At 43.8% G+C, this 57,694-nt stretch overlaps 3 protein-coding genes across 3 annotated transcripts; all 3 read right to left on the minus strand.

The window, feature by feature from the left end:
* Window positions 1-558: 558 nt before the first annotated feature.
* Window positions 559-20,063, minus strand: arvcfa (ARVCF delta catenin family member a). Its single transcript, XM_031558727.2, has 17 exons — window positions 19,375-20,063; window positions 15,647-15,805; window positions 15,169-15,279; window positions 14,150-14,751; window positions 11,791-12,251; window positions 11,343-11,526; window positions 10,039-10,156; window positions 8,979-9,126; window positions 8,265-8,282; window positions 7,943-8,014; window positions 3,922-4,049; window positions 3,438-3,588; window positions 2,921-3,113; window positions 2,470-2,581; window positions 2,171-2,258; window positions 1,863-1,939; window positions 559-1,526 (listed from the first exon to the last, which is right to left on the minus strand). The coding sequence occupies exons 1-17, from the start codon at window positions 19,393-19,395 to the stop codon at window positions 1,434-1,436; spliced, it is 2,736 nt and encodes a 911-aa protein (XP_031414587.1). The 5' UTR covers window positions 19,396-20,063; the 3' UTR covers window positions 559-1,433.
* A 5,405-nt stretch (window positions 20,064-25,468) lies between these two features.
* Window positions 25,469-41,300, minus strand: zdhhc8a (zinc finger DHHC-type palmitoyltransferase 8a). The gene is made up of 10 exons (XM_012840564.2): window positions 40,431-41,300; window positions 31,034-31,155; window positions 30,552-30,709; window positions 28,905-29,077; window positions 27,896-27,998; window positions 27,680-27,771; window positions 27,411-27,540; window positions 27,063-27,171; window positions 26,649-26,767; window positions 25,469-26,533 (listed from the first exon to the last, which is right to left on the minus strand). Exons 1-10 carry the CDS (start codon window positions 40,532-40,534, stop codon window positions 25,469-25,471), a joined length of 2,175 nt encoding a protein of 724 aa, XP_012696018.2. The 5' UTR covers window positions 40,535-41,300.
* A 103-nt stretch (window positions 41,301-41,403) lies between these two features.
* LOC105911736 (ankyrin repeat and LEM domain-containing protein 2) lies at window positions 41,404-48,439 on the minus strand. Its single transcript, XM_012840565.3, has 14 exons — window positions 48,199-48,439; window positions 46,954-47,393; window positions 46,489-46,680; window positions 46,028-46,194; window positions 45,458-45,646; window positions 45,089-45,211; window positions 44,903-44,966; window positions 44,642-44,823; window positions 44,289-44,395; window positions 43,817-44,010; window positions 43,074-43,704; window positions 42,846-42,977; window positions 41,947-42,083; window positions 41,404-41,841 (listed from the first exon to the last, which is right to left on the minus strand). The coding sequence occupies exons 2-14, from the start codon at window positions 47,360-47,362 to the stop codon at window positions 41,777-41,779; spliced, it is 2,592 nt and encodes an 863-aa protein (XP_012696019.2). The 5' UTR covers window positions 47,363-47,393; window positions 48,199-48,439; the 3' UTR covers window positions 41,404-41,776.
* Window positions 48,440-57,694: the final 9,255 nt, after the last annotated feature.

Here is a 57,694-nt window from a genome sequence, read left to right on the forward strand (position 1 = left end):
GTAATGTGTGAGTTAGTTATTGTATTTTATTTCAAATGATGCGCTGTCTCGAGAGTTCTTAAGAATGTATCTAGCACGACGTCTGGTAACATTAGCAAGAATGTCAACACCAAAGATTCTAGAGCGCGACGTTCTATGACGTTTGGTGAACGTTTTCAGTTTAGAAAATATATGTAAATTGTTTTGCCTTTTTTTAAAGATTATAATACTAAACTTAATTGATATTAAAAATAAACTAGTGTTATCGTCATCTATACTGGCTACCCAGCCACCAACGTAGCAATAGCGTCGGTCAATTACTTTTTAAAAGATGAATTCTGCAGGTCACATGTATAGCCCAGGCTACGTTACTTTTAAGTGTGTGATTAAATGTCCATCCCAGAAGGTTGAAAACAGGTAAGGGGGTCTCACATGCAACCGAGAGGTTGGCTTGAAGAGTGAATAGCAGCCAAGTGAATCCCATAAGTGTGGTTTCTTTTTTACCTCAGGCCACATTTGTGGAGTAATACTTCCTGACCATACTCCAGTGATTCTTTCAGTAAGAAGTGCTTTATTTTGTTATTTTTTACGTTTTTATTAATAGTACATTGAAGCAGAGGATGAAATTAATCGTGAAAAGCACATTTCGTGTATTAGCCATGACAGTTAGTTGAATACTCTAAAATTGCATTTATCTGGCTCCATCTCATAAACTAACTATACAAAATATAAATAGACCCTCTTTATCTTTCAATATGCATTGTATAATGCTTACCCGCACACTTGCAACATACAGAAATATAAGTATCTGCATATATCCATAAAGGGAATATCTCTCTGGTTAAAGTAGATCGCATAGGCTATTATGCAAATAAATCATACAGTTGGCCAAGTACTTAACATGAAGTCTTGGAGCATTCAAGTTCATACACAATGTCCTTCTCTCCTTTCTACTGATAGTCATGAAGCTCAAGAAACTCCAGTATAATAGTTTTCATAGTATTCCAAAATAGCATTTAACACGCTAAAATTTCATTATTGTACATGGATGCTGATGTTGTTTCTACCACAGTGATGTGCAATATTTGAAAGCTTTTTCAAAACAATGCATACTGTATATCAAAAAACCTAGGTACATATTTGATTATAGAGCCATGTAGACGCAGAATTACTTGCATGAATACAGCACCCTCCACCCCATCCAATCCCCTATGTTAGGATTCTCTCATGAGCACTGCTTTGGTTCATAAATATACAATAAATCATGTTATACATGAACAGAGGATAGGGTTGGAGCAACACAAGTCATTGGTGTACTTATAAACCGAAATAACCAGGAAACACTGATGAGCTCACTAAGGTATAGAAAACCACTTCACTCTTGTAACACAAAAACAAAATCTTTTTTTACATGTTTGTTTGAAAACGCTGATGATGAAACTGACTCATTGGCTTCAGACCCATGAATCCAGGGGTGGGGGAGTTTGTTCCACCAGCCCAACAGCTGGTCGGTTCCCTCTGATGAAGTGTCTTTTCTCATTGACACTCTGCAGACACACATAAATACAAAAAGACGTCCATGAAAAAAATACATTACATTGCATACTGCAGTACATTACAATGGTATTCAAATAAAGCCTACTATACTTGGCCCAAACTAAAGAATATTAGGAAATAGGAAATATTAGGCATTGTAAAGTGCTGCTGATATTTTACTCTAGCTCTCTATCTCTCTCCTTCCTTCCTTCCTTCCTTCCCTGTCTCTCTCATTCTATCTTTCCCTCTCTGTCTTTTTAGGAAAGGTCTGTGGGAGGAAAAATATTTTATGCAAAAATGTTACGCGTTGTAAAACATTCTCTCAGATCTCTGAGACGTGACAGTACCTGCAACTGTTCCCGTTCCACCATATGACTCGGAACCTCGCTCTGCCTGTCGCTCTGATCAATGCTGTAATACGCATCTGTGAATCAAACAGGAACACACCGTTAACCCAGGCACAACCGCATTCTGTATGTGGATGCTGGTTAAGATCGATACCAGTTTCCATTCCTGTATGGATATTCATTCATTTAAGAGATGCTTTTATCCAGATCAATTTACAGTAGAGTGCCGATAGAGAGGCCTGAAATAATGTTGGACTTCTGACCTTTTTTTTTTTTTACAGCTGACAGCTGCAGTATGCTGTGCTCACCTTGGTTTTTTTCCATCAGAGGAAGGGTGATGTCATCATAGGCTGCCTTTCCATTCTTCACCTTCTTTGGAAGGGTGGAGGCCGAAGGCTGAAATGCATAGTGAGCTGAATGTCAGTTAAATAAAAAGATACATGTGTGATGCTAACTGTGTAACATTTTGTTTTATTTGTTTATTTGTTGTGTGTTGTCAAATTTTGTACTTGTTTACTGTTGGACATTTTCATCCCTGCATCCATCGCTGGCATGCTTTTTTTGTGTTAAGTGACTCATCCTAAAAAGAAAAAAGCCTTTTATGTACCTTGAAGTGTGATTTGTTCCAACCAGCCTTGTAGAGCGTGTTCCTTAGGTCTTTGTAGGCCCAAACAGTCTGAAGAATATGAGAAGCTGCTTTGGTTTCCCTCCCAGATTGGCTGAAAGGAGGAACCCGACCAAAACACAAGATGATGAGAAGAGAAAGTGGAGCACAGCTCAGAGCAGCCTCAGCACTGCAGGGCCACAATGCTTTAAGAAACCTCATGTTAATTAAATCATGAATCATCAACTCATACAACAACACGCAGGCCAATGCCAAAGACATAATTTTTTTCTCATATAGTTTTTTAGCCAGAGTGTTCCTTAACAGACTGCATGGCCTCTTGCCCGTGGTCATTGTCAGAACGGATGTCATCTGATTCACGGTGAAATGCCGTTTACTGCTCTGAGTGCAGGCTTTCTGGTTTCCTGCCCTTTTTGCAATGTTACATCAGTACCTTGTTTTGTTGATGGCGACCAGTTTCTGGATGCCCTGTCCCTGCACCAGGAAGCGAGCATTCTCTGCGCTGTCAGTGATGATCTCCTGGATGGTGTTGAGGACAGCCACCACGGTGTCCTCCTCCAGGTTCTTGGCAGGATGCTGCTGGCCACTCGGCAAGTTGCTGACCAGATCCCGCATGGCATAACTCCCTAGTGGTTCAAATATACCACAAATAATTAACTTTACCTTTTTTTTCTTCCAAATCACTACCACATATGGTAATGTCAGTATACACCAGGCATAGATCAAAATATGTGCTGGAAATGTGAATTTGCATCAATATGTATATAAATTGACTATATATTGAGTGAATACTTCAGTGAAATGTTATCAAATTATTTGACAGGGTTAAATACAGAAAATGTAGCCTACAGTACATGAGTGTACATAACATAAGTTCCACTCTTTGGCATAATATCACCAATGCAAATTTAAGCAAGCGTGTTGTTAGGGTTGCTTGGGGCCATCCCTACCAATTAAATCTTTATTCCGGCGATCGATGGCCAGGTTTCGCAGCGCGATGGCAACAGCTCTGACCACTTTGTCTCCGTCTGAGTGCAGTAGCTCTACTAGAATGGGCAGACCTTTCTCTTTCCGCACTGTTGCTCGGATATAATTGGACCACTATGAAGCAGAATTAAAAGCTGTTAAATCAGATGCTGCTTCGTACTGCCATGGTCTCATGTTCTGCAGAAATGATTCATTACTAGAGTCTTCTATGACGTGCATATGACAATAGGACTGACTTGCATTGCTTAATCTGTGGGCTCATGTCACTCAAGTTACAAAAAAGGTAAACTGACACTCAAAAAAATGACAACAAACTTTATCTAGAGTGTAACATCATGCAGATATGTACCACGTTGCCTAAAATTCAAGTCTGATAGTCACGCTCCAAACAATGTATGTCAACCATGTGAATAAAGATAATTTAATGTCTGTGATAGACCAACTTACAGCCCACTGTCCAGCCGAGAGGTTCTGCAGAGCTCCACCGGCCGCTTCCAGAGTGTTCTGGTTCTGACTTAGTCTGAGGAGGGACAGGTAGAGTCTTACCACCTCCGGCTGATAGAGGAGATCCAGACCTGTGCCACAGGTAAGAGAGACAGCATAAATTACAAAAGACATCATAGCTATTCAGATAAAGAGTAGTGTAGTGAATAGTGCGCTGCTGTTCAGTATGTTATTGTAGTTCTATATTGAAACGTATTTAACATTCAAAGGTTTCTTGAAAAAGCGAAATGTTCTGCGTTGAGCATTTTGTCCAATGAGATGGCTCCACAGGGCTGTGCAGAGGTGACATTTGCTTAAACTAATCAGGAGCCCTCAGAGGATTAATCAGGATGGTCAACGCAAACATTCTACAGAGGCCCTCAAGTTTTCAATGTACCAAAGTAACTTAATTTTTTTGCATAATTATAAAATATATTGAACATACTGACAACATGTTTGCTCACAAAATAGGTTATATATATATGCACATTGCTGAATGTATCTACATTTTAATAAGGACTCTGGGCAACACTTTAGACTGCTGATCAATACATCAACAAAATATCTCCCACAGGTTGCATCCTCCCACACATGTCTGCAAAATCGTCTCTATCACAAAGTTAACTTTAGATGGTACAGCTCCAGCTCATCCGCACCCACTGTCTCGCTTATAAAAACTGTCAGCTGTCTTCTGCTTAGAATGGATGGTTCGGTGGGGCGAAAAAAAACTTAACATCAGGGAGGGAACACAATCCTCAATGGTGAGCATCAGTTAACATTTTTGGCTGTTTTCACATTTTAGCTCTGATGAAGGTTTAAAGGTTTAGATGAAGGTTTAAAAGCCCAGAATTAGGCTACACAAACCACATACATGGATTACCTAAAATTGTGACACTATGAGGACTGCAAACTGGTGTGTGTGGTAGAGGGATTAAAGTGATCCTCCGTGATGCCCCATGACTTTTACACCCACAAATCCAGAATGGAGCCCCCTTTGTTTGTAAACACTCAAATGTTGATCAGGACCATCTTTTTGCATTTTTTTTTCTCCTCAATGACCAGAGCATTTGATGCATCTGATGGCGCGGGCTTGGGAGATTGGAAGTAAATCTGTCGTGAGCTGGGTGGTGTTTATTCAACTGCTGCGTCTGCGGTGTCTGCCCAGTGAGACCAAGCCTGTCAAAGGGTCTGGCCAAGTGGCATGTGCCAGTCTCAGCCCTAACACGTCCAAATGGGTATCATGTCTACAGAGAGAGAGAGTGGTGGTGTGGAGATGCAGCACTGTTCACTGTAAGGAGGGAGAAGTGTGAAGTATTACGGCTACATTTCACACATTTACATCAGGTTTTTTTAATCTCCTTCTTGCTCAAATTGGTGAGTGAGGTTGACTTGCGCTAAATAGCATGAAATGGTTTAAGTTCAGCCGGATGGAAATTTGTAGAGATGCATTGATGATTCAACTAAAACCCCCTCTTTTCACCAGGGAGTGAAGAGGACAGATTTTTTAGTAGTAGCAGATTTTCCATCTTCCATTCCAGAAATAAGCAGAGAATTACCGAACCATTTGTGTAACTATGCTAGTGCTTTTTGATACTCTGCTGCCAAGGCAACGAGGCACTCACACAGTTTCTGATCTTGACATTGAATAGAACACAGTCACATCTGGTCATACGGTGTGTGAAGCCTAGGCATTGCTCTGGGCACATGAGATCATCAGCATAAACATTATTACCGCACAGCATCACACGCTCTTTCTTGAGACGTCAGAGACTGTCCGTGGCCAGCATGGTCGTGGATTGTTCAAGCTCTAACATCCATTTCCACCATTTGTACTCCTCATTATTCTGCTTTTTTTTCCATCTTCCAAAGGTCAAATCTTTCAAGGGAGTTTATGTTAGTCCATTACTGCTCCCAAAAGCACTCTTACCACACAGTTTGAGGTAATGTGTCAGACAAACAGTGAACCGAACTGTGGCTTAATTTGGTATTCAGCCAAAAGATTTTCACTTATTTGGTTTTTGCATCATCCAGGAAAACTTTTGTTGGGGATTTTTTCCTGACTAAGAGATACTCATATGCAAAGACATAGCCAACCATTTATCATACCCATCGCAAGTGTTGCATGGCATTTGTTTACAGTGGCCCGTGTTAATTATAGCTCAGAGCCCATGTGTTTCAAAAGACCCAAGCCCAGAACACTCCATGCCTTCCATGTGCAACATGAACCAAATCCATCCTGACAGCCGCTCTCCCTTCATGCCAGATTTTTTCCTCCATATTTAAAAAACACCTAAGATTAAAAAGCATACTGTCAAGTCAGCTTTGTTCATTTCAGTGAGGTGATCACGTACAAGTGTGTCACAGAGTTTAATCCACAGTCAAAATGAAGTTCGAGCCCCAACTCGGATGCCGTCAGAAAGAGTGACCCAGTTACATACAATTACACAAGACTTTTCCATCAGTCTTCAGTAATCTCTCCTATATTCCAGCAAGTACTATTAATCTCTTATCTTCAGCATCTCACACATCTATCAGTCTACCTAAACTGATGAACCGCTTTGATAAACTGACAAGCTGACAGAGAAAAGAAAAGCATATGCACTTATCATTACATCAGATCTATCACTTTTCATTAAACGGTTTCGGTACCACAGGGCAGTAAAGTGTGGTGATAAAAATGCGATGGATGAGATGCTCTAGTCCTTGCAGAAGAACCTGCATCATATAATGCACTTCCTGTTTGTGTACCCTTCAGAAGTCTGGGTACCAAAAATATGTCTTATTGGTTCCACTTACAATTCTCAAATTAGCCATTATATCCTTTTTATAGCTTTTTTTGTGAAGCATTTTAGTCTTAGCATCGAAAGTTTTCAGCGCTGAAGAACCTTTTCCACTAACAGCGTTGTTAGTGTAAAAAAGGTTCTCCACCAAACCTTTCAATTTTCAATTGAAAAGTTACCAAAAGCTATAAATATGCCCATTGAAAACATCGCCGAGCAGAAGAGAGTGAAGGAGTTTGCTGGAACAAGCATATGTACTTGGAGCAGATGCCTTAACACATGTTCATGTTCAAATAGCTGGTCTAATGTGTTGTGTTGATACACACACACACACACACACACACACACACACACACACAGAGAGAGAGAGAGAGACACGCACGCACACACACACACACACACACACACACACACACACACACACACACACACACACACACACACAGAGAAACGCACACACACACACACACACGCACACACACACACACACACACACACACACACACACACACACACACACACACACACACACACACACACACATTCACCACTCATCTCCCGCCAGCAGCCTACATGTCTCTCTGTTCACATTTCTCTGCTGTTGCCCATTTGCATCTCAGCCTACTCACACTCATAACTCCTGCCTTGCTGGCTCTCCCACGCTTACCATTCAACATCTCTCTCTCTCTCTCTCTCTCTCTCTCTCTCTCTCTCTCCCTCTCTCTCTCTCTCCATCTCTCTCTCTCTCTCTCTCCCTCTATCTCTCTCTCCCTCTCCCTCTCTCCCTCTCTCTCTCTCTCTGCCCTCTTCCCCTTTCTTCCTGTACTTTACACCTCAAAACCCATCCTCTGACACATCCCTCTGCACACTGTACCAAGACAAGTTAACAAGCTGAGCATTTGTGACTTGTTTTTTTGTTTGTGAAATCCGTTGACATGCCTGGGTGTAAAAATGTGCTCGATCTGAGAGCAAAAAAATATACACCTCGTTTGAACAGATTTGTCAGTGCAGCATGGTGAGTGTGTGTGAGTGTGTGTGTGTGTGTGTGTGTGTGTGTGTGTGTGTGTGTGTGTGTGTGTGTGTGTGTGTGTGTGTGTGTGTGTGTGTGTGTGTGTGTGGTCACACCGTGTTCCTTGTTTGTCCTCAGCTCACATGGTGTGTGACAAAGCAGCGTTGTGAATGAGCTGACGTGTAAGCACACTTACCTTTCATTGCCATGGGACGCTTGGGCATGTCCAGAGTGCTGTATTTTTTGTCACACAAGCTGTGGCGTTTGCCTGCAGGGACAGGGTTTTTCATCAGACGCGCATCACACAATCACTTTGATTCTGTATAATGTCAAGGTATGAGGCATGCCAATGTCCAAACAACAGAACAAAAGGAGTAGGAGTTTCTGTGGGTTGGGTGAGTGGGAGGAAATACTGTAGCTGTGGAGTGTCAGGAGGAGATAAAGAAGCAAGGTTCCATCACTGAAAAGATGAGAAATAAAGAAAAGAAATAGCAGGCAAGAGAAACATGCACACTTACACTGACTGAACCATTCCTCTGCAGTCAATGATTGGAGAAACCAGTGCCAGAGAGAGTACATGAAAGAAACAAAAGAGGAAGGTAGGAAATAATATCATAATTTTTCTTTTTCTTTTTTCAGCTGAAGATTTGTGAAACCTTTTAGTCGCCATTATCTTAATTAGAGTATGAACTGGAAATGTATGATTGGACATTAATCAAGAACAGGCGACTTCCATCTCTAATTCAATTGATTCTCTCGGGAGTTAATCAGTCAGCTATAATGGAGATTATGTAATACAACTCAATACCAAATAAAAGGTTGGCTTATCAGCAAATGGCTGACAATGGTCTTCTAGCATTTATGTTGTATGTTTAATTTCCCTATTGGGAGCATAAACCACTGTTCTTTGATCAAAAAAAAAATTTGATTTAAAAAAAAAAAAAATCTTTGATCAGTTGTGAGGTCCTATTTGAAATGTATGGTACATTCAGCTCACGTCATGTCACTTATATTTCCATAGCACATTTAAAAACAACAGGAGATGTATGTATTCCTCTGCATGTTACTGGCAACAGTAACCCTTGAGGTCATCACCACATTCTTTGTTAGTAAGTAAATGTTTGTTTTTGGAAACATTGCATAAACATGCAGTTCTCTTCACTGCAACACCTAGTTTCCCCCGGCCTGCTGGCCTTTTGGTTTTGTTTTGTGTTTTGATCCAGTTGGCTGACCTTTGGCAGACTCCTCTTTCTTGCACAGATGCCCCCCTGATCGCGCGATCTTATTGGCCGCTTGGCTCTTGAATCGCTCCGCCCCTGGCACCTCTTTGTGGACGTGATAAGAGAGGTTGCGCAGGATGCACACACAGTTCTCCACAGCCTGGGATGAAAGTAAAGACAAAAACAAACATCAGCACGAGAGAGGGAGACAGACAGAGAGAGGGAGACAGACAGAGAGAGAGAGAGAGAGAGAGAGAGAGAGAGAGAGAGAGAGAGAGAGAGAGAGAGAGAGAGAGAGAGAGAGAGCAGACACTCTAAACAAACACAATATGTTCATGATCGCTGTGGGGGTTCAGTAGCTGACCCGAGCTGACGGTAGCACTCTTATCTGCTTTAGCTTTATTTATCCGTCCACTTGAGGTAATGGATAGAGAGGTGTCTGATGAAAATACAGGGCGTGCATTAGTTCCTCATTTACAGTCACAGATATTTTGTTTGTCACGACTTGACAGATTAAACATGAAACATGACAGTAAAGCAATGGAAAACACATTACTGTGAAAAGTATTTGTAAACATATCTGCATAATTTGTTTAAGCTTTGTTGTGTATTGGTAGCATCAAATTAGTTGTCGTCCAGATTTCAAACCTTCCTGTTCATATGTGGTAACGTGAATGGGCAGAATGTCTGCTTTCTTGAGGTTGTGGTTTAACTGTGGCAGTCATGGGAAATCCTTTTTCCAATTTATCGGTTTACTGAAAAGCGACAGATGCAAAACGTTTTCTCAAGGCTTAGCTAAGTTCTTGACTGCTGGAAATTACATAAAAACTTCCTCATGATAGTTCCATTAGGTGTTTTACTGAACTCTTCTTCAGTGTTTGAAGTTGAGTCGAAAGATCTCTGCAGGCTGTTTGCTAAGAGTACATGAAAATCCTCAGTATTGTAAATCACTGTTAATTGTAGTGTTGATAGTTCGGGTAGCAACTCCCTCCACACACACACGCACGCACACACACACACACACACACACACACACACACACACACACACACACACACACACACACACACACCTTGTTGTTCACATCCTTCCTGGCCACTGCAGACTGAAGGGCGTGAAGCAGAGCGTCGACAAGCCCCTCACAGTCCCTCAGGCGCTGTCGAGCCTCCGCTCCGTCTGAGCTCACGTTCCTGCAGGTGACACACGTCACACACACGTCACACACACGTAACACACACGTCACACACACACATCACACACCCGCTAGACGCAACCCCGTTAGATGCACACACCCATCATAGTGTGAACACGGCCACTTGGTTTACTAGCACAAGCACTTAGTATCCAGTCCTATGAGTTTCACTTAACTGTACTGGATACACAAATGTAGGGAGGCAACCCGTGGCATGAGGCTATACATACTTAGCACACACATAAAAGCACACACATGCATATCCTCAAGACACATTATCATCACACTCTGATCATACATGGGAGAGAATCTCTTTGAGTGTAGTACTCCAAACACACAGTCACGCCGTGTTTGATCACACAAGAATCACAACGTGTCTTTGATGGGCAACAGGAGAGCTTAGCGCCACAGAAATCAAAAGCAGTCAGTCCACCTCTGAGAAATGCCTGAGATGGCTCGAGGGGAAACCTGCACTGGAATTCTACTGCATCATTAGATACACACATTCTCATCCTCCACACACACCAAACACAACTCACACAAACTCATAATGTACACAAACATCGCTAACACACACACACACACACACATACACACACACACACAAACACACACACGCACACACACATACACACACACACACACACACACACACACTTACAGTTGGAAGGAGAAAAGCCCTCAAGGGGTACGTTTACTGCTGGCTCATGGTGTTACATTTAGCGAAATAGTTTTCCAGTCCCAGCATGCCTTTGGGCAATGGGACAGCTCAGCACTAGCAACACTAGCAAACAAACAGCGGTGACCTCATGAGAGGTCTCAGGGAAGCCAGCGGGAAACCTGCCAGATATGATTCTATAGTTTCATTTAGATATATTCTAGATACACACACACACACACACACACACACACACACACACACACACACACACACACACACACACACACACACACACACACACACACACATTCTCTCTCTCTCTCTCTGTTTGTCTGTTTCTCACTCTCTCACTCTCTCTCTCTCTCTCTCTCTGTCTCTCTCTCTCACACACACACACACACACACACACACAATTAAATTGGAGAGGATAAAGGAGATCGAGTGGACACTCTGACAATTCAGAAGGTTACGCAGCACACACTCTTACACAAAGAAATGCCTTACTTCCATGGTTCTAACCCACCTTAAGCATCCAGATGTGTTCTTGAAGACAGTAGTCCAGTCGGACTCGCGTGGCTTGGATGGGTCACTGGGCTCTAAGCCCCAGCCCGAGTGAGGGATGATGATCTCATTGCTGAGCATCTGAAGCCCATGGTTTATCACCTGCATCTTCAGAGGCTCATGGGAAGAGAGGTTCCACAGGGTGCCTGAGAGAAATCACCATGTTTGTTGTCCAAAATATATTCAAGTGTGACTAATAGCATAACACAACCCAAATTATGTGAGTTTTGTCAGTACTCTTAAATCTATGAAACAAAATCTACAAAACGCTGACATTGTTTTTCCAAACTGAGGTATTAATCAGTTTAAATTTCTACCCTGATGAATGTGATTTCTATCATACTGCCACCGTTTTCACACTGATTTGTGATATGTTGTCTCACAGAGATATTCGTCAACCGTGTATATACCTGAGGCTAGCTCTCTGACCTCCATATCACTGGACTTCCTAAGCAGGCGGATCAAAGCAGGAATCCCATCACAGTTCCTGATGGCCACTTTGTTCAGGTGGTCCTTCCCAAAAGAGATGTTCCGCAGCGCCCCGCAGGCCTTGCGGTGGACCTCGGCCTTGGGGTGATCTAGGAGCCCCACCAGGACCGGCACGCCCCTTAACTGCCTCACCTCCTGCTTCACCTGGTCGTTCTCGTAGCACAGGTGCTGCAGGTAGGCTGCCGCGTTGGCCTTCACCGGGTCCATAGGGTGGCCCAGCATGCAGATGACCTCCCGCAGGTTGGGGTCCCTCCAGCGCGGGTCCCGCCGCATGCCGTCCAGACTGGCCAGGGAGCCCCGCTTCTGGGCGGCTAGCGTGTGCATGCGGTAGAGGTCCTGCAGGTAGGGGAGCTGGAGGGCCTCCATGCCGTCATACCCTCCTCTGGGGAGTGGAAGAAGAACAAGGGAGAGAGGGGAAAGATGAGAACATAAAAAGTCAAAGCTTCTTTTTCAATACGAAAAAGAATGAAGACGAAGAGGCGCAGGCGAGGCTAGAGGTGGGGGAAGAGTTATCTTCTGTCGCTGACCCTTTGGGCAAGAGCAAGGTAAAAGGGAATGAAATGAACCATTGAAAAGAACTGAACCGAAACGAAAAGAACCATTTAGACTCAACTTTAATATCTCCCAGTTTAAAATCGATCTCCAGACAGCACTCTATCTCGACCTCGATTTACCAAACAAAGGCTGACCTTGTTTTCTGATATTCAAACAGTATGATGTTCACATGAAATGTCATTTCTGTCTCTCAAAAAACATACATTTCTATGGGTAACCTATGGTGATGTCTATGTCCCGTGTTAGTGTGACATAGCATAGACAAGCACAGTAGACAAGCAGTACGGTATAAATGGATGGGGTTATGTTTATGTGAGTCAGAGAGATGACGGGCCCAGCATGTCATGGGCTGTCTGAATGTAAAAAATGTAGGATCAGTTATCAACAGTGGACACAAGGTGAAAAAGTTCCCTTTATGTTCGCGATCTATTCTCCATCAAAGAGCCTTGAAGTCTACTTTGATCTCTGATGAAGACTCTGCTTTGAACCCAAATGAGACCCCCTTCTGAACATATTTGATTATCAGCTTTAAAAATTAAGAAGAACGATTTTTTTTAAGCCTGGAGGTACCCTTTTGCAATTGGTCATTTCACAAGAGTAAGATCAAATACATGCTTTCTATGCACTGTATGCAGTGGGTTTCGGATAATCTGTGGTTTTCTAGAAAGATCCAGTGGCGGAGAGGAGAAAGCAGAACATGCCTGATTCTGAAGCAGTGGAGACAGACACTTTTACATCCACTCATTACACAAACGATCACTGCTTGAGTCCCCTGAGACTGACATCCATGAACCTGGCTCTGCTTGAAAACATATCACAACAGTTGCTACAGAAAAATTATATCGGAAATACTGTAGGCTATAATGAAATCCACGAGCTTGGCCTTGTTTGCACATAGCTGCAGATGGATAACTTAATATTCCACCCTACCTGTAGTTTTAAAACATCTTAAGATGCTTCTCTGTGCTTAATTGAAATGAAAGACTTGAGGATGAGTGAAAACGGAGGTGGAGTAAGAGGGTATTTACTCACAATATTGTCTAAGTGCTACTGGGCCTGGAGTACTCTCTGTCCCATTGAGTGGAATTTATAGGTGTGTTTACGGCCAACAAAAAATTAACCATCTTGTGCAAATGATCTGCAGTGCTTCCTTGTTATTATTTCTAGTTGTCAGGGCAACTGAATGATCACAATAGAGCCTGCTGGCTGGCTCGTGAGTGGGGTGAGCAGACCACAGGCTCGGTTGCATCATGTAATGACCTCAACGTGCTTGGATAATGAAATTTTGTCCATTTTTAAAATAAAACCACTTAAATTGTGCCATAACTGATGTTGACACAGAGACAAAATGCACGCATAAATATATTAGGTTTGAGAACACCATTGCATCATTCCCAATGGGTACAAATCAGCCAGCAGTATTAATGAGATATACATATGATCATGTATAGATAACTCTTAAATCTTTTAGAAATCATTAATCATGTATTCCACAAAATCGCTTGATTCCATTAACATCTATTAAGATGCTATAATGAAACTAAGTATGGTTCATCTGCAATTTCCTATGTTAGTTTCTACAAACTTATTTTTAAACTATTAAGCATTTAGCAACAGACACACAGAGCCTTAGAGGCTTTCCTGTTTTAGGTGAATCTGTAAGTATTTCATATGCTCCATATACGCATCATATGCAACTGATATGTATAGTCCTCTCGGTCCTACCTCATTTTAGGGAGATCTCTGATGAGGTCATGGGGTGGCCTGAAGAACTGGGTTCCCCCCAGGGTGTGGTGGCCGTCCATTGGGTGCTCCGGCTTGATGTCCCCGCCCCCCTGCTCGCCCTCGTTGGGGGCGTGGCTCTCAGTGAGCCCGCTCTGGGCGGCGCGGGCGCAGAGGTCGCGGGGGAGGGGCAGGGTGTAGCAGCTCTCGGGCAGGTAGCTCCGCGGGGGCCAGACGGGCGTGTGTGACGACAGGAAGTTGGCGGGGAGGTGGGTCAGGGTGGCAGGAGGCTGGGGTAAGCCGCCGTTGAGGGCGATGAAGCTCTCGTGTATGCTTCCGAGCCCAAGAGGGGTTTTGGGGATGGGGTCGGGTTGCGCTTGTGGGAGTGGTGGGGGTTCAGTCTGACTGGGCGGCGGAGGTGGGAAGATGTTTTGGCCCGGAGTGTTGGCGTTGCCATCTGTGGTTGTGTTAGTGTTTGTGGTGGCTGCCGGCTCATGGGTTGGTTCATCTCTGTCCACTGGGCTCTTTGGGATGGATGAGTTATGGGTGTCTTGAGGGCATGGCTCCTCTGGTTTGGCTGACTCTGTCTCTGTAGTCTGAGTGTCCTGTGGGGAAGCCAAGACCATTAGCATTTATTATAATTGTTAATCATATCCTCACTTTAATATCAGGCACTTATTGCACCGTATTACACTGGGTGCACATTAAATTCCAAGTACATCAGCCAGCACTGTGAGCTAATCCTCTAATATCTGAAAAAGCGCCTTAAATGTAGTTTCTGTTCACTTTAGAAGCACCATCCACATAGTATTCAGATATCATATTACAAAGTCAATGCTTCTTTTTAAGTATGCCATCAACATATATTCTGTACAGTATGATGTTCTATGGTTTTCTATGATTTTGTCCTATGGTGATTTGGTCCTGTGAGTGCATTTGGTCCTGTGAGTGCAGTTGGTCCTGTGGTGATTTGGTCCTGTGTGTGCATTTGAGACATGAACACATTACATAGGAGTCCTCACCTCAAGCTGTGTCTGGTCCACCTCCTCGTGGGAGGTGCTGCAGCTCATGGGGTTCATCTCCGTGTCTGGGCTGGAGGATTTCTCTGTGAGGGTGACTGAGCTGTCCTCCCGCTTTACCGCATGTGAGAGAAAGCCTGCATTAGCATAATGAGCTGAGGTATGATCTCATTAACAACTGCATCATGCTCCAAGGGCATACTTAAAATACATTTAACGTTCCCTGGCAGACAAATAAAAACAACGAAAAAGAAAACAAACCCAAAATAGCAGTTACCCTCACACAGACACACTCACAACTGTCACAACCATTATTGTGTAAAGGAAGCTGGGCAAAACACCGCCTGGCACAAAATGTATGTTCTTTTTGCCCTTGTTTTTCCAACAAAGCTAACAGTGTGGTCATGTAATGCTGTGTCTTTAGGGTCTATGGGGGGTGAGGGGGGGGGGGGGGTTGGTGGGGTGGCGGAAGTAGGCCTACCTCCGTGTCCGCGTGGCTGGTGCCTCCATTGCTGGAGGTGGCGGTGGACTTGAGGGAGGTGGGAGTATCCGGAGCCTCTGCAATAGGGGCCATCTCCTCAGGCTGCTCCCCGGGCTCCTGCCTCCCCTGGGCGCCAGAGCCATCCTCTGAGCTGTGCTCCTGAGAACCAGAGGATGGAGAGAAAGGGGGGGGGGGGGATAGCATGGGGGTAAAAAAAGAGAGGGGAGAGTAATAAAAAAAAGAGGTATAGTTGAAGGTTGAACAAGAAGGGGGTGGAGGGTGCACAGGGGATGGGTAGGGAGAACAAGCAAGGCAGACAGAAACATAGTTGAAAGAGAGGGCGTGGGAGAAAAGATAAAGATAGAAAAAGAGAATGCATATTAGCAGACTACTGCAACATCATGTTTGTTACTGTGGAGTTTCCCCTCATTCCCCAGTCATTAACGATCCCCTACACTCAGCACATCTCATCTTGGCAGCTGCATCCAAACACAAGGAAGGTTACCTATGATGTTGATTACTAATAGGGTATAATGATATGATTTCATACATTTCTGCTGTCATTTTTATGAGGTGCTCATTACCTTAGAAGACTTATGTCCTAATAAAACATAAAACCATCATTTGCTTTGCTGCCTTGAAATGCAAGATTGCTTTTAAACACAGAGCCGTTCTGATAATTTGAATGTCATTAATGTGTTTTTTATTTAAAGCCAGCTCCTATTTACCTAGTTGTTCCCAAAAACAGACATCTACCAAACCTTTAAGTCTAAGGACCCTATTACCTTTGCTTGTTGTAATCTTTTCTTAAAGGCATCAAACTGCCACTGTCCAGCTAGAGCTTGTAGAGTTGCCATTTGAAGGCATAAAGACAAAAAATGAGTATGAATAATATTGATAACATTGATGAATGTGTCGTTGGTGCCCTAAATTGGCACAGCTACACTTAACACATTAGCCCCTCTGGAGGTTAGAATTATATCTCTCTACAATTGCCATTTTGTGCTCATAGAGTGGCATCCATTAACATAAAATTAATGTAAAATGGCTACATTCTCTTTAAGTAAAAAAAAAAACTGAATTCAAATAAAGAGAAAAATAATTGCTTAAAGGGAATAGCTCAAATACATGGACAATTAATTATGCACAAGATTAGTGTCTCCAAAACATGCAGACTTCTCTTAAATTATCAGGAGATAATACCCCTGAAAGAAAACTTTTAATATTTAATGACTGCATTTGCATTATTTGGCAAATGTACTGATCGCTTATTTGAATAAAAAGATGCTTGCAGAAGGAAAATAGTGGGCCTCTTTTGATGCAGAGGCTTTGGTCTCCATACTGTGCTGTCCTCCCTGTGACTAGACAGCCAGCGTGTCATTAAAGTGGACACATGTACCAGACAGTAAGAGAGGTCACACTGTATACTAAATATTCATCTCCTTTTTATGAGTGTACTGTGATCAGTATGAACCTCAGTGGACTGACAGATCCCTTCAGTTGTTAGTTCATCAATCAGGCTAGCACACAACACAGTGGAATAACAAGGGCTTGAGTCCATAGACAAATCACTGCAGTGATAGTGCTGCCCATTATTTCTGAAGCTCTGGCACTTTCCGTGGCCAGCTCAGCAATTATTATTCCTTAGATTTCACTTTTTATGCATGTGGAGTTTGATGAGGCCTCTGACTGTGCAGCCCTTTACTACCTTGTGGTTCCGAAGAGGAACGACATGACGTTCTATAACACAATTTGTGAGGACAAATGTGGCACTCAGCTCAACATGTCATGACACGCGCTCTGGTTGATTTCTTAATAACGAAACAGTGAAATCTGCTGCGATCTGAAAGCTTTCGCTCAAAACAACACTTGCGTCAGTGACCCACAAATCCTTCAGTAGATAGTAGAGGGCCACTACACACACTGATGCTTGGGGATGAACTGCACCCTCGGAATGCAGCGGAAGGAGGATCAACTCTGATGTTTAATAAGCAGGCTGATCGTTAATCGGGGGGGACAGAGTGATGCTCACTAAATATTCAACAGGAAAAAGCGCTGGGCTTCATGTAAATCAGGCCGCCGTGTGCCACACCATGCAGAAGATGAAAGCCTGGCGGCTGCCCGTGTGAAGGGAGCGTGCTCCAGACTCCCCCCGCTCCTGCGATGGGGGGCGCGATGAAATAATCGTTTCTGCACGCGCTAGTCGAGCATGCCAGCTGCCCCCGTCACGTCTATTTGGGCAAAACCCCGCAACCGCGGAGAGCTCCGAGGGCTGAGCAAATAGACACCCTCCTTTTTCCTCTTCCTTTTTTTTTATAGATTTCTCTCATGCTGTCAGGCACCTATTAACACCCCTACCCTCCACCCGCCCACCCACCCAGCCACCCCATCTCCCTGGGCCATTAGATCAAACTGTAGCACACAGGTGGATGGCACAGGGAGACTCACTACCCCAGAGCCCAGAGCTCAAGGGCACTAAACATTCATCCCGGATCTGAGCCCTCTGTCGTCTCAGGCTCAGGCTCAACGACAAGAGAAGGTGCTTGAGAGATATCTTCCACGGTGAAAACCACAATGTTTGTGAGTGATTTTAAAGCAGTCAAAGCCAGCCAGGTTTCTCAGTGCACAGCTGCATGGTTAGTGTTGAAGGAGGAGGGATGTGGGGGGGGGGATCAGAGCCTTGCCAGAGCAGAACCCCCCCCCTAACCTCCTCCTCATTCACAACAAACATTTGCCTCATCCCTCATAAGGACAAAGCTTTATCAACGCACTCGACAGCTGCAGCACATTTATTATATCGAGCTGCTTTTTGCCAATATCCATGCAACATCAGGCCGACGCAATCAATCGCATTAGCGGAATCACTCGTCCATGCATGGGCATTAGTATGGCAGCCCTCTTTTTTTTATCCGAGCCACTGCAGGGTGCTTTTCCCCCCTCGTCTTGGAGGAAAACAGACTCACCACAGGGTCTAGCCCTTTTTTCCCCCCAAACTGCGGACTGTAGCTGTTCCAGCCAGCTCACAAGGCTGCAATGCTGAGACTATCCCACCTAAGAGTGTGTGTGTGTGTGTGTGCGCATGTGAGAGAGAGTGTGTGTGTGTGTATGTGTGCAGATACGTGAGTGTGTGTGTGTGTGTGTGTGTGTGTGTGTGAGTGTGCAAGAGTGTGTCTGTGTGCTATATCTGTGTGTCACTTGTGTGCGTGCTTATATTTGTTTGTGTGTGTGTGTGTGTGTGTGTGCGTGTGTGTGTGTGTGTGTGTGTATATGCGTGTATATGTGTGTGTCGCATGGTACAGTACAGTACAGCACAGTAACAACACTGTCACCAATGTCACTTCTGTGAGCTGGGGTGGCACATCATGTTCTGTATGCCGGTGCTGTAAGCCGCTGTCATTTCCCCATTATGTTCCCTCCCAGATCAAACCCACCTCAGCATAATACAGGACTACATATGTGCTACGGTCAGTCATGCCCATCACCGCTGAACAGACCCACGCACATATATACGGCGCTCCACTCCGCCAGTGAATGAATGGCTGTTTCCCAGAGAGAGCACTAGAAATGACAGGTCTATCAGACATACATGGAGCTGTTAACTGTTTAACATATGCTCTCTCTGAAGCTGTCAGTCTCGAGAAAAAAAAGAGTGTTGGGGGAAAATCAACGTGTAAAAGGACGTGGTGAGCACAGCAGCAGAATGAACGCACTCCTGGGCTCACACTCACCTCTTTAACCTCGGCAGGCATAGTGATCGTCCTCCTCGTCTTGCGCTTCTAAATCACTGCCATCTGAGAGAGAGATTGAGAGCGAGGGGGGAGAGAGAGAGATTGCGAGCGACAGAGCAGTCCCTCGTCCCTTCCACTGGTATTTTTTTATAGAGTTTGTCCGTAAGAGTGGTGCTGCCAGTTCAGACACGAGAAGCCATCCCTCCTCTTCTTGAAAGCGCACACACACACACACACACACACACACACACACACACACACACAAATACACACACTCACACACACAGAAAATCACATGCGCATACAGAATGGCACACACGCGCGCACATGCCACGCACACACAGTCACTCACTGTCAGCTCAGGGAAATTACTGCTTGCAGCCGCGCCGGAGACGTGCTGAATCGACAACAAAAAGGGAAGCCCTGTTATCGCAGGAGAGCCGCGCAACGCTACAAAAGACCTGATCCATGCTCCATGTTATCTTTCACCTTCCATGTCAATTCATCCCAATCCGGAGGAGAGGAGAGGAGAGGAAAAAAAGGGGACACTTCAAAGGACGGGATGAAGCTGGATGTACAAGTGCAGCGCTCTGTATTCTGCGCCGTTCTCTCTTCGTCTCCCTCCTCCCTCTCGATGTGCTACTCCTCTCGCTCTGTATTCTCTCTCAACTCTCTCTCCCTCCTATCTCTGTCTAGCTCTATTCTCTCTCTCTCTCTCTATCTCTCTATCCTTGCTCTCTCTCCCACCGTTCTCTTTCCCTCACTGTTTTCTTTCCCATTTCTGCTCCCCACTCTCTCTACTCTGTCCTCTCTCTCTCCTTCAGCCCCCCCTCCTTTACCCTCTTTCCTTCAGCCTTCTCTCTCCCTCTTTCTATCTTCCCCCTCTCTCTTTCTCTCTCTCTCTTCCCCTTTCTCCCCTCCTCCCTCTCTCTATCTCCCTCTGACTCTCTCCATTCTTCCTTTCTCTCCCTCTCTCTCTCTTTCTCTCCCCCTTACCTCTCTCTCTCTCTCTCCCTGCAACCAGCATGCATGCACACAGTGTTCCTTGTGGGACTGAGGGAGGCAGTGCAGCTGGAGCACACCGAGCAGCCTGCGCTGCATCAACCCAACCCAACCCAGTTCTGTCCAGCTCAACTCAATGCCCCCCCCCCCCCCCCCCCCCCCCCCCTACCCCCCATCCTCCCGCCCCCCTCACAGCTCGGGCCCATTCCCGGTCTAATTTAGCACGCCACTGTCCACCCGACCGCAGGGCCTAGGAGAGTTGTTGTGTCGTTGCTGGATGCCAACCTTTCCCCACCAACCTCTGCTCCGCTCTACCCAGGCACAGGGAAGGGTGGGCACTGCATCCAGAAGGGAAAGGGCACGCTGTCATAATCAGTTGCCATGGTAGATTTAGCTTTTTTTTCTTTCTTTCATGCTCTCCCTTCGTGTAACATACTACGCCAATTAAAGCGCCTAAATGGCGAGGGATGGTGATGAACAGCTGGAGGGAACATTTGAAATCTAAGGAATCTGCTACTTATGCGTTAATTGAATGAACATGAGGGAAATCATTTGTTTGCTTTAGGCAAGGGTGACAGAATGAGATTGGCTGAAGGATCCGTCCAGTGAGCGGCAAAAGGATGAAAAGAGAACAGAGGGGATGGTTCTTTGCCCACTCAACCAACAACAAACCTCATTCTTCAAGCCAGAAATACAACTAGCAGGATGCAAAGTTACACTCTATGGGGCTGTCAGGGAGACTTGGAGAGACCTTTGTGCATACTTTTGGCAGTAGATTACACCCCACAGAATGGTTATCCATCTACTTGGCTGGAACTTTCAAGTTATTGACAGGGTTGCATCAACTACTCCCGGCACTGGATTCCTTATGTCCCTGTACACATGCATATATGCATGACCCCATGGAGCTACAGTACATGCAAACATGAGCTTACATGCCAGCCAACCCACTCACGCTAGCGCGCATCACCCAAAGCCCACGGCCATGACCCGTCACACCACAGCTTTTTTTGTCTCCTTGAAGAAATCTCAAAAGCTCAATAGCACGTTTGTAAAAAAAAAAAAAAAAAAAAACCCTACCCCTTTTCCACGCCTCTCACTGAACAAGAGCAAAGCTGACAAACATAAATTCATCATCAGACATGGAGAAGGCCCCACGGGGCCCTTGGCTGAACAGTCTGTTTGAAGGGGAGGAATCTGCTGCTGATCTCCTTCCCTCGGGTGGCTCAGATGGTGCTCTGCCCGTCTCCACTGACCATGGGGAACGGGGGGGGCTATTAATAGCCGGCCAGTTTGCGCGGAAGCGGAAAGGACAGAGGCACAGCTCTGCAGACACTTCAGTTTGTCTCCGCAGAGCCTCTCAGGCCTCTGCTGCTCTCCACCACCTGAAGGGAAGGGGGTCTTTGTTGAACTCAACTGCGTTGTCAACTTTTCCAGCAGCTCTCAGTGGAGAAGAGCACTGGAAACAGACAAACTCCAGGGTCATTATATGGACAGAATCTTGTTGTGAATCCTACTGATAGAATCCACAACAAGGGATCCCTGATGGGACTATTTCTCAGAGAATGTGCAATTCCCAGGTACAGGGGGGGGGCTTGAATGTGGGGTAAATATTGGTACACTGGTTTTGTTTGGAGAGGAAGAAAGCAGCCAGGAGAGAGAGAGAGAGAACACCTGAGAGAGTTTCTTCCGCAGGATGTGCCATACGGTGAGGCTGCTGTTGCTCATTTGCTGATTGGTGGGGCTCTCTGAAGAGCTGCTGAGGCTGCCAGGCACACTTATCTTCCAGACACACGCGCTCACACACGCTCACACACGCTCACACACGCGGGGAGTAAAAGCCCACTATTCCTAACATGGGGAGAAGACCCAATGCCAGCGCTGATCTTTTTTTCTTCACTCTCTCTCTGATGAATAATAAATGTGTACAACTCTCTCTGAATTGTGATTAATAATTTATGGATGACAACACTCCCAAGATGAGGAACAGCTTTCCGACCGCATGGCGAGAACATAGCCTCTCTCTCTCTCTGTCTCTCTCTCTCCCTCTCATCCATCAACCATCCCCGCAGGAGACACACTTCCTATGAGGCGATGGGGTAAAACATCTCTGCTAAAAACCGATTGCTTGGGTTGATGAGTGGTAAATATTTAGGGTGAACATGGTGGCGGTGTTTGTGTGTGTGTGTGTGTGTGTGTGTGTGTTTGGACTCTGTGAGTGTGTTGTGTGCGCCAGTGCGCGTGTTTTGAAACATACATAAAAGTTAGTTGGTTTGAAGGCTTATCATTCCAATGACTAATGATGGAATGTGACAGATGCTGGGCCTGTGTTCTCCACACCCTCCAACATTTATGCTCTGCTCTGCTCTGCCCTGAGAGTGCTGCAGCTCACAGCGCTGTTGTAGGGGCTTTTATACACACACACACACACTCAGTTCACACTCCAACACCACATCACACACACACACACACACACACACACACACACACACACACACACACACACACACACAGACTTCCTCTCTCACATGCGTACACACAAATGCACACACAAACACACTTACACTCACAGGCACACTCTCTCTCTCTCTCTCTCTCTCTCTCTCTCTCTCTCTCTCTCTCTCTCTCACACACACACACACACACACACACACACACACACACACACACACACACACACACTCTCTCATCAAGGTCTCTCATCAATGGAGGGATGAGATGAAGTGGTCACGACCAAATCAGAATGTCACCAGAAGACCTCGCTGGCTCAGATTCCCCCTACCAGCCTTCTTGATCCATCTAGACACTGGAGGCAGCCAAAGAAAAGTCAGGGCTAGAAGCCTATGGGTGTTTGGCATACATTTTCTCAAGTGGGAAAATGAACAGCCTTGGCATACCTGTAAAGAAAGCTATACACACCAAGAACTCAACAACATAGGCCTGCATGAGACAGCCTCACTTTACTTTTGTTAAGCCCTACAAGGACACCGAATGAATTCAAGCATATTCAAGAGGTTATAAGGCTGAGATCTTTGAAATAGTCAGAGCGTAGACATGTATTTGTTTCTCTACATTCACACAACTAACATCCCTCCGCCGCATCTTCGTTATTATTCCACCCCGGGCTCCGTGGCTCATCCGCCGCACATCAAACAGAGCTCCCCATAAAAGCCTCTGGGACGACGCGGTGTTTAAAAAAAAACCTCACGCATCGGCGTTAATATTTGATCAAAGGCATTTAAGTGATGTTATCACTCCTCTCAGATGGCTAACATATAATTGTGAGAGCTCGTCAGAGATCCAGACTAGTTTTTTTCCACAATGTTATCAGACTCTGTTAAATTATCGGCGAGGTCCCCATCTCTGCTAACGCATGTCTCATTAAACAGAACAAAAAGAGAGGGTCAGGGGGAGGTAGCCTGGGGTTAAGTGACGGCCCATTTGCCTATGGATACCGAACTCCTGTTGAGCTATGATGAAAAAGGATATGATGGTACAGATGGATGAATTGATAACGGCTGCACCAACGCACTAACGCTAAATGAACCAGAAAATATGGTCAAGTAAAGAATCAAAGTAGGCTAAATCAGTTGAATATTAAAGTTTCACTCACCTAATTTCGCGTATAATATTCTTTCCTCCCTCTGTTTTACAAAATTATTCCTCATATCTACGACAATTACAAGACTATGGGTACGCTTAGCAGAAGAGTTCACATCTCTATTTTCATATCTTAATGTCGACATGAGACTGTAACCATGGTGCTTCTCTAATTACTACCACTTACGCTACATAAACCCAGTTGACTGATATATGGGGTAAAATAGTTTCAAACCATTGCCGGCAATGGTGCTTGGCAAAAATGTACAAGGCCTGCCTGCAGTCGTCTCTAGGATGTTATTGAACTGAGCAAGGTGTCCTTATCGTTTCAAACATAAATCATATTTGTTGTCATTTGCTGTCCACTAGAGGGGGCATGATCCATTCTGAATTGGGGCTGATGTCTTCCTTTGGGAACATCTTGTCTCTTCGACCATGAAACACAGGCGTGCTGACAGGGAGACTGGGAGACTGGGACAATGATTGTACGTCTGCACCTCAAGACTTAAAGTGACCAGTGTTATAGAAGACTGCAGTGCAGATAGATGCTACAAAATAAAAAAGCAAAATGTACAGAATACTTTATTTACTAATTATATTGCAAAGGTGAGTATAAACAGGACAGAGGAACACACTGGATACAATTAAATAATTAAAAAATATACATCACAAACATCAAACACTGAACACTTAAAAAAACTGCTCCCTTTAGGTTTTGACGTTTGATAATCAGTCCAAAGCATTACACAATACAGGCATCCGTCTTTGTCCAAAGTAGCAACAGTAGGCTACGTAATCTCAGTAAGCAGTCTTTTCGGAAGGTGGAAAAAGAATGTCAGGTTTTGTCCATCAAAATGTGAATAGGGAAGAGAAGTATTGATTTTTTTTATTTCCTTCTTAGTGAAATGGCAGGTTCCAGTGTAAATCTGAATGAGTCTGGATTCCCATCTAGAACTAAATGGGATCAGGTCTTATTCTCCATTCTCTGGATGAGCGGTTCTCAACATTTCTTGATTAAAATATACAAAGCCCTCAAAAGTAGAACATACAACTATACTGGTAGGGGTATAATTAGAATGTAGTGTCATGTGATCCAAAATGTGGGGGAAATGCCATTGAATTTTTTTTGTTATAAGAGCCATCTGAAATCCCAAATATTATGATTACAATTTGTCTTAAGATGGCTACATCTGTTAATAATGGCAATACATGTTTGTATTTTGTGAATCTTGAGAGGGAAATACACTGCACTATACTGCAGTAGATTGAAGTACAATATTCGGGTATTCGAAGAGTAGAGATTTTACAGCTTTAGATCTCTTAAACTCTCTCACGTATCCTCTGAGGAGCTGTTCAAGGGTAGGCCTACATATACTCTCAATTTGAGAACCACCAGAACATCCAGGGGATGCCAGTTCTGATACCTTTAAGTCAGGAGTATAGAGGAGTGTATTAGATGTCAAAGTCAACTGTCATTCTGATGTAGTCCTTCTTAGGGGGGCTCGTCTCTGGTTTCAGTGTCGGATATGAAGGAGAGGCCTCGGGGGGTGGCATAGGAGGTCGGGGAATAGGGCATGGCGGAGGGCGACTCCTGGAGGTGGCATTCTATGGAGTGGTACGACGGGGAGAGCGAGCGGTCCTGTGTGGTGATGCCACCCGGAGGGTGTGACTGGAGCGGCGAGCTGGAGGTTCTGGGCGCCCGCGAGAGGGAGGAGGTGGACGAGCAGGAGTTGTTGCGCGGCGTGCGCGAGAGCGAGGAGGTGGAAGAGCACGCGATGCGAGGGGCGCGGGACAGCGAGGACGTGGACGAGCAGGACAGGCCCACGCGGCTGCCGTAGCCGTACGCGGCGCTGCTCATGAGGAACTCACGCGAGCCGTACGCCGGCGGAGTCGGGCCTCGCGAGGGCGGCCCGCGAAACCCCTCCGGCGGGAGGCTGCGCCTGCTCGGGGTGTCATAAACCCCGGCATCGGGCGCGTATCCCAGCGCGGCGGGGCTGTGCCGCTGCGTGAGCTTGTCCCTCTCATCCAGCTCGCGGCGCTCCTGGATGGACGCCATGATGGCCTTGGACAGGTTGTCGTAGCGCACAGGCGAGGGCTCGCGAGGCTGGGGCGACTGGCGGGTCATGCCCATGAAGACGGGGCTGCGCGTGTGCGGAGAATGGCGCTGGGGCTCGGGCCCGCGGGACAGGCCCAGAACCAGACCCCCGGAGTCCAGGGGGAAGTAGGGCGCCTGGTAGCCCAGCAGAGGGAGCCCTCGCTGGGACCCGTTCTCCCCGGGGCCCAGGAGGCTGTCGTAGGAGAGGCTGCTGCCACGACTGGTGAGCACGCTCGGGGAGAGGCGCAGACTCTGGGAGGCAAGACCTGTGGATGTCAGCGCCTCTGATGTCTGGGAGGAAAGAGGAGGGCGGTCTCTGTAGCGATGGGCGTGCCTGAGGCTGAGCGAGCGAGAGTTGAGCGTGAGCGAGTTCAGAGGCATAGTGCTAGACGGGAATCCCAGGTTGGGGTCAGAGGAGAAGTCCTGGGTGCGTGCGCCAGTCTGCATAATCGTCTCCATAGTCTAAGAGGAGGGAGAAGGAGGGGGAGAGGACGGAGAAACAGAGAATGTAAAACCTGTACACAACATTCAGGGAAATAATAAGGTCACCAAGCAAGTAGTAGGTGGGTACTCTTACCTGACGAACCTCTTCCCTGGAGGAGAGGGGACCTAGCTTGGAGAGGGGGTCCAGTGAAGGGCGGAGTGTCCCTGCTGGCTGCGCAGATGGGAAGGAGGATCTGCTATACAAGAGGCTCTCTGAAAACAAAAAGAAAAAAAAAACTCAATAATCCAATGTGAAATATAAATTGAGAATGCATGCTGAAAATGAATACATACAGCTCATATAAACACATATTTTACATACATACATACATACATACATATATAGTATATACAATTCATTAATACACTTTGCCATGAGTGTTGCTGCACTTACTGCATGCAGTTATTTCCTGTACATTTAAGTCCACTAAGTGAAATGTTCACTGAACTGTATATTTGAACATCATTGGATGCAATCATCTTTGCATGATCCCTTCTATCCACCTACCTTCTAAGGCGGCCAAGTGGTTCCTCAGGAGGACGGGGTCGGGTTTAGGTGGCAGAGGAGGCGGGGTGCTCAGCCGCTGGCTGTCTGGCTCATTCACCCCCTCCACAGCCTGGAGCGTGTGAGGAGGAAGAGATCACAACATGTCAGGCGAACAGTATGAATGTGTTCCTTCTCTGGCATGAGAACAAGGGAGGGAGGAAGAGTAGAGGTATCTTGCAGCAGAAAAACCTGTATAATCTGTATGTATCTGAATGTGTATTTTGAATATGTATATATGAAATGTTCAATCTTTAATGATTAAAAGCAATATTAAAAAGAATACAGTATACAATAAGCATAGAAGGATACCTTATTTGGAATGATATTAGTTTGAACTCCATTGTCCCTAATTTTCACAGGAGTTTCCCTGTCACTTTCCGGTCTCTTGAAAGGAGGCTGGATTTTAATAGGAGTCTTCTTCCTCTGCTTCCCTATGTACCTACAGACGAATCAAAAAAGAATACAAACGAATTCAAATGTGACTCAAATGTTGAGAGCTTATTTCACACTTTCTAGAAACGACATGGTTCAAACACTACACAATGGAATTCCAAAAAGCGTCGGCAGTCTTACGCTACCTCGGGCTCAGAGGACTGCACATGACAGACTTCACGTTGCCGTAGCAACCTTTTGTAAAAGGGTTCACTCCTTCCTGGAACTTCCCCGTCACCTGCAGAGAGGCAGAGGCACGCTAACGAGTTAACATACTGTGTCTGTGTCGAAACGTTATTGCTGTGGTGCAGATTGTGTCGCCGGCTCTGTTAGAGAGTGACCCTGCGCAGTGGTAGTCTCACCTGCTCGTTTGTTGTCCGACCTCTGGCTACCAGGACCAGGTGGAAGCAGGCCAGCCCAAGGACTGGCAGAAAGAAGAGGCCAGAGATGCTCATAACAACCACACTTAAGTGTATTGTCAAGGATCTTTTACTTTGAATATCACAATTATAACTTAGAATTAAGTTAATTATTATAATTCTTATAATGATAAAGTTATTACCAAAACAAAAAAAGCAATGTAGTTTAATTAAACTCTTTAATGCAAAAAAAACAATGCAATGCTTTGGACTGCTAAAGGACTACTCCAGCCAAAACATAATTTGGCTCTTATTTTGTCGTAGTTTTGAGTTCATAAACTCAACCACCCGTTTTTCAAAAGAGAGCCAAATCATGTATATGTGTATATCTTTCTGTTTCATATTTAAGTATATAATAAGATAATGTTCCAATCAACTGATTTCTTTTCAAACGTGGTTTGTTTTGCAGTGCAGTCTTTGTCATACTGTCCCATGCTCCAGGCACTCATTGACTGCTGTTTACGTCAATAAATGGTTTCTCTACATTTACTGAAAAGCTGCTGCCACTTGGGTTATGCGTGGCACACTCTATGGTGTTCACAACTCTCTCGCCTACCATGAACGGGTGCCCTTGGCCTATATATCACTCACAGTGGAGTGGCTCAACTTTTTCACTAAATGTGTAGGCTGTGATGTCAGATGCTTCCCACAGAGAAATCAACTGGCATGCAACAGTCCGAAAAACATCTTTATTATTTATCGCAGATGTATGTTGACTATTTTGATGACGGAACCTTGAAAAAAAGCAGCCTATGTTTAGTCCCCTGGCAGAAAGACTCGCTGTATATCTGCCACACACAAGGGGGTTTACAGGAGTACCTCACTGAACTAAAAGGGTATTAAATGTTTAGATTATCCTTATTTGATTATTGAATTAGGCTACATAATGGATTACATTGTTCAAATGGACACAGTAATCTGGAGGTAGAGCTAGCGCAGTTGTCAAGGATACGTGACGGTAGCCTCAAGAGCCCACAGGTCCTCCAGATGTTCCGTCACATAGAGAAGCCCACCGCTGAAAATGGCCAACATGTGGACGCTGAGGGTCAACAGGAAGAGGAAGAAATAACGATAGTTCCTCTTCCCAATGCAGTTGTTGACCCATGGGCAATGGTGGTCAAAATCCTGCAAATATAAATTCATGAGAGGCACATTATCCAGAGTAGCAGAGTGGAGCTTGGGTTAGAGAGAATGGGATGCCTTTATCATTTTGGATCCGCCTTTAGGATGACACATATACCGTGGTCTTGTGGAGGAAATGATTGGATGAGATTCCCCATGAAGCTTAATGGGTTTTTGTGTGATAGTGGGAAAGCATGTCCTTGATGACACGGAGGTCAGTTCTTCAGAAAAGGGAGCAAAAGATCAGAGCAAAGGAGATTACTCTGATTAATCTCTCTCTTTCTCTCTTTGTATGTACATCTACACCTCTCTCTCTCTCTCTCTCTCTCTCTCTTGCTCTCTCTCTCTCTTGTTTTTGCCTCTTTCTTCTTCTTTATTCCCATCCTCAGAAGTGTTTTCCAGATGCTAACATTCTGTCAGAGGCTGCACGCACACTAGCTGAACAGAGGTCACACACACGCACTCGCACTCACACATACACATATACAGACATTTATGCACATGCAAACACACGCATACACATACACTCACGTACATGCACAAGCATGCACACAGATACTATGTTATGTAAGGTCATATTATGACCATAGACATTCATGTACATGCACGCAGACAACACAGCATCTGTGTAGCCATTTCTGTGTCACATAGGAGCCTTTTATATAGCCTGTTCAAGGCGGTAATGTTGCACCTTCATTTCCGCCTCGCAGTTCTGTATAAACGATGTGACCATGGAATGGGGGGTTATTGTTGTTCTGCCTTTAAGCCGGCTGCGGAGGTAGCCACAGAGTCAGAATATCGTCTCTGTAAAAGGGAGTGTCAGCATGGCGGGATAGGGTTGTGATGCAGCCTAGCAGCTAACCAAAATGAACCAAGACTTCTGTGTTATTGTTCAACTCTGCCTGAGTCTGACCATAGCTAGAAATGTGCACGGCTTGCAAGAGCCTGCAGACACTAGGTCCATTATTGCTTTTGAAACACGTAGGCTAGTTTATTTCCCAACACGGATGCTATGACACATTCGAGACGACTCGGAATTCGGATATTCGGATGTTAAACATCATGCCCCTGTTTGCGGAGCGCTGACATGCTATCTAACAGCACACACTGGGGCGGCATCCGATTGGTTCAGAGTAGGCGCCGTGATGAGAGGGTCTTCTTAACGGCAGTATGGCAGGATCTCTGTTTAAAAGGGGCTATAGAGACACACACATACACAAACTTTCCCATCACGACATGAATACCTTTCACATAGAGACAAACCATTACAAACATAAACAAACCATTACAAATAGACACACACACAAACACACACACACACACACACACACACACACACACACACACACGCCCTAACCTCTACGCAGTGGTCACACACACACACACACACACACACACTAACCTCTACGCAGTGGTCACACACACACACACACACACACACACACACACACACACAACCACACACACACACACTAACCTCTACGCAGTGGTCACACACACTGCAGTGGGAGCAGCGCGGGGGCCTGTAGAAGTGGCAGGAGGTGCACCACTTCATGCGCACCTGGATGCCCCTCACCTCCACATTCTTGTACAGGGGCGCCCGCAGGTCATCATCCTTATCCTCGTCCTCACCGGCTGAAATCACGTGACAAAACTCAGCTAAACATCCTCTCAAACCCAGGGGATGAAGGCACCCAAACTTCAGGTCAGCCCTTCCCCCATAGGATTAGGGTCAACTGTGACTGTGAATTCTACTAATGAGTGAAAGTGTTAAACAGCATGCACTGAGCACATAACCAGCAGGGTTTGTTCTTATTTGGCATCTGGTATGAAAAATCTGTAAATGTCAGAATACTTTTAATGTCTGTAAACTCCTGTTTAAAAGTTTTTGTTTAATTATTTTCAAATAGTTTTTTTTAGGCAACATAATTTAAAGAGGACACGCTAATGTTCTCTCACCTCTCGGGAGCACACCAGGGTCCATGAATGTTGCCATGGTGAAGTTGGCCAACACGAAGAAAAAAACGACGCCAGCACATACTGGCACTGCCAGACAGATCCTCTCAGCCAGCCAAGGACCCCTGTGATGCAAAAAAGTCAATCAACTGGATGAAGCTATAAGTAGTATACTAGTGCTTTATGCATGCTCTGTGCAGTGGCAGCAACACATTCCAGCCATTAGTAACCTAAAGTAAATAAAATAATTAATTATTATCAATATAATATTACAATTCATTAGATAGTAATAGCTACTGTTACTATTGCTGATTTGCCAATGTTTGTGTAGGATTTAGAGAAGTGCTGTCTTCAATGGCATATGTCTGCTCTAGAAGATGTGTAGGCACTCAGAAGATTTAACCCAAGCAACTCAAGCAATGTTCCCAAAGTTCACACACATCTAGATAAAAACATCACTCTACAGTCCACCAACAGAAGAGAATCTGAAGGACAGAGTGGGTCAAGGTCCATGGCTCAACAAGCTTCGCACACACACACACACACACACACACACACACACACACACACACACACACACACACACACACACACACACACAGACACAGACAGACACACACACACACACACACACACACACACACACACGCTATATACTTGGTTGCTTTAAAGTTTGTATATATATTCCAGGAACCTATACATACACACTTTATGCAACCAAGTAACATTCTGTGAACTTTTTTCTTGTTTTACTTTTGAGTGGCAGACATTTTCATTTGAAGGCACTCATAATAATCATAATAATGAGTGAATGCATGCGTTTATGTCTGTGCCGGAGAAGCGTTCAATCTATGACCTTGAAAGGTGCTGCCACCCTTTGCTACCGAATGTGCCACAGGACCAGCTTTTTCGAAACAGGATTTCTCTCTCATTGACTCAAATCAGGAGCGCAGAGAGCATGACAGCTAATTAGACCCCCGAGCAGGGTTGTGGAACGGCCATGTTTTTGCTCCACACTGACTGATGTCATCCAAAAGGAAGTAGGGGCCCTCACAGATCTTACAGCACTGACTATGGGGGTCGTGGGGGGGTCGTATGGTGAGAGGAGAAACCATCTCAGACCCCGACTGATTTCATCTGGACTGCTTCTCTTTCGCACTTCTCCACCCACTGAGTAGCCAATAAAAAATAGAGAGTCTTGATTTATTTTTCTTCGTCTGACGAGTTAGAAAGAGGGAATGTCTAAGCCCACATTCATAATTTACGGCTGAAGTCTAGAGTAAGCTCCTGAAACTTTACAGAGGGCCTTCAAAGGTGTCTGTCTTCTTCCACATGCCTGGGGATAAAAACCTGATGAAACAGAATACAGCTTTGGACAGCCTGCATCTCCGTGGTTACCAATACCCTCTTCCGAGGACACATCACACACTGATATAATACAGACTTCATTTCACATTTTCACAAAAATCATTAAGTTAGACTCCACACAGCGTCTCTGTTGCTTGTTAATTGATGAAAGTAGAAAAGCTCATCTCGTGTAGGAAGATGTAATTATCGTTTCTGCTCTAGAGATGACAAATGAGTCCAATGTGGAAGACATGGAAACGTTCGATTTAGCGAGGGGATTTTTATATCCTAGGAGCGAGATTAAAATGGAGAGGTAATCGCGTTTTCACTGCAGGTCCAAAGGGGGATGCCAGGGTAGATTATTCCCACGTTGTCTGATCAAATGGAAGCATTATTACACATGCATAATATAACTGAGAGTACAAGTAATTGCAAGGGTAGCTCAGAGCACTGAACAACCATTTCTCACGACAGCACCACTGAACAAACGCAAAGCCAGAGGCCCAGATAAACCCAATATATTACTGATTATACGTAAGTAATCACATCTCTCCAAATAGAAACAAACTGTGTTATCGTAGATTGGGGGTTGCAGGGAGCGCAATGCTCTCCAGAGAAACAGATAATGTCTAGGAAATTTCTCATTCTGGTTTTAGGATTTGAGAATGTATGTGGGATAACATGTGGAATCTTGACTTGGATATCAGGGTAAGGGATGTGGGTTTACGGGTGGTGGTGGTGGTGTGTGTGTGTGTGTGTGTGTGTGTGTGTGTGTGTGTGTGTGTGTGTGTGTGTGTGTGTGTGTGTGTGTGTGTGTGTGTGTGTGTGTGTGTGTGTGTGTGTGTGTGTGTTGGGGGGGTCTCAGAGTGACTCTGGTGTGCCGAGAGAGAAAGAGGGTTGGGGGAGGGGCTCCGTCCTCATATCGGGATGCCCCACTCTGTGCCAGCTGCACCTTCTTAATCCTCAGATTACGGACTGTGGATTACAGGCCCGCAGAGGCTGCTTCTCATCAGCAGAGCGGCGGCGTGGAGAGAGAGGAGAAGGGTAGAGGAGAGGAGAGGGCAGAGAGAGGAGAAGGGCAGAGGAGAGGAGAGGAGAGGGGAGAGAGAGGAGAAGAGGAGAGGAGAGGAGAGGGGAGAGAGAGGAGAAGAGGAGAGGAGAGGAGAGGGGAGAAAGCAGAAGCCTTACATAAAACACGGTCAGCCAGTGCAGCCTCCCTCACCACACGGCACGGCACCCGCCGCACCACACAGCAGCAGAGGCACATGAGACGACTAATGTCCCTTTTCTGTAATCAGGCATCAGACAGTGAGAAGAAAAAACAAGATTGTGTGTGTCTGTATATGTGTGGGTGTGTGTAGAGAAGGGAGGGGCACTTCTGGTGGGGGCAAACAGCTGGACGTGCAGTACAACACTGAAACTGCACCAATGACTGCAGCCTGCTTGGGACGTTTATGCAGCACAGGCCATAGCCACAGCACAAGCCATACCCACAGCACAGGCCATCGCCACAGCACAGGCCATACCCACAGCACAGGTCATACCCACAGCACAGGCCATAGCCACAGCACAGGCCATACCCACAGCACAGGCCATAGCCACAGAACAGGCCATACCCACAGCACAGGCCATACCCACAGCACAGGCCATAGCCACAGAACAGGCCATACCCACAGCACAGGCCATACCCACAGCACAGGCCATACCCACAGCACCGGCCATAGCCACAGCACAGGCCATACCCACAGCACAGGTCATACCCACAGCACAGGCCATACCCACAGCACAGGCCATACCCACAGCACAGGCCATACCCACAGCACAGGTCATACCCACAGCACAGGCCATAGCCACAGCACATTACTGTTGGGAGGTCAAGAACTGGAGCTGCAGCTTGCTACACTCTCTGTTCCAATCACTTGTGAAAATGATTCAAATGTCGAAACAAATATTGGTACCAATCATCACTGATTGGCTCACCGTGCTATAAATGTTGTTCAAGATGCATCCCTTTCATTCAAAATGCTATAGACTCAACAAAAAAATTACAATTTTGGCCCTTTAAAGGAACCAGGACTAAGCTGAACACCATTTCCATCCTGGGAGAGGAGGTGGAGGTGGTGGAGGCCTACAGATACCTGGGTGTTCGCTGGACAACAGACCAGACTAGAAAAGCAACACAGAGGCTGTCTAAAGGGACAGAGCACACTCTACTTCTTGAGGAAGCGTAGGTCCTTTAATGTGTGCAGCAAGATGTTGCCTGACTTTTACCAGTCTGCTATTGCAAGTGCAATTTTTTTTGCAGATCTGTTGGGGCAGCAGCATCAGAGCCATTGACACTAACAGACTGAACAAGCTGATAAAGAAGGCTGGCTCTGTGCTGGGGATTGGTCTGGAACCCCTAGAGTTGGTTGTTGAGAGAAGGATATTGCACAAACTGTTCAACATAATGGACACTTCACACTTCACATCCCTTGCACATCCTACTAGTCAGACAGCAGAGTGTTTTCAGTCGGAGGCTCCTTCAGCTCCACTGTAATAAGGACTGATACAGGAAGTCATGCCTGCCCAGTGCCCACCGCAATAACAATATGGAAGGACTCCCCGCTGGGCCGGAAGAGGAGACTTATCCTCTGAGTGGATACATTTAATTTGCACAGTTAGAGCCATATCTTTTTAGTTTTATCTAATAGTACAATAGTTTGTGTGCATATATATATAAATTATATACACACACACACACACCTCATTGTCTGTTTTGTGTAAGTTATATGTGTTTTGTAGATAGTTCTCTGACTGAAGGGTTAATGACCACATTACAACAGCATGAAATTAATTATTTGGAAGGCTAGATAATTGTTTCAGTAGAATAAGCCAGTATATCCAGTTAGCACACAATGCAACCGCCGATATGGGGCAGACAATAAACCTATGACGGTAAACATGATTAGAGAGAAAAAAATGAAGAAAAAAAAATGGTGGCCAAAAAGTCGAACAGGTGGACAGCCTCAGTGTCTTCCCATTTCAGGCACGTTCTGTGCAGGGATGCTCGGCAGAAGCTTAGCAGAGGACTACGACGCTCGTTCCCTTTAAGAACCCGATTTCTTACCAAAAGGGATTACACTTCCACAAAACCTGACCACCACCATTGATTTCTGACCATCTGGACGGTAGTGAGAGTTCATTACATCGCAGGGCCACCCAGACAAGCCGTGCTCGCTGCTGATGAAACAGTGGCGCGAGGGCATATTAAATCTTCCGGCGGAGTAAGCTGCCCTCCAATCTGGAGACTGAACTGAGCAGGGCTGAGGACTGTGAGAACGATATTGCATCCCTCCACAGCAGCGGGAGAGAATGTCAATAAGGGATTCATAAAGATGTGTAGAAATAAATTGACAACAAAAATGTCGCAATGTCACTGTCAGTGTAACAAATATATCAAGTAATATAATACAGCGAATCAATATACCACAACATATTCTGAAAAGAAATGGGAAGGATGAAGTGAATCCAATTAGTTCTTGTGTGAGATTGAATGGCAAAGTGTTAGAAAAGTGTGTCTCTGGTGTGTGTAATTTGATTAATGAGCCATCGTGTTTAATCGTTTTTTTTTTTTTTTAAATGAGCTGCCAACAGCAGGAAAATGTGCATTCAGACCTTTGCAACCAAACCATTAGAGACACATTTGATCTGATGTGGATTCCTCTTTTTTCCATGTTGAATAAATGTCCTTGCTTTCTGCAATTTGATGATGTCTATTGATTGTACTTGCAGGCCATCTCAGGGGCAGTGTTGTAATTGCCCTGTCATATGAATGAAATGACAATTCAATACCTGAGGATGAATTGTATTGAAGCATAAATATTGTACAATATTGTTGTAGGTCTTACTGCAACCAACTAACTTAGAGGTACTGTCCTAGGCCTACTATCCTCAGAGACTGCACTGACATCCTTGATATACACTCATATCCTTGACCCATGGCATGCTAGCAGTCTAACTCTTGCAACCTCACCAGATGTTCACTATAATCAAGAATCTGGCCACCTGCACTAGTTAAATAGTATGTACTAGATTGCATAGTATTATGGCGTGAACAGAGCTGCTAATCACAATGGATAATCAGCCAGAGCAAGACAGGAAATAGAGAGTAGACGAGAGACTAACAATGTCCTGTAGCCCTACTGTTACAGTTACAGTAGTCCCTTTAGTCATTGGTCTTCCTTTCAAGTCATAAATGTAAGGATTGCTACTCATTTAATGAACAATGTATTTGAAATATGTCACTGACACCAAAGATGATTATTTCATTATGTTCTCCACAGCAGATGTAAATAAGGAGAATAACAGCACAGCATGGGCACAAAATAATTAGATACTAAATCAGTAATTGCTACTATGACTATATACTATGATATATATAGACTCACTGGCCATTTCATTAGGTATACCTGTTCAACTGTCGCAACATCCGGTACTAGGAGGCCTCCGGCCTCGTGGCTACGGCCGAACACCACCCGTGGGAATATCCCTTACCTACCCCACTCACACTCGTACCATATTGCTTAAATGTATGGTAGATCTGTTCTAATGCTTACTTAAATGTCTCCATGTGTAGATAGCTTGCCTTAGAGCCCAATCTAGTTTTCCTTTGGAAGGGCTTTGTCGGACGAATGTAGGCCCCTAAGGGCAATTATTGCAAATCTGAGAAAAATAGGAAGCTGGTGTGTTTAGACTAACTGGAGTAATAATTATCCTCTGACAGACTGCTTCGCCAGCACATCTCCGCCCATAACCAAGAGGACCTCCACAATTAACCGCTCCGAAGGAAAACTGCTCACAGCTAACCACAAGAAGACAGCTCCCTACAACCTGCTGACCGCTGTGAACTAAATCAATTGAATATGTCTAATAATAATTCGACCTCTGCATGTTGGGTCTTGTATTTGTCTTTCACTTCTTTTAACAGTCATACACAGTCCTATCTGGGGCTATAATTTTCCATTTACCGGTAAGGAGATTTCTGAAACTTGAATACGTCATGTTCTGGGTTCTCAGGAGCCTTATTTTTTCAGATAGCCAAGCAGCACTAAGCGGCCATAAATTAACTGTATGAGGCAGTATAGTTCTAAGCTATGTCTCAGTGATCTACATGAACAGTCGTAAACATGTTTATACACTAACAAATGACTACGTGTTTGAGAATCATGCAATGTATTTCACTAAGTATCTTATTGGGTGTTTCATTTATCCTCTTGTTAAAGCAGGGTTTCAACGTAAAGCCATATAGATATGTAAGCTTAGCAATCTAAACCTGACCTAAGAACCTTGCCTGGGATTCACAGCCCCCCACAATCGAATGGCTTGGCTGCCCAGATTTCCCACTGTCCAGCTCCCAGCCACATGCCCTAAATATTCCCCTAATCGTGTTTGTAGTACAGCCGGTGTACTTGTGTATACTGTTGCCTGCATTAATAATGTTGAGCTTCAGTGATATTATGGTGTCAAGTTATTTCTACTTATCACAGGACAGAGAGTACTGAAATAGGTATGACCTCCACCTGCCCAGGAACAAAAGACATTTTTCAAAGGTTACCGCATGACTTTAAGTCAACTTAGTAAACTATTTGAGGGCTGAAGAACAACAGTGAAGGCATCTTCTCTGTACAGTCACAGAAACCATAGAGATTGTGTAGGGTCGTAGGAGGACTCCAAGGTAAAGAGCACTTTACCATTTGGCATGGATTTCGACAGATCTCCGCTTCACATTTGCACAACGGCAGCAAGGATCACCTCGGGGCTCCCAGCGGGTGCATAAACACATCGTATCAACGTATTACCTGCGGTTAGGAAGATTAGTTTAGCATTCCACACCATGCTATCTACTACTGTATACTTTCTTTCTAGGTAATCCCCATAAAAACAGCCTAAGAAGACAAGGAGACACTTGACTCTGCTGTTGCTGCAGGCACAGGGTAAAACACCATAGGTATGGTATGAGATCCATGTCATTCCTGTAGAGGGCCATAGCTCTAAGATTGTGAGCGTCCGAGGTGAGCATCTTACTGAACTGTGAGGTATAAACCTCACTACACAGCACCTTCAAAAATGCAAACAGCCATCCAACACCAATGCTTGAGGTCACAGGCCCGAGCCCAGTGTGGGACTGTAAACTATGTAAGATAAGTATGCATCCACTACATATAATAATTTACTAGGTGCAAACTCTTAATGTTTAAAAGTATTGTATTTCTTTTTCTTTGTGAATATTAATCACTGTGATATCATGGTAACAGATCACCCCAAAAGTCACCCCAATGTTCTTGAGTGGCATGGGCAGACCATTGAAAATACATCTCACTTTGTTCATTCAAACAGTGAAAACTGAGCTGGTTACCTTCAGGCATCCAACACTCCTGGACACTTGAGATATGATACCTCAAACATTTAATAAGTCCACTACTCACAGCTAAATACACATGATGATGATCACTGACTAATACTCTCCAAACCAATTTGGCCTCTGTGGGGGGTCAAGGTCCTGTTCTCTGCATAACAGCTTTGAGTCAAAAGCGATGTGTTTTCAAGAGCCACAGAAATAAAACAAAAAAGAGTTTCATTCAATATGGTGACATGATTTTGTAATTAGACGGAACATCAAGTAGATTAACAGCTGCATAAAAAAAAACATCCAATGACAATGAAAGCAGAACTTGTTAAAACTCAATTGATCATATTTATCACAATTTACTTCAACAGTGTGTTGAAAAGTAATCACATATGCAAGCACCGGTTTCTTAGCTACCGTGAGATTGTGTGTTCTAGTATGAGGTTAACATATGACTCCCTTTCAGGGCTGGTGTACCTTCATCCTTTAACACCCAGTATGAGCACAACAACCCCCTGACCAGTGTGAGAATTAAGAGTACCATTAACCAATTCATTCAGGGATTAAGGGTGGGCTAAACTACGATTTCTTTTACGGTGTACGGTACCAGATGTGGAGGGTACAGCAAAACACCACAAACCGCAGCCTGCAGGAGGGCCATCAGCGGTTATTCCCAAGGGTAGCTTCTAAGACTGATAGCCCCCTTCTCCATTCCAGATGGGGAATCAGAAGGCATTGAAAATCCTAATCCACAGCCACCCATCTGCTGAATGGGACCTATGCGAAGCTGGCCACAATGTACAGAGGAGGGAAACTGGGACAGTCGTGGCCATGGAAGTGAGAGGTCACTGGGTTAAGAGCACGGCTGCAGCTGTAGGCTGTCGCTCACACATGGAGCCTATCCACCCAAATAAAGCTACATAATTGTTTGTATCCCTTACAGTTCAATTTCAATGGAACTTAATTAAACAGTTATGATTAGCCATGAATAACCGGAAGGAGTTGAAAGAAAATTAAATGTCACTTTCCAGTTTGGTAATTGAATATTAACCCATGCAGTCACTTCTAATTCGGTTGTGATCGTATCACATTGATCGGGTGAATTGAACAGGCAGGAACTACGGAGAGCCACCTCATCAGCATACAACAGTCCCCACAGGAGACAGCTGTACATGTCAGGAACACCAATCCCCCGCCTCACGCTGATCATGTCCTAGTTGTATTAAACCCCTCGTTTCAGGGCCGACGTGACTATTTGGGAATAGCTGATACATTAAGAGCCTGTGCAACACAGTAGGCGTAATGTGGGCAGACATGGTATTACTTTAAATGCTAAAAAATGTCGAACGACTGTCATCATTATCCAGATGTGTACCATGGTGAGAAGTGAGAAGAGTTTGAATTTGCAATGTGTTTTAGTTCTATATAAAGGTTTAATAATAAAAACGTCTAACATAGCGTGTTGTCACAGATCACATGTTCAATGGCAATTTACAACATGAACATTTAAAGTAAGCTACGTTTTGAAAGAGACGGTACCGGTCGAGTGAAGACCTAATGACAGATGTAGAATGTGAGGTAGTACAACCCGTGTAGCCTTATTTTAGACTACAATGAGGTAGTAGCTCTCCAGACGCAGGTAAAGAAAGGAACTGCAAAACTTACGTGAACACAAAAAATAAAGTTGAGGATCCCACAAGAAGACACGCAGCAGTAGCCACGGGTATGTAGGCGCTGGGTTTAAACCTTTCTCCAGCGCAAGCGGGCATTCTGAAGTTACCATTACTTCATAATTTATCCCTGCATAAATATCGTGTCAGTGAGTACTTTTAAATGTTCCCTGATTCCACCATATGTTTCCAAGTGTTCACATATCCAAATAGATCGAATTTACTTTCTTTTACGACAAGTGTATTCCGGAAAGCCTGTGTCATTTCATTTCAGCGATGTAACCACACCACTGGGTTGTAGGGAGGAGCCTTCATTCAAATTAGCCATGATTTAATGACGCGGTTCCCTTAATCTCCATAAAGAACGTAGAGGGACACGCTATTGACCATGCTTTAGAAACCTCACTCATTCAAACATATTAGGCTACTGAAAGAATGTGTAAATTTAAATCAACAAAGAATAATCATTCTCTAGCCTTATTATGTAGCATTATTGTTACATTTTTACAAGGTGAGTGCCTATTAGTTGCTTTTAAACCTCTTTCTACAACTTTTCAGCACTCTGATAAAAATATATTGCTTTAAACTGAGCGCATTTCTTTTCTCTGACAACATATTAAGAATAACAAAAAGTAGTCATTTTTTGGACTGGATTCACATTGCAGAATAGGCAATAGCACTGGTTATATTAAAACAGAATTAGTTGCCTCCAGGATCCGAGGGAATATATGGGAATTTCTTAAAAGCAGAACAGGTAGTTATCCTAACCAAAGCCTATTTTTGACATGAAAATAAAATCACAAGAGCGTTTAACAACCAAATGGCGCAAGTAGGCTACACCCCTTCTTCTCAATTAACGCTCGATTTCTCCCCCTAGCGGCCGTTTACGAAACGTGTATACTGTTCTAGAAATGTTTGGGGGACAAAGAAAAAGAAAGAATATTAAAGTGATGACGCAGTATTCCATGTCTGTTTAAAAACATACATCTCATTACTTAATTTATTTTTTTAAAAGCATTAAAAGATTCATTCGCCCAACTAGGGCTTAACTGCACATAGACACAAAGCAACAGGGAATAACTAAAACACCCAAATAGTACACATATTATTGAGAGTGTAACATTTTTAAAATATATGTATTAACATTAAAAAATGAGAAAAATATATATAGCATATTAGTGTTCAGCAAAATGTAGCTCATACTTTGTAAAAGCAAAACAGATAGAGTGCAAACTGATTGAAATCTGCAATAATACAAAAGTGCATTTAATTTCATGTAAGGCATAACAGTAGTAGCGATGCATCTTCTCCGCTTCTACAAGATGTAACACAGACAGCCTCTTACACAGACGCGCTCCCACCTGTCTGGCTACTGCTTCTCAGAGGCCTGGCTGTGAGCACCGCACCTGGGAAGGCATATAGTAAATTATAAAATATATCAATTCATTATATTTCCATTAACATTCAGACAAAATGAAATGACAAGTCTGCCAAAAGTGTAAAAAGGGTACCATAAGCAGGCGAGCCAGGAAGGAGACTCCTAGGACGGCAGAGCCAGGTCGGGCTGGTAAAGCGTGGAGTTGTCTTGCCAAGGGGGGTGGATGAGCGAGGATCTTGTGAAGGATTGGGGGAAGAGCTGTGAGGCCAGCTGAAAATCAAGATTGGATGACATCAGGGTTATTATAACTAACAGACACTAAGACTACAACTAAAACTAGCAGTGAAAAAGTTATTTCGTTAACTGAAATAGTAAAAATGACAATATATATTATATAAATATATGATTAAAACTACAATGAACAATGTCACATAAACTAAAACGAAATAGAAATGCAGGTAAAATCAGCCTCGCTACACTACTTTGTCCTGTCCTGTTTGGCTTCTTGCGAGACCCTGGCCTAATAAAAAGGACCTAGGATGGATGAAATGAATCATGCATTCATCCTACCTTTTTCAGCTTCTATAAATCTTTCTTCACGATACCTGAAAAACTAAAACTAAATAAAAACTAAACTAAACCTAGTCAATTCCTCTAAATAAAAATATAAATAAAACTACGTATGCACTCGTAAAACTGACTAAAACTAAACTGCAATCAAACATCAAACTGAAAGACTGAATAAAGATAAAAAACTAATGAAAATTTCAAAACTATAATAACTCTGGTTGACATTCAGTATGCATTTGAGGCTACAATAAAGCCTTTGTTAAAAACAAATGAAGTCCCTCCACAGAGAGGAAACAACTAAGTCAGAATTGCATCTCTCACTCACACAACCACATTATATTACTATAAATCTGGGATTCATAGTAAGGATTTCAACAGGTTGAATGATTTCCACAAAGAGACACTTAATGGTAAAAACCTCTAAATTTAACATGATGAAATTGAATGATAAGAATTTGGTACCTCTGCCTGTGCTTGGCTGGATACGCTACAACAGTGCTCTTCCACTTAGCGACAGCAGGGTATCTCTGGGGGTCAATGGGTATCCCTTCCACCACTGATAGCACTTCATTGTCCAATCTGGTGGGTGAATTGCTGAAAACAATTGAGAAAATTCATTTTCAAATGATATTGACAGCCACAGACACCATCATTATGAGCGCCCTTGTCAATGCAGTCCAAAACACTAACCCTTCAAAAAACAGGCTCTGGTCACTTGAAGCGTCCCAATCTGAGCTCTGCATGGATTTGTATGATGAGCAAGTGGAACCCGAGTTGTGTCTGTGCCTCCTCCCATCGTGGGGAAAGGTGCCACAGACGTCTACGTAGCCTGAGTGGGAGCCCGTTTCCTCATCTGCTGTTAAATAATCATCTGAGCTAACATTGGACTGGTCCTCTACCCCGTCTGCTCGCTGCTTCTTCTGCCACTTTCTCCAGAAGTCTGGATCACTCAAATCCAGACCCTCCGCATCCGACTTTGATTGGTCCAAACATGCTATGCCAGTCTCTGATTGGTCCAGGCCCTCAATGCCTGAATCTGACTGGTCCAAGTCTCTCACTTCAGGCAGCACTCCGCTCCCCTTCTCTCCTTTGTCTTCTGAGTGTGTGGCAGAACTGCCCAGGAGGCCAACACTGTCAAACTTCTGCATCAGGTTACAGACCGGGGCTGGGGAGGAACTTGCAGAACTTTTCTCCGATGCCAGTGTTTGCTTGGCCTCACTTAGGTCCTCCCACTTTTTCCTGATGTTCACCTGAGGAAAGCGATCCTCCTTGTCCAGATCCGCCCCAATGGAATTATAAATGGGCAGTGCATCGGATTTCTCTGTTGGAGACGACAGGCATGGGAGAACACTTAACCTTTATGCATGGGTGATAGAAAGACGGTAAAATGCGGGTTTCGAAACTGATTCATCGCTCTGTGAAGCGCAGCTTACTTGAGGACATCATGGCGCACCCCCTGCTGCCAGCTCCTCTCTGCTCAGACCCCCACTGAGTGGGCCTGCTGCTGCTCCTCCAGTGCAGATAGGCCTCCAACACATTCAATCCCTCTTCCACAGTCAGATCCACAAAGCCGTCCAGGAACTCCCAGTACTCGGCCCAGGGGTAACCAAGCTCATGTGCAAGCTCCCTGCAAAATGATAAATCTGCAGTGGGTGTACAGTGTTTGCAAAATGTAATAGCTTTAATGAAATGTACTGACTTTATGCTCTTAAATGACAGTTATATTGAGTTGATACGTCTACATTTCTGTAATGTCCATAATGAATATAATTTCTGCTACACCAAAAAAAAGAAACTGGGCAATGGGGAACTATATATATACTATATATGTTGAATTCAGTTCAATTTATAGGCACTCCCATCATCTGCCTCTTAAACTCATGCTCTTGGTACACCACTGCATACCTTCCAACCCGTTCCGCTCCGCGTTCAGGATCAGATTTAAGAATGTCATGAAAGTACTTCGCCCGATCTCTAGGTGGAGTTTTCCATAATTTGTGGAACTCGTCTGCCTGTAGGGTTCAAAGGGCAAAGTGACTTCTAGGCAATGATATTTCTATAGTTGACAGAGAGAACAGACATGGGAGAGAGTCAATGTGCCACAGTTCTGCAAATGTTTGAAACTGATTTCTGAACTTCAGAACTTCTCACATTCAAGTAACTTCCATGACTTGAATGGGATCAGTATGCCTGTTTACATTCTGAAACACAGTTAAAAATACTTTATTGAAAATCTTTTTTTAATGAAATGGCCGTACCTTTGAAGAACTCAGAGGGCCAACAAAAGCAGTGACTGTCATGGTAGGATCTATGGGTGTTCCTGTTATCATATGACCCAGTGAATGTTCATTCCGCTGCCCTGAACATGAGGAACATGCCCGTCCAATCACAGGCTGCAGAGTGTTGTCAGTTGCCCTCAGTAAGGGGACATAGAAGCGATCTGTGTTTGAGGGAGAGTGGAGGGTCAGTCTGTTATGCAACCACTGCGCTGCACCATTTTACTATCAGCTGTCACTTACCCTCCATATATTTTGTGATCTTCTTTTTCATTTCTTTGGTTTTGTTTTTCCTTTCACAAACCACCTGTAAAGCCCAGTAGAGGTAGTGAGGAACACACTGAGGTAGGTATATGGGGTGGTGATACTTGAAGAAGGCTGGATTAATGAGAGCAAGATAAAAACAAAAACACTTCTAGTCCTACTCACACTGGCAGGCTTCTGGTTGTATTTGTTCATGTGGTGCTTATCTGTGGCTGGATGTGAGCAAAGCATATTCACTACTTCTGGGCAACCAAACTTGCATGCGAAATGGAGAGGTGTCTCATTGTTCTGTTGAGATAAGAACAGCAATATGCGGTTATATGATGCTGAAGCACCTCCCATTGGATTTCTCTTTCATCCAAACCAGGAAATAAATCATGAAGGTGAACGGCTTTAAATTCTGAAAGCAATATAGAAAATTAATAAATATTCTGAAGACAATATTTATATATAATGATAATAAAAGCACACAAGGGGTGATAGTGATGAACTCAGGCCAACACAAATATATTTGACTGGCACTGACTGACTCACTGTTTTATCAGGCATGTTGAGGTACAGGTCCACAATGTAATCCATACGCTGCCACAGCATAGCCTCCTGGTCCCCAGGGTACATCAGCCGCAAAAAGTCAGGGTTCTCAAGCGTCTCCAGAACCACTTGGACCATCCGAGGTTGGTTCTCTTTCGCAGCCACATGCAGAACATTATACCTGCAGCCCTCCTAGAAAACCAGGTCCTATTTTATTGTATGTGCCCATTTATTCAAAAAGATTACAACTCCACTGATAGCACACCAGCATTGACAGGGTTATGTGGAACACATTACTGTTAGACTAGAATGTAATGTGGTGTGACCTTCAGAGAATATGTTGTCTTTGACAACCCTCATCTAGATACAATGAAGTGGGTTTTAAACTAATTTACTATTTACTTATCATATCTATCACTAACCATTCATATATTCTATCTACCTTTTATCCAAGTATCCAAATTGACTCACAGTACACTGAAGGCATACATTTCATTAGTATTTATACAACCAGGACACTGAAGCAATATGCTAAGCATTGATACTACTATATTTTCTGGAGAAGAACCTTACCTGCACAATGGTGGGATTATCTGCAGATCCAATAAGGTACCGTGGGTTGCTCCAGACCAGCTGGCGGAAAGCCTCTTCGTCGCCCTTCTCCACTGCTCTCCTGAGCTTTGCGGTCAGATCTTGCGTACGAGGACTCTTGAATTCATTTCCCTTCTCCACATTCAGAGCTGCACAAAAGAGAGAGATTTACCATTACAGTACAACATGGATGATTGGAATCTGTAAAATCTTATGTTGGATACTGTTCAGGCCACAGGTAATGCAGAGTAAAACAGCGAACCGAATAATCAATCCATCAACAAATAATGAAATTATGTATTTATTAGATGACAGATTGCAACATTTCTTGAGAACAATATTTGGAACCTTGAATACTGATACTAAAAAACAAAGCATTGTTTACAGCTTTTATTATGTATGTCTTCTTCTAGGTCATAACAAAATAGGCATTTGGAACATACCACTGTGGGTGACATTGCCCGATGTCCCCTTTGATTTCGACCCCGGAGACTTTAATGGTGATGTGTCATCACTGGTAGCCTGGGCAAACTTCTCTGCATCTTCCCTACAGGAGAAGACTTTAAACCTGGCGCCTTCCATTCTCACGACAGCATCCAGAGCTTTCTTCTTGTCCGTATAGACGTGGACGTTGTCTGAGAGAATCAACACACTAGTCAGAGCCAGGCTGCAATGGAGTTTAAAAACTGGACTTTTAAACAGCAGAGATAGCATAGACTTGCTCGGTAGGGTCCACCACAACACAGATGAAACATAATTTAGCAAAATGACTTTAGATTAGATGAAAACAAGGAAGCAAGACGGACTTTGAAACATAGGGATATACCAAAGTCCTCAAGGATATTGTATTGTAAAGCTATCCTGAACTTCTGTTCTGCCACAATAAACACATTTATGTAGCAGCCTACCTTCTCTTCCTGGTGAGTCAGATGGTGGACACACTCCATAGTAATGGGTGGGAGTCTCGACAGCAGATGACTGGCCGTCCTTCACCCCATTCTCCCCTCCCAGCGGACTGTCTAATCCTTGACAGGGGGTCTTCTGCTCCTGCCTGCCAGTCATTGACTCGCATCCCACTATCTCGTGTGAATTTACATGGACCGGATCATCGCTGCAGTCTTTTGCCTTGCTGGGGCTGTCCGTCTCATTCTCTCCACTCCTTATACCTTGGCTCTCCAGGAGAGTGCGTGCCAGCTTCCTTTCGAATGTGGCCCTGGTGGTGCTGGTGATGGGCCCACACTTCAGACCAGCGCCTATGATCTCCTCTCGCAGCTGTTCAGGAGTCAAAGCTTTCAACCTGCTCAATGCCTCCTCCATGATGTTGCAGTTTTACAGGTGTGGTTGTAACCTGGGACCAGATCAGTAATGCAGGTTAGAGGACTGAATAGAGGATAGGATAGGATAGATAGGTTAGAGTCCTATGAAATACGCCGTACTCAGAAAGAGACTCTTTGCTATCTGTTTATGTTTTGGCCATACAGCACAAATTACGAACATGCCCTGTTCCACAAACGTATTAGTCACCTTAAATGTGTGGATCTGCGTTGAAAGCACTGACTGATGCTGTAGCCTAATAAAATAAATGTGCATTGGAAGCTGCAGACGGATACACAAGTCAGGGTTTACACCAGTGGGCTACAGTCAGCATCCTTCAATCAAAACAACTTTCGGAGGATCTCTTTAACAGAAAATAGGATATATGATCAAAATCTGATAGTCAACAATACTAGCAGCTACGCTGGCTCGGAAAACGACCTCGCAACTTCCAAATGTCTGCAATAGTTCACGAAAGCTTGGATGGAAACAGCTGGTCCTGCTCCTGTCTGTGTCACTGTTTAGGTATCAGTGCGCATGCTCAGCCGTCTCTACAGCTGTGCGTCATCATTTATGGTCATAGCACAAAGTAACCATGCCATGAGGTTAATCTTCTAAAAGTTACCAGTTCGGTCAATTTGAAGTTATTTTGAAGGATTGTGTAGCTTGGTTTTAACTTAGCTGACATACGTGGTGAAATGTGTCCGAGGGTATGGATGACTGAGTCACCCATCTTCCTCACGAACTAGTTGTTAGCCATCTTATTGGTTCGCTAACAATTAATTGTTCAACTTTAAGCGAAACGTAGCTACGTAAGATAGGTAGATTAACCCTCTTACCAACTTCCGTAGATTCCTCAAGTGATTCCAAACTGGGAATGTTACTCTATCGTCATGCCCCACCCTACAGTTTTGATCTCTGTCTTTACAAATTGCTTCTTGCCAACCTAGCGATGAGTACAAGGTGAAGACGCACAAATGCCTCTAATTCATCTGTCGTATAGATTACATCTACAAATGTCGTGAACGTTTGAGCTTTCAGACATGGTATTCCTTCTGAAATCAAGATATGAATGCGAGTCTGCGCACATTGCGCTGGGAGCCTATACGCTGAATTTCTGTGAAGCCGCTACCCACTTTATTTTGTCTTGCAGATTCAATGTGTAAATGTTGTTGTAAACCTTTTATGCCGTTGTAATAGTGAGTATAGGCTCGAAATAAAAATGTCTTCGCAAGTCAAGTCTGACTTCGCAATGAAAATGTAATTTTAAGATAATTAAATTAAGAGCCTTACTGTATTATTATTGTCACCATTCTAATAATATTCAATCCGTTGTAGCACACTTTTATTTCACTATATAGCATTACTATCTATGAAACAAGGTTAACAGTGGAGGCATCAAAGCAAGTTGTGCTCTGTCATCACGTCTCTTGCAAGTACACAATATCTACAGCAGATGGCGGTACTAGTCTTTCACATTAAACAAGACGTCTGTCGTTGGCTATCCAGAGTGCTCTGCAAAAGTTTTGGATGATCCATTTTATCTACTGCGCAACTCATACCAAATCCATGGTACATTTTTGATGAATCACATGTCAGTTGCCTTTTTTGAAAGAAATGAAAACCCATGATTTGGTTTTGTGTACCTTAGTTGCCATTACATCATGAGCCTTGAAAGCTACCTTACTTTAAGGAATGTCAGCCCAGGTGAATCCTCAAATCCGTGCATTGGCCACACTGATGACCATACGACTCTTTATGACATCAGAAGAGATGTAAATGCAGTCTATGAGTCTAAGAATGCTTTGTCAACAGATGCTGTAGTCAGGACAGGGCAATTTGTAAAACAGATACCATGATGATATAATGGGGAATTGGATGCATAATTGCTATTTGAAACGCCAATCCTTTATTATATGCATAGTAGGGATTTGCATACTAGGGATTTCAAGATAAACATACTCAATAGATGAAGAAAGAGACTGATCAACAATAGGGCAGAAAGGGGGGCGATGGATAAGCATGAGTGAGGTTGCACAGAGCTTGACAGAGGCCCTTGAACAAACCAGTTATCACACAGTTTTAAGGTAAACACTGTTTCAAGGGGCCCAAGGGAGCTTTCTGTCACAGGACAAAAGATTTTGAGCCAGGCTCCTGCCGAGCAGTCACTGCCACATGCTGTGGTGAACAAAGGACACGACTGAGGAATATTCTTCTCCATCTGCCCAGGGTGGCATTTCACACAGGGATGACAGATTAATCAGCACTTTATGAGATTGAGACAGGAATTGTATCCATGCCTACTGTCATTAACTGTAACACCACACACCATCTCAGATATTTGTTGTGAGACATTACCTCAAGACATCTTGTAGGACATTATAGCCTATCTAAGATAAACAATGATGCATGTTCACCAATTTGCAAAAGTCGGCTCAAAGTTACCAAAATGATGGCTCGTGAGAAAAAGGATACACCAGGCGTTTGTGTTGCAATTTGGTTTTCTAACCCTGCCATACCACACCACAACCTTAACTCTAACAGTAATATTTGTGAAACATGTTCTTTGGGCCCTTATTTAGTTCACTGTAGCCAACCAACCCCATATGTTGGTTTAAATGAGGGCACGGAAGGTGGGGGTGACATTAGAGAAACATACATTTCCACTTCATTTCCCCTCTCTGTGCCAGGCCCAGATGGTTGTGTGTACTGCAGTCGCATTGGGCTTAGGGAGGCTGCTCATCAATCAGCATTTAAAACCCTGGTCATGTGTCAAAAGGGCAGGAAGATTAGCCCAGAGCTGCCAGACTATATCTCATCTTAGTTTTCGCCAGATTACAGTCTGGAAACTCTTAACAGAAAAGAGCTTGGCCCAGCCAATTTGCTGGTGAGCCAATGGGGTGTGGCTGAGGTGACGAAAAAGACTGTCAGTTGACATTTGGATAAGTCAAAATGGCTGTAGTCAAAGAGGATGCAAAGAAGAAAGATTAATAGTGTTGTCTATCTTGTCAATATGGCATACATTTTTATACGATTGAAACCAATTTCCCATTCATGTCTGAATGAATTAATAATGTACATTTTCAATTTTATATCAGTCTAGTTCAACTTAAAAGGAACTTTAATGTAGCACGTCATCCTTGGTGTGTTCTGTCATTCACATACCAGTGCCGGATGCAATATGGAGCGGTTGCATGGACGTGCCCAGTGCCGGAGAGAGAGGTTCCCTGACCTCCTCCAGGCCGTCTGTTGGCGGCGCGGGTCAGGCGGGATGATGGAAGATGCCACCTGCTCGGAGCTCGGCCTGCTGCCCACTGCCGAGTTTTATTTCCTCCGGCAACAGATTTACGAGACAGATGAGGAGCAGCGAGAGGGCTTGCTGGCCAAGCGAGCATGTCGTCTGGCCTCACCCTGCACTTTTCCGGCACGGCCTGGCGGAGGACATAATTTACGCCGGGCACACACACTGGCATATTTCTCCGCCTGTCTGGTTGATGGAGATTTAGAAAAAGCTGTCAGTCGAAGATGTTTTTGCAGTAATTGCACCAAAGAGCTTTTGGAGTCTCTCTGTAACACAGTAGAAATAGGATTTTTTTTCCGTTTATAGACAGATTTCTGAAGGGGGAACCAATGGGGTTCTGCTGTGTTATGTATGTAGAATATGACACAAAGCATCTCTACCATTCATCCATGTGAAGGAATCAACTGGTGACCTTTGACCTAAGGATCTAGAGCCCTAGATTTAGAGTGCTCCTGAGTAATGACTGAGATGACCTATGCCATTTCCATCCACCTTGAAGCCTACATCAACAGCCACAGCACTGAATGACCAATGTTATGAAAACTGGTGCAGTTTTGCATGGTTTAGGGTGCTCTTTAGACAGCTTGAGCGCTTGTGGAAAGATGTGGGCCAGTACAGGACTGATACTAAACTACAAAAGACTGCAGACTACGAATATTATTAATTTTGTGCGATATTATTCATTTTGTGGGATATTAAATCTTCTATGAAATGGGATTACAAACAGAAGACTTAGCTTTGTGCACTTGCAAGTCTTTGGTAGGATAAATGCAATATTGCCAAGAACTGCAGCTTCCCCAGAAAACTTCACTTCACTTCCACTTAAATTCTTTTTTACCTTTTTGTGACAATTTTGTCATCTGTTTTTGATGTTCAGTTACAACCAATGTAATTTTGGGATATTCAATAAATCAAGAAAAACGAAGTAATTAGGCACAAAATAGCTGATGTGATTAATAGCGAACCAGATGCACACCCACGCACTCGGAGTCATCTGGAACTGATAATGTAGTGGGACATTGAGGTTAATGCAGGGTTAATCACTGTGCTCTATTTTTTTAATCAGAGAATCACAAAAGAATAACTAATCACATTTGGAAAACAACAAGCATTTATACATCAGTCCTCAGCACAGATATGCATATTTATGACCAAATATTTTATATTTTATTGCAAAGGGACAATGGGAGAACGTGGTAATGCCCTGGCACAACATCAAATGCTTCAATATAATAGGATTATTTCTAGTCAAATAAGGGGAAATGTATGTAACAAGGCATTACAAAGTCTATTTGAAACTGCAATTTTGATCTAAATTAAACATTGTGAAATGTCTTCAGATAAGTAAATTGTTATGAGTTTGAGTTTGAATTTCTCTCCCTTGAAAGTTCATGTTAATTGCTATATCAAAGACATTCTGCGTAGGAAAGTCATTATTTTCTAATGAAACATCAAATAGAGAAGAAAACAGCAGAAACGAAATGGATTTGGAACCGTGAAAAGCACACTTGTGTTATTTTCAGAAGAGCTGCATAAATGGAGGGTATTTCTTATGATTATAAAGAGCGCATTGCTCTTGTTTAATTAGAGCCAGATAAAAACGTAAAAAATTATTCGGCAATGCTAATCCAAGGGGTTTCTCTCATCTACATTACAGTATAATTTCAGGCTTTGTGAATATTTTACCATCACATTTAATTATCTTTGGCACGTAATATCCTCTCCGCGGGTTCAGCCTCTTAAGCTTTCTCCTCTCGTCAAGTCGGCAGCAGAAAGTTCACTCTTCCCACTGTACTCACTCAGTGAATGCCACTCTCCTCCTCTCCAAGGCTAAGTCAAATAACAGGTGAGGAATACAAAAGGAGAGAAATGCATTGTTCTAAACTCAACCTCAGATTCGTGTCATTGAATCAGTACTGAAAAAAACATATAATGGAGACACAATCTCCCCACTGAGCTGGTTCAGCTACCATTACCTCTACACCAGCAGTGGAAGAAGTATTCGGATCCTTTACTTAAATAAAAGCACCAATACTGCAATGTATAAATTCTTCATTACAAGTCAAAGTCCTGCATGAAAAATCCTACTTAAAGTCAAAGTACTGGTTTGGTCCGTCTGACTGGTATATTATTGTATAAAACATCATTCGATTGCTAATACTGAAGCATCAGTGTGTAAGCAGCACTGTTGTAGCTGCTGGATGTGGAGCTAGTTTGAACTACTTGAAGTTTTATATACAGGGACACCAGATAAATCTTAGGGGTCATGGGATGATTAATGGGGGAGGAAATAAGAAAAACAAAGCTCTCATACACAAGTCTGTTCCAACTGATTTCTCTAATCGTTGATTTTTTGGTGAGATATTGGATCATTTGAATATTTATTGAAATCAAACCATGTGAGAATTTCAGAGGGGAAAATCACTTTTTTGGAGGGCAAATTACTTTTTGGTGGAGCTGTTAGCAACTCATAGACATCTAAAATGTGACCCAGACTACACATTGCTCTTTCTGAGACAAAAGGGGTTAGAAACCACTGGTTTAACCTTTTACAATGTGTTGTATTTGAAAAGCTTGTTAGATTATCCATTGTGTAAAACCTTCATCTCAAAGGTAACTAGTAAGTAAAGCTGTCAATTAAATGTAGTGGAGTAGAAAATGTCCAAGTAGAGTACAGGCACTGTTCACCACTGTTCCATACATGTGCTCCTTTTAAACAGGCTGCATTTCAGAAAATGAGTTTCACAATCATGTCTTCTTGAAGAGGTTCTATATCATAAGGTACATCCAATCAACTTGATGCATTATTTATAGGACCCTTATATCTACTGAACAACAGCAGCAAGGTGAGAAATGATTGCAAATTAAAGCATAGCATAAATATTTAATGCAACATAAAGAACAACATGCAAGTGTTCTGTACCATGTAATTTCTCTGTGAGATTATAATCACTGAAATGTTATTTCTGTTCTACTTTAAACATAAAACAGCAGCAGGCTCCTGCATTATTTACATCATTTCTTATTGGAGGAGGAAACATGCTTTGGTGTGATGGCCAAAGAATGATATGTACCTTCCAATCTAGGTTGGTCGTCAAAGAAATCCTTTCCTTATTTCAAAACATCAGTGTGCCCTTTTTTCACATACCTGTGGGTTGGCCAGAAATCTGTGCAGGTGAAAGCTTGTCTTGGGAGCATGTTATTTTACTGTACATTTCGGAGCAGCTTAAAAGTACAAGAGCTTTAATTATACCGACTACTGTGCCAACCCCAGCATTCCAAATTACATTATGTGACCTCTTTTTCTTGACGTTGAAATAATATAATAGAACATTTAAAGATAACTGCACCATGACCCCATTGCACAGTTACTATTATTCATCCCCGAACTTTTAAAAGTAAGGCATCCCTTGTGCAGTCACTTATCAGATACAGAACAGACCTCCAGCTGATCCTGCGCTTCTATTGAAAGTGTAAAAAGACCCTCTATTTACACAAAGCCTGGTCGTCAGGAAGCCAGGTCATCCAGGCAGGAAGTAGGGGAGAGGTACTTGACTGCGGGGCACTGTGATGAGTGCAGCTGCTTCCGCCGTCATGTGGCTCTCCGGCATGGAAAAGAGCAACTCTGTGAGGGCCAAACGCAGCGTGGCATCACCTGCAGGGAGAGGGGGAGAGAGAGAGAGAGAGAGAGAGAGAGAGAGAGAGGGAGAGAGAGAGAGAGAGAGGGAGAGAGAGAGAGGGAGAGAGAGAGAAAGAGAGAGAGAGAGAGGGAGAGAGAGAGAGAGAGAGAGAGGGAGAGAGAGGGGGGGGGAGAGAGAGAGAGAGAGAGAGAGAGAGGGAGAGAGAGAGAGGGAGAGAGGGGGGGGGGGCAGGCAGAGTGGGACAGCTGTGTTTTCTCCCTCCATGGGTCCCTCTGATGCGCACTTCTCCAGAGGGGCTCTCCCCCCACCGCTGTGCGGCTGTTACCGTTCAGCCTGACAGGGGGTCAGCTTGCCACTCATGCGGTCATTTTGAGAAGCCCATAAATAGCCTCCGTGGTAACATTATATGTTTATGTATGAGATGCGCGTGGTGATGTATGCTGACGTGTGTTGGTACACATAATAATGCAGACAAGGGAAGTATGTGAGGATTTATATGCTGAATATGGTGAGGTGATGTAACATGTATAGTCATTTGTATGCACAATGCCTAACACAATACCTTTGATCCTACATATATTTCAAATGAACCATCACTGTTCTGTAAATCAATGTGGCAGAGTCAGGGTTTTCATAGAGAGTTGAGATGTTCTGTTTAAAATTGTTCTGTTTGCTTACTCAAAAACAATTTTCAACTTGAATCTATTAAACACTGAACGATTCTCAACTCCCAGCTGCCTCTTTGTTATCTGCAGTTGTTTACCCAGACCATATCCTTTGGAAATAGTGTGGAGAGTTGCACACTGCAAGTCCGGTTTCAGGCTACTCTCGCACCCCTTGACATCCTCCCCCGGTGCCCCGTTCTCCCCGTCTCCCCGCGTCCAGCTGTGACCGCCTGTGTTTATCATGCCATCAGCGGGCCATCACTCTGCTGCATCAATCCACATCAAGCGGCAATCAAGGGTTGCCATGGAGATCGCTTGAATGAAACTTGTGTTTGCCTTTCGAGATCTTTTTGATGAAATGCAATTTGTGGGGATGTTGTCGAAGATGAGGTTGACTTTGGAAGGCAGCGAAGTGTTTGATCTTGGCTTTTTTCAAAACCACCTTGATATGCGTCGAGAGGGTATGTCATGACTCACTGAGGGAATGACTGAGAAGGAAACAAAAGAATGTAATGTTACTCTTGATCTTAAAGCTAGGATACAAACCATTTAGTGTCATTTTCAAAATTGTTCATCAAATAAATGTTTTCAAAATTGCTACTCTTGTTGTTTGCAGACCTATCTCCCTTTCCTGAAATATTAGCACACAGACAGACACAGCTGTTGTTTTGTTATGCATGTGAGGAGGCTACCATGAGGTCATCCAAGTTCTGTTGGCTCTTTGTTCTTTGGCTTTTAGCACAGAAAGCTCTCGGTGTGGGAGGATTCTTTTCAGCAGGTAAACAGAGCACCACTTCAAGCGCCTCATCCACAAAGGCTGAGATACAAAGATTTATTCATCATTTTTGTGGATACACAATTTTTAGACTTCTGTTGTTTTTGTGTGAATTACATGAATAAACATTATATTTGACCAAATGTTTTTTGCCACATGTTGTTGCATTTAATAGTTCAGATGCTATCCATACTTAAGTCAGAGTCAGTTGAGAAAATATTTGGTCAGTGGTCAACCAAATGGCATACATTACTGGATTAAATGGAGGGGGTGGTGCCTCATCTTGATTACATTCTAAGGTAATCCATCCAAGACATTCAAGTACAAACGTTTTTAAGATTTGAAAGGCACAAACTACATTTGAGGCAATATCAAATACCTACTGTGTACCAACCCAAGTTAAAAATGTTCCTTCTGTCACAACCTTTTGCAGATAAAAACAACAGACGTTAAACATTTTCAAAAATAGTACTACTTTGCAGTGGTTTCATTATGTTTGTGCGTGCAAACCTCTTTTACTCCACATGCACCCAGCCTTTGTGTGATTTTCACAGAACAGTGTTTCTTCCCATTAACACCTGCAACTCTTTGTGCTTGCTATATCTTAGCTGCATACGAATGACACCTCAACAAAGACTACATTGAAAACTAAACCGAATTTCCAGCTACCACTTAATGCAATATGACTTTTGCCCCAATTCACCCTCACTAAAAAGGAAGTGATCTGTAGAAGCATGTGACCAAAATAGCACCTCATCTGTGCTACTGAAATACTTAACAGGCTTTATAAGGTATTGGCCATCTGTACTCCTGCATGTAAAATGCCCTTGTCATGACTGGGTCAATTAAGATTACTTGATTTTCAATACTGGAAGTAATTGGTGATATAGTGTGACCCTGCTTACACCTGCTTCAACAAGCATCACTTCAAACGTCACATCCTAGCTACAGTTGAAATGCCAAGAAAGTGTTGTAGTCTGTTTGCAAGTGAGATCCTGTTGGCTATTCAGTGTGTTGATCAAACAAAGTCAATACATTTCCCTTCACCCCACTTCATATAAGTGCATACGTATCAGTCTATATGAATATGACTGATAAGTGTATGGTGTTTCTTCTCTGTATGGCATACTGGTTAATGAATACTCAGAACCATTGTGTGTACTGTATGCATCGCTTTGTTCAGGTCGGTGACTCATTGCATTTGACTGAGCTTATTTTGAATTCCTGATGAGCAAGAGTTGCACTGTTCAATCGATCCCACTGCACTATATAAGATGAATCGAGAGCAGAAAAGGATTTGAGAGAAAACAAATGCCAGAGTCTGACGCTGGCACAGAGCTTCCCGTGATTGACATTTTCAAACATTTCCCGAAACAAATCCAGCCGCTTGAAAGCAACTCCTCGTCCAATCATGAAAAGTGCTCCGTTTGTAGAGAACTCTGTTTGAGGAGAGTGCGGATGTTTAAGATAAGATGTGCTGTCAGGCAGCGAGCACCTCGGGTATTATCCGTTCCTGTGTCTCTTTCATGCTGGATCGCAATGACAGTGACTTAGGCAGGGAAGTTCTTCACACAACAGACAGACACAGGCAGGCACGCACGCACGCACCCACTCTCACACACACACACACACACACACACACACACACACACACACACACACACACACACAAGCACAAAGAGACTCAAATCAGCTCAAAACACATTCTCTTCACTGTTTTGAGATCATGCAGACAGCCTCAGTATGAGCGAACGAGACTTTCATGACGTCTGAGTTCTGAGGTCACAGACTGCTGTTAAAGTGCCAAATGCAAATCTTGACAAGGGGAGACCTTGGGTGAACTCTGTCAAACAGAGTATTACATTAAACAAACCAAATGGCCAGAATGTAATAGAGTATTTAAAGCACCTAAAAAGGTTGAATAAGACTGAATTTAAAACAAAGCCTGGAAAA

Source organism: Clupea harengus, chromosome 21, assembly GCF_900700415.2.
Source record: "Clupea harengus chromosome 21, Ch_v2.0.2, whole genome shotgun sequence".
Lineage (NCBI taxonomy): Eukaryota > Metazoa > Chordata > Actinopteri > Clupeiformes > Clupeidae > Clupea > Clupea harengus.

What these genes read in the sequence shown, in the direction of transcription:
- zdhhc8a (XM_012840564.2), bottom strand. Translation starts at nt 40,534, where the DNA reads ATGCCCGCTTGCGCTGGAGAAAGGTTTAAACCCAGCGCCTACATACCC. An exon ending in ACTTTATTTTTTGTGTTCAC is followed by an intron (nt 31,156 to 40,430) that starts GTAAGTTTTGCA and finishes TTTGCATCACAG; the next exon opens with GGGTCCTTGGCTGGCTGAGA. An exon ending in GTCGGACAACAAACGAGCAG is followed by an intron (nt 27,772 to 27,895) that starts GTGAGACTACCA and finishes GCCTCTCTGCAG; the next exon opens with GTGACGGGGAAGTTCCAGGA.
- LOC105911736 (XM_012840565.3), bottom strand. Translation starts at nt 47,362, where the DNA reads ATGGAGGAGGCATTGAGCAGGTTGAAAGCTTTGACTCCTGAACAGCTG. An exon ending in GATCACAAAATATATGGAGG is followed by an intron (nt 44,824 to 44,902) that starts GTAAGTGACAGC and finishes CCTCAAACACAG; the next exon opens with ATCGCTTCTATGTCCCCTTA. An exon ending in CCAGCCAAGCACAGGCAGAG is followed by an intron (nt 42,084 to 42,845) that starts GTACCAAATTCT and finishes CTTGATTTTCAG; the next exon opens with CTGGCCTCACAGCTCTTCCC.
- arvcfa (XM_031558727.2), bottom strand. Translation starts at nt 19,395, where the DNA reads ATGCCTGCCGAGGTTAAAGAG. An exon ending in TGGACCAGACACAGCTTGAG is followed by an intron (nt 14,752 to 15,168) that starts GTGAGGACTCCT and finishes GCTTCCCCACAG; the next exon opens with GACACTCAGACTACAGAGAC. An exon ending in GGTCAGAGAGCTAGCCTCAG is followed by an intron (nt 11,527 to 11,790) that starts GTATATACACGG and finishes GATTTCTCTCAG; the next exon opens with GCACCCTGTGGAACCTCTCT.